General features: G+C 41.7%; 1 protein-coding gene across 2 annotated transcripts; it reads left to right on the top strand.

Moving 5' to 3' along the window:
• Positions 1-27,810: 27,810 nt before the first annotated feature.
• Positions 27,811-71,360, top strand: ZNF507 (zinc finger protein 507). 2 transcript variants are annotated; one of them, XM_040253771.1, is made up of 7 exons: positions 27,812-27,984; positions 29,445-29,538; positions 36,396-38,533; positions 39,986-40,103; positions 43,700-43,814; positions 66,454-66,588; positions 66,717-71,360. In XM_040253771.1, exons 3-7 carry the CDS (start codon positions 36,398-36,400, stop codon positions 67,084-67,086), a joined length of 2,874 nt encoding a protein of 957 aa, XP_040109705.1. In that variant the 5' UTR covers positions 27,812-27,984; positions 29,445-29,538; positions 36,396-36,397; the 3' UTR covers positions 67,087-71,360. The 2 variants fall into 2 exon arrangements, with proteins under 2 accessions (XP_040109706.1, XP_040109705.1); XM_040253772.1 differs by lacking the exon at positions 29,445-29,538 and having other exon boundaries at positions 27,811-27,984.
• Positions 71,361-72,089: the final 729 nt, after the last annotated feature.

The following is a 72,089-nucleotide window of genomic DNA, read 5'->3' as shown; positions in this document are numbered from 1 at the left end:
ATGCTATCATCCCTATTTTAAACATAAAGAAAGCAAAGATCATGCCCACATGATGGGACTTCAGTAGCAGACTCCACACACATACATAGTCATCAAAAGCAAGGGGACAAGCCCTGTGCAAGTTACCAGCCAGCCCCACTTAAAGAACAACTCCCTGCAGGATCATCTAAGACTACTGTAAAGTCAAAAAGGACCCTTGGGCACCTAGCAGGGTCATGGGGAGGAGCCCCTCCCTCCTGTGCATGGGGATGAACTGAGAGGACTTTGGCATCCCAACGTGGGGCAGTCACACCTTGTCACAAAGGAAGCAGAGAATGTTGTTCATCATTCCATTGTTCTCATCCAGGAAGTCAGATATACTACTGGGAGGTTGCCAATAAGGTTCCCTGAGCAGCAGAGAGAGACTGAAAGAGACCCCTAGGAAGACAGTTTAGGAGTCTACACCTTGTGGTGGGTCTATAGGAGAGAGGGGGAAGATTTCATTTCAGACTTCTTCCTGGAGACAAACTATATCTGTTTAGAGGAAGTACTCTGATAAGCTGCCTGTGGTTTGGGGGTAAGACTCCAGGAGAAGTTTCAAGTAATAAAGATGGCAAGCACACTGCCTGCTATAGAGGGTCCTGTGTAATCATCTATATGTACAATGAACAAACAACAAGGTCCTTCTTTATAGCACAGAGAACTATATTCAATATCCTATGACAAACCATAATGGAAAAGAGTATTTTTAAAAAGAATGTGTATACACACACATACCTATCACTGAATAACTTTGCTGTGCAGCAGAAATTAACACACTGTAAATCAACTATTCTTCAAAAAAAAAATTGATAAAGAGTATCTTATCCACTGGAGGATGCTTTGTTTCATTGTTTTTGGGTTTGTGAGTTTGAGGGTAGGATTGAAGAAAGAGCTGCTGCTGCTGCTGCTGCTAAGTCGTTTCAGTCATGTCCTACTCTGTGCGACCCCATAGACGGCAGCCCACCAGGCTCCCCCATCCCTGGGATTCTCCAGGCAAGAACACTGGAGTGGGTTGCCATTTCCTTCTCCAATGCAAGAAAGTGAAAGTGAAGTCCTCAGTGTCAGACTCTTCGCGACCCCATGGACTGCAGCGCCTACCAGGCTCCTCCATCCATGGGATTTTCCAGGCAATAGTACTGGAGTGGGGTGCCATCGCCTTCTCCGTGAAGAAAGAGCAGTTTGGCATAAATAGGAGAAAAATTTTGGATCCTGATATGATGAAAAGCCAGGTGCTAACAGTTGGGAATGCTCAACAGTGGCCATCAGTAACCAGAACTTCCTATTGAGAATGCTGTGCTGTGCTTAGTCGCTCAGTCCTGTCTGACTCTTTGTGACCCTAAGGACTGTAGCCCACCAGGCTCCTCTGTCCATGGGAATTCTCTGGGCAAGAACACTGGAGTGGATTGCCACACCCTCCTCCAAGGGATCTTTCCAACCCAGGGATCAAACCCAGGTCTCCCACATTGCAAGCAGATACTTTACTGCCTGAGCTATCAGGGAAGGCCATGAATACTGGGATGCATAGCCTATCCCTTCTCCAGGGGATCTTCCTGACCCAGGAATCGAACCAGGGTCTCCTTCATTGCATTCTTTACCAGGGAAGCCCATTGAGGATGCTAGAAGGTCATCATGCTATGACTCTCTCTGCCATCCCAGTGCTCATGAGTGCCTTCGGGAGTGAGGACTTGCAGAGTGCAAGGGCAATGTCTAAATTGATATGTGCACAAAACACAAGCAGCGTGCCTGGACACAGAGGCCAGGGGATGAGGTCAACTTGACATCAGGAATGGAGAGAAAACACAGGGCAGGAGACAGACGCTTGGGTGCAGGCCCAGCTCTGCCCTTAATGATTTTTGAGGCCTTGGAAAAGCTCCTTTCGCCTCTGGGCTTTATTTACCCAACCGTAAAATGGCCTCAGGACCTTCCAGCTCTAACATTCTACAACTCCGATTTCAGTTCAACTCTCTCCGCAATACAGCATGGGATAGTGCTGGCTATTAGCAGAGCATTTGTGCATTTATATGGAATGTGTTTGCTGCCACTACAACATAATGAATTTTCTCACAAATTACATGTGCAAAGAACTGCTCAGATTGAACTGTAAGATCACTTCAGATGCACTATTGATTTTCATTATTTTCGTTTTCTCCATCCCTGAGTTCCCTGCCACCATCCCCCAATTTGATTTTTACCCAGCAGAAAAATCTCTGCCATCTCTAATAATCAGTTCATGAAGTCACAGAGCTTGGGAGTCTGAGGAAGTAGGCTGGTCTGGATAGAATTTTTTCCTTCCAGAGGAATGATGTTTTCTGACCTCCTGGAGCCAGAAGGAGTTTCTCTGGCTAGAGCAGTAGGTGTCCTTCAGTGGCAATGTGAAGAACCGATCATGCATGCACACCCAGTCTTCTCATAGAATAAAGAAAAGCAACTTATGTTGTGAAAAATTATCCTGCTAAAGCTGAAGTCCTTTTTTGCCCCTACCGTGCAGGTTCAATCCCTGGGTGGGTAGGATCACCCAGAGGAGGTCATGTCAACCCACTCCAGTATTTTTGCCTAGAGAATCCTATGGTCAGAGGAGTCTGGTGGGCTATGGTCCACAGCATTGAAGAGTCAGACACAATTAAAGTGACTTAGCACGCATACGCATGCTGTACAACTGGGAGGGCTGCACAGCTCTCCTCCATGGAAGCTCTTCCAGGGCCCAACTTCCCACACTTTTCACCTTGTTTCCTTGCACTGACTGGGCTTCTAGACAGCATCAGTTTCCCAGAAGGATAAGCAAGCTGGTTTCCAGCAAATAAGCCTCTCCTGACTGCAAGGGCCATCCAGGGTGCTGAGATCCCTTGAGTGTCCATTCCAGTATTTCCCCTCTGATTCACTGTCATCCCAGGACAGGTTAGGTCTGCATACAAGCCCTGAGACATTAACACTGGACACTGCTCTGCTTCTGATATTGAGGAACAGTCATGGATGGCTGCTTGGAATGACTGACTTCAGTGCCAGAGCAACAAGATCCCCAACTCCAAAGCTATTTTTTGTAAAGAATAGAAAGTAAAACTAGAAGGGCTGGCTCACCTAAAAGCTTACAGGAGAGTGGGAAATAAGTCAAGGGACCATTATAGGGGAAAATACGACAAAGAAAGAGGACTCATCAGGTGTTTAAAGGCTCAGGCACTGTCCTAGGTGCTGAATTTCTACATAGCCAAGAACAGCCAACAAGATCCCTGCTCCTTAGGCACTTATATTCTAGTAAGGGAAGACCAACAATTAATTGGTAAACATATCATAGACAATTCAGAAAATGCTATGAGGAAACAAAACAGGATGGAGTGATTGAGAGACACTGGTAAGTCAGAAAGGCCTCTAGTATAGTCTGAGTGGTTAGTGAAGGCCTCTTTGTAGAGGTTGATATTTAATAGAGACCAGCAGGCTGAGACCAAGCCTGCATCCAAAGATCAGGAAAAGAGCATTCTGAGCATCCATAACAGCCCAGGTGAAGGTCCATCAGTGACTTTCGGGGCAGAAAGGAAGTCTGCATGGCTAAAGCACAGGGGGAGAAGGGTACCAGATGAAACTGGTGAGAGGAAGGAACCCTGGTGAAATTTTTGGATTTTATTCTAAGGGCATCAGGAAACCCCAAAAGTTTTTAAGTGGACCAGGGAAACAATCTGCTTTTTGCTCTTTAAAGATGACTCTGGCCACTGTCTGGAAAGAGGATTCTAGGGGGCAGGTGTGGCAGCAGGGAGACTAAAAGGAGGGTCTCACAGTACCAGGTAAGTGATGATGGTGACCTGGGATGATGGTGACCTGAGATGATGGCAGCAGAGGTGGAAAGAAGCAGCTGGAGTCAGGTTATTTTTTTAAAGATGGAAATAAGACCTGCTAAGGTGTTAAGTGGGAGGCGTTGTTGTTGTTCAGTTGCTAAGTTATGTCTGACTCTGCAGCCCCATGGACTGCAGCACACCTTGCTTCCCTGTCCTTCATTATCTCCTGGAGTTTTTTCAAACTCGTGTCCATTGAGTCGGTGATGCCATCCAACCATTTCATCCTCTGTCGCCCGCTTCTCCTCCTGCCCTCAATCTCTAAGTGGGAGGTATAGAAGCAAAGAAACTCTGCGTTATTGGTGTGTCAGGATTAATGATAAAATCTATCCCAGGATTTTTGGGAAGGAGGCAAAGGGTTTTTTTCTTTGTTTTTGTTATTTTGGGAGTTTAGGAGCCAACTCATAAGAAATATGAATGCCAGTAGCACTCAACTGTGCAACATGAGAGATGTTTTAGCTTTTGTTTGCATATGATGATTTTTTCCCCTACTTTTTCAGAAAAACAAATGCTGAGCAGAGGTTAAGAAACAATCTTGGCATACATATAAACATTCGCTCTGTGGAGACTCATCCAAAGGTAGCTCCTTTCTCTGCCAGAAATGTGTTTGTTTCTAATCTGCAAAGGGCAGGAGAGGCCTTAACTCAATTGTTTGGTAGGGGGGCCAGACTTTACATTTATCCTAGGGGGTCTTGAAGCCAACTTCATGGAGTGTCTTTGTTGAGAATTCTAATGATTTGGTAGATGCAAATGAGCAAAAGCAAACTGAGGGTTCAGAGGAGGAATGAGGTTTTAAAAGAGGCAAAATATCTAAGAAGAGAAACTGCCAACAGATTTGAAGGAATTGATTGGCTGCCCAGTAACAAAATCACTTCTGTGATTCTTGTGAAGGAATCATGTGACTATTTTCAAGTGCATTAGCTTGCTTTGTGGATGGCCTCTAATGAGACACAGTTTCTAGCCAGTTGGATTTCACGTTGCTCAGTGCCAGCCTGGTGATTTGTTTTGCATAAAACATTGAGGCTGTTAACCTGGTGAGTTACAGAGCTAGGTGGACAGCTCAAATTCCTCACAGCACTTAAATACCTTTTTCTTAAAAAAAAAAAAAAGATGGTCATGGTGATGATGATGATAAAGAAAATGAGTTCAGTCGGGTCACCATCTTGAAATCTTGAACTCATCCAGCTAAAATGACCCAGATAATGGGCCTTTTTTTTTTTTAATCTTTTCTGGATCATTCCAAGGAAGAACTCAATCCATTTTTCAACCTTTCTCTGTCCTCTGCTCTTGTTGAGAAAACTAGGCCTGTCCATTTCCTTCCTTTCAGGCTCAAGATAATTTAGAGCCCTGAAAGAAGCAGGACACTCTGGGAGTTTGGCCTGGGGCAGACAGAGCCTGAGTGGGTGGTGTTGGGGGAGAGGGGTTAAGAATTTAGGAGCAAAGGCAATAGACTTCATTCTTCTCAACTGTAAATGGAAAAGTCCTCCTGCGTAAGACACCACCAGGAAAGCAGGTTATTTTCTTCCTTAGGGGACTGAAAAAAGAAACATCCCCAGCAGGAGTCTGTGCCTGGACTCTCTTGTTGATTCAAATGTACTTAAAACCTTGGGCTGAGCTAAGTCTGACCTCTGAGCATGCTCACTGAGCTACATTAGAGTCTGCCATTGACCTTGAAAAGTCTGTGGTTACCCTCTCCACCTTCTTTCTCCTCTTTGCAGAACAGAGGGAAAAGGGCATATTAGCTTTGATACCAGGAAGTGTTCAGAAATGCATGTCCCTGCTCCCTTTACAAGGGGACATTTGATGGGTTAAATAGCTTGCTTCCACGCTTCCTTCACACAAGGTCAGGGCAAGACAACTCTGGTGGTTACAGTCTTAGTGGAGGGTGAACCTTGGTTTGCTGAGTTTTAGCTGCAACTGCTACTTCAATGAGAAGAGCTAATCAGCACACTGGGATGCTGACAGGAGATGATAAAAGCTATCCTCCATCAATGCATGAAACTTAAATGACAATTATAAAAAAGGTCTGGGTGGCAATAACATGGTTTTGACTTATGATGAAAATGAAAGTTCTTCTTAGCTTAGAGAAGTCAGGAAGGAATGTGAGTGTATGCATATTCACATGCGTTTGTGAGTATCACGCACATAAGTGCACATGAGTGTGTGTGTGTGAGTATATTTGTGGATGCAAGAGACATTCCCTCAAAGTATTAGAAGCCAAACTGTCCACTGATTTTCTGACAAGCTGTACAGTCTCTTTCAACTACGCAAAACAGAAAGATGACCACAAGCAGACAAATACTGTTAGGAGGTTCAGGAAGTACACACCAGACCACCCCATGCACCTGATTCAACTCACATTGGCAACTGATCACAAATGGAACTTGTGTGCTCCCAGCCCGGTGTCCCTGTGGGCCAGGCCCAGAAGTTGTGGAGCTCATCGGCTTTATGCCAACACGGGCACATTGAACGGTTGTGCCCTGGAGAGCCACAAATTGCTTTTAAGTGTTTTGTGATCTAATCTTTGTGGTTGAGTATTTCAAGCAAATACAGTGATGTTCCCCAAAAAGGGTATTCCTCTCTCAAAGAACTCAGTGAAACAAAGCCATGTTGGACTTTTATTTTGTTTGGTGATGTGTTTGTGAGGTGGTTCCATAGCAAGTATGCGAGTTAGTCATTCAAATGTGTCCAACTCTGCAACCCCATGAACTATAGCCCGCCAGGCTCCCCTGTCCATGGAATTCTGCAGGCAAGAATACTGGAGTAGCCAGCCATTCCCTTCTCCAGGGGATCTTCCTGGCCCAGGGATCAAACCCCAGTCTCCTCTGCAGGCAGATTCTTTACCATCTGATCCACCACTGAAGCCCAATAAGCTTTATCAAGGCAGTATGTGGCAAGGTAGACAAGAGTTGCTCTAGAATCCAATACCGAGAGGTCCTGATAAGGGTCAGTTCTCTGGGTTATGCTCAAACTCAGCTCCAGGAGTTTAAAACACATGTCAGCACACAAAGGAGCAGTCAGGAGGCAGGTCCATTCTGAACTACATAAACACGTGCAGTTGTATGTGCAGTTCAAGAACTTGCCTTGTTAGACCATTTTACACAAGCATTGCCAAACATATTCAATCAGCCCCCTCAAACTGACACTGTCACCAGAATTCAATCAATACTTCTTGTGAGATGAGAATAAGTATTTCATCTAATAATCAACTTATCTGAGATTTGCAGTGCTGGTTGCTATTACCAGAAGGCATTTCTAGATTATTTACATTTAACTGTACATTACTTTGATCTTTGTATCAGTTGCATTGAGATAAAATATGAGCTTCTAATTTAATTTTGTTTCAGATTTCCTTTGACATGTCTATTGATGCCAATTGCCCAGGAGGAAAAGACGATCAAGAATAAGAACAGTTATGGAAAATACTTATTGAGTACTTTTACCATGCAGACTCTGGGCTCAAACCATCACCAGGATTGTCTAATCTTCAGGCAAGTCTACAAGGAAGTCGTGATCGGTATTCCTATTTTAGGGCTGACGAACCAAGGCTGAGACATTATGTGTCTCATTCCTGGGATTTGACCCAGGCAGTCTGTCTTGAGAGGCTTGCTCCTAATCACTGCATGGCTCTACTTCTTAGTGGGCTGAGTCATTTTAAAAGGAGATGCCCAAGATTCCTTTCTTCTTGTGAGTAATAATCAATAAATAATCGGAGTCACACAGATGCCCCACAACTGACAGCTGACACAGGCCCTGAGTAAGGCCCAAGTCACGTGTTTACTGTTCTCTGTGCTGTGGTTTCCTTCTAAAGTATTTGCCCTTCCCTAGGAGTACCGTACAAGAGATGGAGCAACAGTCCATTACATTCTTTAGACAAAGGGCATTTTCTGAGTAAGAATAAAAGGGGAGGAAAGGAACATGTGGATATGTACAGCATGTGGGTGAAGAGTGCCTGTGCAAAAATCCCAGCCCATCATCTGTTAACTGATTAAGGTCCTGATAAGGGTCAAGTCTCTCTACCTCTGTTTTTCATTTGTAATAGGGGGATCAGAATGCCGATCACAAAGAACTGACTCATTTGAAAAGACCCTGATGCTGGGAAAGATTGAAGACAGGAGGAGAAGGGGATGGCAGAGGATAAGATGGTTGGATGGCATCGCTGACTCAATGGACATGAGTTTGAGCAAGTTTCAGGAGTTGGTGACGGACAGAGAAGGCTGGCGTGTTGCAGTCCATGGGGTCGCAGAGTCGGACACAGCTGAGTGACTAAACTGAACTGGAATATGGGGATTGGTTTTCATTCCTCTGCAACACGAGGTTAGGGAGAGGGTTATAAGAAACAGTGCATGTAAGGACTTCCCTGGTGGTCCAGTGGCTAAGATCCCATGCTCCTGACGCAGGGGGCCCAGGTTCAATCGCTGGTCAGGGAACTAGATCCCACATGCTGCAACTAAAAGTTCACATGCCTGAAAGACCCGCATGCTACAGCTAAGACCCAGAGCAGACAAATAGATATATAAATAATTTTTTAATAAATATTTTTTTAAGTGCATGTGAAGCACTTGCCACATGCCTGGTACAGAGTATGTGTTCAATTCTGTTATACGAGTCATGATCACCTGCCAGGAGCCACACCACTACACCCTGCGTGGCGCCTGCTCTCAGGCTTGGTTTATATACACCTTCCTTCTCCATTGCATGGATTCCCTCATGCTGTGGGTTGTCTTCATTCATCTCAGGACCCCCAGCCCTCAACAGAGTTTCCAGCCCAAGGCAGGCACTCATGGATGTCTGTTGAGCGAGTGAATGATTGCATACATGCACTTCCTCCAAGGCCAGTTCCCTGAAAAGACAAAAGAACTGAAGCTCACAGCTGCCAAGCCACTAACTGAGGCCACAGAACTGGACGGTGGCAGAGCTGAAAGAGGGACCCAAGCTTCCTGACTTCTGGTCCGACATCTGCACACCACAGCTGAGAATCTTAACTTTGCATTTTCTTAAAAAGACCAGGGACTTCCCTGGTGGTCCAGTGGCTAATGCTCTCAAAGAAGGGGGCCTGGGTTCAAACCCTGATTGGAGAACTAGACCACACATGCTACAGTTAAAGATTTCGCATGCCACAACAAAAATTGAAGATCCTGCGTGGCACAATTAAAACTTGGTGCAGCCAAAAAAAAAAAAAATGTGTAAATAAATAAGTTTTTTTTTTAAAAAAGACCAAGGTCAAAGTGATAACCAGAACATCATTACTACTATCAAACTAGGGACACATTCAGAATCTATTCTTCCAACTTCCTATAACTTACATGTCAACAATCCATCACACAAAATTAAAAAAAAAAAACAGTTGTAAAAATATAGGTCTAAACACTTTTTGCATCTTGCATCTTAAGTAATTACACAGCAATACTATGATCATCTAATAGCAATTGACAAGACAAATATGCATAGTAATCGTGTGTTGTACCTGACACAAGCAATATTACATCACCTAATATCCTGCCTTTTATACAACTATTTCATTACTTGGAAGCTCCCTGGTAATGAATATGCTATTAAGCAGGGTTTTTTTAATTTGCATGTTTCTCTTATAGTGATTCTTCAATAAATTTTTCTGACTTCCTTCATAAATATGTTTCATTATTCCTCATTATAAAAAAAAAAACAACCACATTCTCCTTTTCTGAAAGGATAACATATATTAGATGACCCTCCTATATAAAATCATAAGTGAAAAAGGGCCAGACAACTTGCCAGAAAACAAGTAATCAGGCAATAGGGCACTAAATACAGTTGGGCAGATTATAAGGCATTATGGTATAGTTAAAAGGCGGCAAAAAGAATATTTTACAAAGCAAAGAAACAAGAGAATCTAGTTTTACTACAGCAAAAGACAAACCCCAGCTTTTGCACAATTTATCCCGAATGTCTTCATTTTGTTGTTTGAAACATTCTTTTGAGACAAACTGGCTAACTAGTAAAAATTGTATATGCAAATGACATTTCAGATAAGTTTTATTGACTTAATGCTCTGATAATAAAATTATAACAATCAGTATTATTCTGATTTATTGCAATTTTTACTTTCACTTTGTAATGGACTTGGTGCCTCACAGAATTGAATGTAATGTTGCTGCCACCTCAAGGTCACTCACTGAAAATGAGATGGCTCACTTCCGTCTAAGGCACTAAAGCACGTGAGTAACTGAGGGCTTTACGGATGAAAATATCACATTTGCGGTCATGTCGCAGTAAATCTAAACTTTTATTTGCAGTGAAACAATGGGTTTTATATGCAATTTGCAAAGAAAACATACTCTAGTAATGCTAGGACGGCATGGTGAGTACCAAGTCTGCAAGAAGAAAGGCTTTTATTATCACAGTCCAGGGGAAGAAATGTCAATTCATCAAGCTGAAGAGCCATCTGTGCATAACTGGCATATTGACAGGGCATAATCCAGATACAGTGGTTTCTTTAGGAAAAGAAATAGTCCTTGAGTTTATTTTTCCTTCATAAGGCTCACTTGGCTCTTTTCCTCTGCTTCTTAAATCTTTCCCAGTTGGTGACCTCTCTGAACCTGACTCTCTTCCAAATGGATTTATCAAAACTACCCTTAAGATGAACGAACAGTTTACAGAGGAGGAAATGCCAAGGCGCCGACTCACTCAGAGAGATACATGTTTTGCCTAACAGATTGTCAAAGATCAACTTTTGATCCCACTGGTTTGGCAAGGTGGTACTGTAAATTAGAAAAGAGGGAAATGTGGTGATATTTTTCAAATTTTAAAATGCATATACCCTCTGACCAGCAATCTCATTTCTAAAGATTTGTTTTTCAGATACATACATACATGTGCACCAAGATGTCTGCACAAGGAAATTTATTACAGCCAAAGATTGGAAACAAACTAAATGTCCATCAACAGAAGACTTGTAAAGTAAATTACAGTAAATGCATAAAATGGAATACTGTGCAGCCTTCGAAATCAACAAGGCAGCTCTCTACGTACCAATATGGCACAATTTCCAAGATCATGTGGGGAAGCAGGGGGGAAAAAAATCAATGTGCAAAAGAATGTATATAGTATGCTTTGTATGTATGTATTTGCATAGAATTTATTTGCAAAAAAAAACACACAATAAATTTAACAATGGTTCCTTTGTAGAAGAACTGGGGGTCTAGTAACAGAGGTGGGGGAGACAGTTTTCCTTGTATACCCTTTTTGTCTTGAATTTTATACTGTATATATGTGTTAATGACTTGAAGTATATAAATAAAAATAAAACATTAGGCTGTAATTCAAGGTGAAAGCCAAAATTACGAAGAGGAGATAAAGAAGATTCTGAAGGAAGGACAGAGGAAGGAGCAGGGTTAAGGGAAGGTGTGCTGAGGTCAGGGCCTGCTGGAGGTGCCGCCTTCCCCTAGACTCTTCCTCTGCTCTGATCCAGCCTGAACTGGCATCTCTTTTCTTTGTTGTTGTTGTTATTTAGTCACTAAGTCATGTCCCACTCTTTCGTGATCCCATGAACTGTAGCCTGCCAGGCTCCTCCATCCATGGAGAATACTGGAGTGGGTTGCCATTTCCTTCTCTAGGGGATCGTCCCAACCCAGGGATCAAACTTGGAGCTCCTGTATTGGCAGGCAGATTCTTCACCACCAGGGAAGCATTTCTTTTCTAGTCTCCCCATTCTGTTCATTCTCCTCTGATTCTTCTCCCAGCTGTCAATTCTCATTCCAATTTCCCTGCAATTCCTTGTGTTTGGTCTCTCTCTCTCTAGGGATCCTCACTCCATATATGAGGATCCTCACCCCCAGTATGAGGAGGCCAAGAATCAGCCCTCCTGCTCGTTGTGCCAGTATGTGGCCAGGATGCCATGTGCACCCTGGACATACACAGCGTGAAGAAGCAGCATGGTAGTGGACAGCTCCATCGGCCATCTGCCCTCAATTGGAACTCAAAGTACAGCAGAGATTGTGTGTATTTTGGACTCTTCTCTAAGCCCAGACACCACGAGAATGACCACTATATCTGCCCACTGAACAGTACTGGCCAGGATGCAGATGAAATGCATTTGGAACAGAATCTAGGAACTTGGAGATGTCTCACAGTTTAGGAGGAGGCAATGGGTAGGGAGTCCACCCACCATTTCTTGAATACAGATCAGGGTCACCGGGCACTCAATGGCTGTGAACTGTCTCAGTCAAGGTGGTAAAGAGAACCCAGCAGAGAGAAAAGAGAGGTGAGGAAAGGAAGTGAGTGCCTCCACCTGCTCAGTCTATTCATTTACTGGATTTCATTTGTCTTTCCCTTTTCCCTTTTATTAAAGCAAATCTTGTGCTATTTCTGTAGCTCCTTTCAATGACACATCATTAACAGTGAAGCCAAAATTCTGTTTGACATTGCTTAATAATTCAAATTCCATCAAATATCTACCAAAACACTAAGCCGCTGATACACTGATAGGCAGCATCTTAAAAGCACATACATTTTGAAACTTTTGAAAACTCTAGAACACTGTAGTATTCAAAGAATCTTTCATCCAATAAAAAAAAATTAAGTAAATTAATAACTAGAAAATAAAAGCCCATGCATTTCCCACTGAACCCACACTTGGGCTGTGTGATTTCTTTTCAGTTATTAACCTGAAGTGTCATGGTTCAAAAGATTAGGAACGTTCCTGCACTGACCCATGAAATGTTGCAAAATGCATCCACTTTGAAAACACCATTATTTTTATTATATTTGAAGGTTACTGAAAAAGCTAGAGGCAAAACAATAAACTGGGACTATTTTATCTAGGGACTACCTTTGTAGATTGCTGGTATAGATAAATTCCTCTCCCTTTTTCTCAGAGAGAGGTGCCAAGGGAAGGTACCATACTAAAGCCTGCCTCATCACGTGAGGGGGATCCTTCAGAAAGGAGGGTGGTGTAGAAACTGGGTCCACGGCAGGACCAGTGAGACCCCGCCTCTGTTCTCTAGGCCCCATGGTCACATGACCTCACTACTTGGATCCTTCCAGCCCTAAAATCCTATACCATTCTTTCTGAAATTAACAGCAATGGAAAAGAAAGAAAACAGGGACTTCTCTGGTGGTCCAGTGGTTAAGAATCCACCTGCCAATGCAGAGGACACAGGTCTGATCCCTGGTCTGGGAATGGCCCACATGCTGTAGAGCAACTAAGCCAGTGTGTTACAACTCCTGAAGCCCACACCCCCCCTAGAGCCGGTGCTCCTCAACAAGAGAAGGAACTGCAATGAGAAGCCCCTGCACCACAATGAAAGAGTAGCCCCCGCTTGCTGCAACTAGAGAAAGCCTGTGCCCAGCAATGAAGACCCAGTGCAGCCAGAAATAAACAAAAAAGAGAAAGAGAGCAAAAATCAGGAACAATGAAAATGGAGCTTTGAACATTTAAATCAAGACACGCTTAAATCTGACTCCAGCCAGAGTCAGAAAATAAGTTTCCTTTGTCTTTCCTTTCCCTCACCCAGGGTTTTCCGTTCAGTTCAGTTCAGTCACTCAGTCGTGTCCGACTCTTTGCGACCCCATGAATCGCAGCACACCAGGCCTCCCTGTCCATCACCAACTGTTTTACACAGATACAAATTAAGAGAGACTATTTTACTGAGTACTTTTGCCTCCAGGTCCCTTCTTCCACCTTCTGTGCAATCAACAGCAATCATCTCAAACATATAAATAGACACACTTAAAAATACCCCCACCTCATTAGATGTTCCCAATTCGGTTTTGAGATGGCGCTCCAGAAATCCAAGATCTCCTGAAGACATAAGGAGTGCCATAAGTCAGAGGAAAAAGGACCAGATGTGGTCTCTGAAAGTAATGGCAGGAGCCTCAGAAATTCAAGCCCTTAGTTGAACAAGCCAACCCAGGAGGCTGCAGAATAATGGCCCAGAGAAAGGGAAGGCTCCTGAAAACAGAACTTGAGGCTGGGGGAAGGAATTCTCTAGACGAGAGGCCCTGAAGACAAGGACTCCACGGCGGGGTGCTGACCCCAACGGCAGGGATGCTGAGGTGAGGGCCTGGCATGAATAACACCGGTGATCACAGATCTGATGGGTGGTCTCCCGCTAACTACATCCCAGCATTGTACAAAAGTGGGTCGGATGGCATTAATGACTACAGTTGTTGACGTTATAGGGTTTCGAAGATTTTTATTCTGCATTTAAGAGATTTACAGGAAATCTCCAAGCAGTTAAGGCAAGGGGCTGAGCTTGTCTCTCAGCTGGCCCAAAGCCAATCATTCGGCGGGTAACTTTAATTCCTGGGATATGGAGTCATACAGTCAGGAAGCAGACCTGACCCCTGTAAGGTCGGTGTCATGGCCAACTACCCTGGGCTCAATTTAGAGACATAACTATGGCAACGACTGTGCCCAATCGGTTATTAGAGGAGATTTATTGACGGATATGCTTGAATAGCAGAGCCATTAATTGCAATTACCAGACAAGACACTTTGTTCATCTCAGGGAACTGGATGCCAAAATGCCCTAACAACTTTAAAATCCCATTTGCTCTTGGGCTCCCGGCTGGCGTCGCTGCACCTGCCTCAGCTTCCCAGTACTGGGAGGGAGAGGAGAAAGGGTTCAGATGGACCTGGCACCAGCCGCAGAAAATGGCAAGTGCTGGGCACTGGGGCATGAGCTCTAGGAACCTCAGAGTCCCAACAATGTCCTTCCCAGCAGTCAGGGAGGAATAAGCAGCACTGCCCTGAGGGAGCCCTTTCTCTGGGTCCCGCCAACAGAATACAGAAATGCCTTCCTCCTTCACTCTGCTGGTCCATGCCTATCATTTTCTTCACGATTGTCTGGGTCTCCTCTTGGCCTTCCTGTGCTTGGCGTAGCTCAGTCCAGGCTCTGTTCACCTTGTGGTCCCCCAAGACTGAAACAATCAGTGCCCAGATTTCATCCCTCTGGTCTGCCTCTGGGCAGCCTCTTCTGGACACCTCATTTGTCTATAACAGTGACTGACTCTCACCTCCCCTGTACTTTCTAACCTCTCATTCTGCTCTTATTTCTTCTTAGGTTGCAGCCATGCTATGATTGGTCTGCCTGTTGACCTGTGTATTCACTGGAAGGACTGTTGTGGAAGCTGAAGCTCCAATACTTTGGCCACCTTATGTGAAGAGCCAACTCACTGGAAAAGACCCTGATGCTGGGAAAGATTAAGGCAGGAGGAGAAGAGGGCGACAGAGGATGAGATGGTTAGATAGCATCACTGACTCAATGGACATGAATTTGAGTAAACTCCAGGAGATAGTGAAGGACAGAGGACGCTGGTATGCTGCAGTCCATGGGGTCGAAGGGTCGAACACAACTTGGAGGCTGAGCAACAACACTAGATTATAAGGAGACAGAGGCAGAGACTTGGTCAGTCCTTTTCACCGCCATATTCCTCATGCCTCGAATAACACCTGGCACACAGTGGATGCTCAATAAATACTTGTATTTTACTTATTTATTTATTGGCTGTGTGAGATCTGAGTTGAGATACAGGTGAACTTTGTTGCAGGATCTTTCCTTGTGGAGCTCAGGCTTCCTCTAGTTGTGGCATGCGGGCTCTAGAGCGTCTTCAGTGCCTCTTTAAGTAACTGCAGCTTGCAGGCTTAGTTGCTCCAGGGCATGTGGGATCTTAGTTCCTTGACCAGGGATTGAACTTGTGTCCCCAGCACTGGCAGGCAGATTCTTAACCACTACACCACTAGGGAAGTCCCAAGAAATATTTGTTGACTGAATAAATGGATTCAGTACATTCTGCAATTGTGCTTACAGGGCCCTTCTCTCTCCAATTAGGTGATAAGTTCCCTGAAATAGCATCTTATTTACCACCACGCATACCTTAGGTGCTTTAAAACAAAACAAGTGGGTGAGGAATTGCAAACCACAAATTCCATCCTTGCATTGGAATAGGTAAAAGCATATCTCCCCTCACTTCTCATACAGAGTAGTAGCTAAGGCTGAAATATGTTTTCTACCGGGGCATGTTTAAAGCACTCTCCAGGGTATTCAGTCATAAAACCCACATGATATGACTGTGAGATCTGGAATGTTGTTCTCTGAATGTTGAAAGCAAGGAATCAGGACACAATAGGTCAACGTGATGTGCCCAAGATTAGAGAGCTAGTGAGTGATGGAACCAGGAAATAGACCCAGGCATGGCCCAGACTCTGTGCTCTTACACTCTATGCGTGCCATTTTTCTTGACTTTGAAATCTGGGATAAATACACAAACAATTAGGAAAATACCCTGAGAAAAGCCTTTGGATGCTAACACTATGTCACCTTGAGTTTACTCTTATTTTTTCCAAAACAGATAACCAATGACAAATCTCTGCTCCAAATTAAGATGTCACCTGATCATCTTTCCCTTAGAGATAAAACATTAAGACTATACCAACCTGAGGCTAGTGAGATTCCAACCTGAGGTTAGTGAGGCAGAAGACTTTTATAAAATTCTTTCCAAGAGAGAGTGGAAGGAGTTCTTCCCTCAAGATGTGAGAATGCAACTCCCATTCTTGGACTCCGCCGGGGTTTGGATCATAAGAATTCTCAACTAACATCAATGAGACTGACGCTGAAGCTGAAGCTCCAGTGCTTTGGCCACCTGATAACAAAGATGGCATCACTGACTCAATGGACACGAATCTGAGCTAACTCCAGAAGATAGTGAAGGCCAGGGAGGCCTGGTGTGCGGCAGTCCACAGGGTTGCAAAAAGTTGGACACATCTTAGTGACTGAACAAAAAAAACGTCGATGAACTTCATCAGAGCAAAACTAGTTATACCAGGTGCCTCTTTAAAAAAATATTTATTATTATTTTTTATTTATGGCTGCACCAGGTCTTCACTGCTGCAAGGGCTTCCTCTAGCTGTAGCGAGCAGCAGTTACTCTCTAGTGTGCAGGCATCTCATTGTGATGGCTTCTCCTGTTGCAGAGCACGGGCTCTAGAGCACAGGCTCTGTAGTTGCAGCCCTTGGGTTCAGTAGTTGTGATGCATGGGTTTAGCTGCTCCTTGGCATGTGGGATCTTCCCAGACCAGGGATCAAACATGTGTTCCCTGCACTGGCAAGTGGATTCTTAACCTCTAGACCACCAGGGAAGCCCGGACTGTCCCCTTTTAATATCTTTTTTTTAACGTGGACTATATTTAAAGTCTTTATTGAATTTGTTACAACATTGGTTCTGTTTTACGTTTTGATTTTTTTGGCCCAAGGCACGTGGGATCTTAGCTTGCTGACTAGGGACAGAACCCACTCCCTCTACATCGGAAGGTAAAATATTAACCCCTGGACCTCCAGGGAAGTCCTCAGTGCCTCTTTGTTCTACAGCATCTCACTGATAATATTCAGGAGGACCTCTGATCAATGAGACTACTCAAGTGATTAGGATTTTCTATATCAGCACTAAGACATGGTGAAATAGTCATTCAAATCAAATTTTCCCCAGTGGGTCTTAGAACTCACATACATACAACCCACATTATCTACCATCTAGTTTTCTATTTTGTACAATCAAATGGAGTGCTATAGACTGAATGTTGTGTTCCCCCAAAATTCACATGTTGAAACCCGTCCCCGGTGTGATGGTATTTGGAGGTGGGATTCTTGGGAGGAACTTAGACTATGTGGGTGGGACCCTCGTGGATGGAATTCGTGCCCTTATAAAAGGAATTCCAGAGCACTTCCTTGCTCCCTCTGCCATGTGAGGACACAGCAAGAAGACAGCTGCCTATGAATCAGGAAGTGGGTCCTCACTGGTCACCAAATCTGCTAGCACCTTGATCTTTGACCTTCCAGCTTCCAGAACTGTGAAAAATAAATTTCCGTTGTTTATAAGTCCCTAGTCTATGGCTTTCTGTGATAGCAGCTGGAATGGACTAAATCAGAGTGATTTGATATTGGATTGATGAAACTGAAACACTATAAGAATCTCAGTCATTTATGACAAACTCCACCGTATTCATCATTCATTCATTCACTGTTCATTTCTTCACTAGCATCTACTAGTGCCAGGCACTACACTAACACACGTTGGCTGATGCCACTGAATCCAATGTTTATGAAGGGGGATGGACATGGAGGCAATAGACATACAGATAAACTACAGCAATGCCAAGAGTTGTGATCAAAGGAAGGGCACAAGCCTCTAAGAGAGGGTAAAAGGATTTAACCTGGTTGTGAAAGTTAGGGAAGGCCTCCCTGAGAAAATGGCTGTTTGCTGAGACCTAAGGCAGAGTAACAGATAACCATGTGAAGAGTAGTGGGAAGAGGCTGGAGGACACCAGGTGTAGCTGGGAGACCAGAAAGTACCTCTGAGGATGGGCAGGTGTGATGGGACCGTGGCTGGAGCAGTGGCCACAGGCATCAGGCCAGACCTCGAAGACAGGAGAAAGGTCTGGATCTCTATTAGGAGCCACTGGAGACTTTGAGGCACCATCAGAAAGGGAACTATTCGAGGACTCTTGGGAAGGTGAAACTGACAGCCTAACAGTCAGTTCTATACATTCTGCTGTCTATGGCAGGAAACTGGACAAATAAGCTAAAGAGACAAAAGTTCAACAGCAAAGGTTGGTAAGAAAGGATTTCCCAGCCCATCTTGATAATCAGAAAGTTAAACAATCAGGGTGCGCATTTCCAGAGTGGCACACTTGGGCCAGCTCTCTCAACCCTCAGCTCACCCTGTCCTTGCATGCATGCTCAGTCATGTCTGACTCTTTGAGACCCCAGGGACTGTTGCCCACCAGGCTCCACCGTCCATGCCAGGCAAGAATACTGCAGGAGTGCGTTGCCATTTCCTACTCAGGAGATCTTCCTGACCCAAGAACTAAATCCACATTTCTTGCATTTCCTGCATTGGCAGGCAGATTCTTTACCACTGAGTCACCTGGGAAGCCTCAGTTCACTCTGCTAAGTTGCTAAGTCGCGTCAGTTGTGTCTGACTCTGTGCAACCCCATAGGCGGCAGCCCACCAGGCTCCCCCATCCCTGGGATTCTCCAGGCAAGAACACTGGAGTGGGCTGCCATTTCCTTCTACAATGCATGAAAGTGAAAAGTGAAAGTGAAGTCATTCAGTCGTGTCCGACTCTTATCGACCCCATGGACTAGCCTACCAGGCTCCTCCGTCCATGGGATTCTCCAGGCAAGAACACTGGAGTGGGCTGCCATTGCCTTCTCCCAGGTCACTCTGTACAGGTCTGCAAATCAGAAGTGAGCCTCACAGCTTGATAATGATGAAGGTCAGCTCATATTTACCTACAGAGATGGATCCAATTTTGCACTGCTTTCACTAGAACATAAAAAAAACTATAATTCTTGTGCTGCTACCAACATTATTATGCACCAGTGTAACAGGGTACTAATTTTAATCTGCACAAAATCACAGAATTTTCAGGCTGAGAGGAACTTTAAACATCATCTGAATGTTTGTGAATTTTTCTAGTATGTTCATAGATGTTTTCATGCATAATTTATTTCCTATTAACATGTATGCTTGGTGTCCTCTAAACAAACTATGTTTTCCATGGACTTAATCTAGGAGGATTGCTTTTGGGCCCCTATCAGTACCATGGGACACATACACACACACACAGGTGTGCACACAGATAAGACTACCCAGAAGGTGCTCAATCAACAGTTAGTTGACTGACTCCTGACAACAGACCAAAAGCTTACTCTGTGTCTGACAGTCGAAGCCCCAAAGTCAACAGATTGATGCATTAAAAAAAAGAATCTGATAAAATCATAGCGTAGAAAGAGGTGAACAATCAAAGAATGGAAAAAACTGGAAGGAGCTAGGACCTGTGGTCCCAGCCCCTCTCCAAGCAGGAAAGGCAGTTCTGTCACCCACAGGAAGAGCAGTCGAGACTCAAGCAGGAGAACGGAGAAGGATGCTATTATATCATTAGTTAAAAGGTCATGGGGGAAATGAGTACTTTCAGTAAGCTGAAAGGTGTTGCAGTTTTAGAAGGAAACTCATTTTCTTAGGTGAAGCAGAAGCCACTTCTGGCTCTTTGCTTACTTTGATCCATCAGTGTTGCTCTGGCCACCAACCAAGTTCACACAGTCCAGACACTTTGGATGGAATCAATGTGTGAGCACCCCTTTTTTTCAAAATGTAGAGGACATATATCTAAGATTAAACCTGTACAAACCAACCCCTAGATGTCATTGTTCCTGCTGAAATATCAAATCTTGAGTCTTTGAAATTCTAAATCTGAAGAGATAGCAGTGTTAATCTGAATAAGCCACTTAAATAATGCAAATTCAATTCACTTTCAATTTTTCAAAGCCAAGTCCATAGTCTTCTGGACTTCTTAACCATAATGTAACTAAATCTTAGGGTGTCAGCACACATTCTGTTGCCAATAAAATCTGCCTTTAGGAAAAATAGGCTGGAAACCCATGTAGTCATATGTGACATGACAAACAGGGCTAACAACTGATGAGCTGATTGCAGAGTAGCTGGGTGATTGTGGCCTCTTCTTTTCCGCGTGTCCTCTGACTTCTGTGCTTGCTTCTGTCATGGGTCTTGGAGCCCAGAGCTGTCTGTCCTTCCCACTCAGGGCACACTGAAAGAACAGAGGTGATCACTTGCCCACCACTTCATACCCTAGTTGCAACTAACCTCAAACGCTACATGTTCTCTGATCACAGTCCCACTTCTATCTCTTCCATCCACTTCATGTTATTCTAGTCTAAACCTTTGCAATAATAATACTTGTTTATCAATCGAGCACATCAGTGGTTCCTATACACTATGTCCTTTAAAATTTTTCAACAACTTCTCCAGATAGGTGTCCCTATCCTCATTTTCCAGATGAAGTAGCAGAGGTACAGAGAGGTTAAGTTTCTTGCCCCAGATCACACAGCCAGTGAGTGCCAACAGGTTTGGAAGCTCAGGATGATATCCAGTCCACAGCCTGGAATCTTAGAACCTCGCTGAGGCCAACTCCCGGTCCCTCCCAGGCCCCTAGTTCTCAACTGAATGCTTGAGCTCCCCAAACACAGCTTTCAAGTAGCTCCTCAAATAAATCTCAGGTCTGGGAGCACATCTGCTGAATGAAATCACTTTTTCATTCAATCAACGAGTGTTTACTGAGTATAACTACATTCAGGGTCTTATTCTAGGCCACAAGGAATATTGATGCACAAGACTGGCAAGCTCCCTGGGCTCTTGGAACTCATTCCCTGCCAAGGTAGACAGATGCTGAGGCAGAGATTATGTGAGTAATTAATGATCGCTGAGCCAAGTCCACAAAGACGTGTGAAACAAGACAAGCAGAGCCCCTAACACAGGGCCCTACACCACGAGGTCCCCCGACAGATGCTCACTGCTTGTCTTTGCCTAGGTCAGCCTCAACCCCAGTGTGCCTTTCAGACCAAAGATCTCCCTACTCCCCACTCCAATCCCTCTATGTCAGGCAGAGGTGTCTGCACAATCCAGACAGATGCCTGACGCTCACCCTCACCTCACACTTCCATTCATGTTTGTCCATATTCTTCTACATACCAAGACCTTAGCTCAAGTGTCTCCCTTCCCATCATCCGGGCACAGGGATCTCCCTCTCTGGGGCCCAGAGTTGTAAGCTGAGGGAGAGATGTTGGTGCAAGAGAGGTGGATGACATGGAAGCCTGGCTCATGAAGCTCACCTGTGCCCTGCATGAAGATGACATGGAAACTTGCTCATGAAACTCACATGTGCCCTCCAATCTCACACATGCCTGACCCTGGATATGCCACTCCCATCTCACAATAGACTTCTGGTGGGTCCTCCCAATCTTACAGCTTGCTGGAGCCGTTGATGACCAGTTCTGACCTCATTGCCAGAAAAGGCACGACAGTTACCGTGTAGAACATTCTGAGTGCTATATGCATTTTCCCTTCCCTTTCTCACTCATGTCTTTTTCTCAAAGAAAGAAGCATCCCAGAAGATCAAATAACATTCCTTATGGCTGGTCTCCCATAGTATATGAAGAGCTCAGACTGGAGGACCGTAGAAGGTAGTCTACTTACTGTCTGTGGTTATCCAGTTACTAAGTCTTAAGGAAGCAAGAGGTGGCACTCCCTGCCGCTTTCTCCCAGTCTATCACCTCGAGAGGACCTGTCAAAATAACAAATGACACATCTAGAGGTCATGGGATTATCCTTTAGCCAGGCCCTCTTGGTTTGATTAGCAGCTACTTTTCCTCTTAGTGTCCTTCTTCATCTCCCCCTTTTCATTTTCTTCCTCTACCCCTCTCATCAATAAAGGTCACTGCGTTAAGGAAACCGCTTCTGTGAGAAGAATTTAACAGTGCCCTATTAGAATCACACTGTCTCATTCAGAAGCAGGTGGTATTACCTGTCAACAGGGTTGTGCACACAGCGAACAGCTGCCACCCAACTCAGCTGAGGTTCCTGGGCAGATAAAGTGCCCAGAGGAGACAGCCCTCCAGAGGCCTCAAAATCTCATTTTCATTCCCCTGGTGGAAAAGACTTTATTGACAAAGACGACTGAAAATTGCCTGAGCGCTCCAATAACCAGTCTGCACTGAAGCAGAGAGACAGTCTGGCGGAGACCCTGCTCCTCCATGCAGCTCTGCCCAGCCCACAGTCCAAGGCGTATGCAGACCAGACTGAAGGGAGCCTCCTGACACCCTCCTGAATAGCCCCGCTCCACCTCCACTCTCAGCCTGCCGGTGCCTCTCCTGGACCCCAACCATAAATCAACATGAATGCAGGGCAGCTCCGTCAGAAAGCAAACTCAGACTGATCCAGAGCCCCAGGGGTCAGACCTGGGTGAGCTGGAGAAGGCAAACTCCCTGCTTCCCACTGGAGGGCTCTGTGGCTTGACTGCAACATCCCAGGTAAGCCACTAGATGTCACCACCACTGATGCCTGTCCTCACTCACAGGTGCTGGTATAAGACAGTCCAGGGTTAAGGGAACTCCATACAGAATTCCATCACCATTTACACCACAGGGCTGCTTCAGATGTTGTGACAGTCTGAGCTCCTCTGGGGCCTCTTCTAAACCAGTTAACAGCTCAGACCCAAAATCACTGAGTTAAAAGTTCAGTTCAGTTCAGTTCAGTCGCTAAGTCGTGTCCAACTCTTTGCGACCCCATGAATCACAGCACACCAGGCCTCCCTGTCCATCACCAACTCCCGGCGTTCACTCACAGATGCTGGTATAAGACAGTTCAGGGTGAAGGGAACTCTATACATAATTCCATCACCATTTGCACCACAGTGCTGCTTCAGAGGTTGTGACAATCTGAGCTCCTCTGGGGCCTCTTCTAAACCAGTTAACAGCTCAGACCCAAAATTGCTGAGTTGAAAGTTAAGCAGGAACAAATCCCCACTCTCACAAACAGATGCCGCCTGCTCCTCCTCCGTTTCTTCCTGGTCATTACCAGTTGTGTATCCTTCTAGTTTAATCCAGCCCTCAATAAGAAATAAATTAATATGTGTGCCTCGTAGCACCGGAGATTTTAGATGTCAGTCTGCTGTTGAAATGATGTAGGTCTGTGGCTTTTAGGAGAGAATGAATGACAGATGGATAATTTATGATGATTCTTGAGACCTGAACTATAATTATGAAGTATTTCTAGGTGTACATTCAGGATGCAAAGTGTAAGGAACCTAGTGCTAATGTTAATTTATTACTGACAGCTGTATATATAATAATATATCATGTCTTTTAATCTTACATTCCTTCTGACTTACATCAAGCAATCTTTTCATTCATTAATAAAATCAAGCCTTGCCATTATTCTTAATGATGAAGTCCCATTTTGAACCCAAAGGACTCCTATAATTAAACTCTGTACTTCTATATACCAGACATTTGAAGCTAAAGAAGAGGATAAATTGAACTTCTTCTTTTACAGACAGGATGGAAACACCAGAAAGACACAGCCCACCTGCTCACAGCCCCACAATGGCTAAATAGAACGTCAAGAAAAAAATTTGTGTGTACCTTCTCCACTCCCCATCACATCCTTTTCCCCTGCCATTTAGTCCCCTGCCATCTCTGACCCTTCCACGATCTTCCCTTTTTTTTTATTGGAGTACAGTTGATTTACAGTGTCATGTTAATTTTAGGTATACAACACAGCTATTCAATTATATATATATATGCATATGTATATTCTTTTTTCAGAATCTTTCCCTTATAAGTTATTATAAAATATTCAGTATAGTTCCCTGTGCTATGCAGTAGGTCCTTGTTGGTTACCTGTTTTATATATAATAACCCCATCCTCCTAATTTACCGGTCCCCCCACCTTCCCCTGATCTAGTGATTCAAATGGTAAAGAATCTGCTTGCAGTGCAGGACACCTGGGTTTGATTCCGGGGTCAGGAAAATCCCCCAGAGAAGGGAATGGCAACCCACGCCAGTAATCTTGCCTAAAAAATTCCATGGACAGAGGAACCTGGTACCATCCATGGAGTCAAAAAGAGTCAGACACAATTAAGCGATTTAACACTTTCACTTTTTCACACCTTCCCGTTTGGGAACCATAAATTTGTTTTCTATGTCTGTGGGTCTATTAAACTTTCCTTTTTTTGAGGCAGTTCATCCAAAGTACATTTTTTAAAGGTCATGATAAAAATGACAACTAAAAGAAATGCAGGCTAACATGTCTCCTGTAACTCTGTGCTGTGCCAAAGACTTATATAATCATCCCTTTAAAAAAAATCTAACCTAATCCTATTACACCAAAGACAAGGTGTCCTTCATGAATATCACCGGTGGAAACAAGTTGGTCTTCTCCACAAGTTTCAACTGGTTCCACGTATCATTCAGTTTATAACCAGTCATCACCTTGGCAACTTGCTCAGTGCACTGTTGTGAATGTTCCCCAAATTTAAACTGTGTTCTGGCTTAAGGTGTCAAGCACACACAATGTATTATCAGACAACCTATTCACTTTAAAAGATACAGACCCGTGATGATTGTAGAAGTGAAACCTTTAAGCTGATCAGCTAATTAATGACCCCAAAGTAGAATAATGAGATGTGTGGAGATAGGATTCAGTTATCTGGGTCATCTCTCATCTGGAGACAACATAGGATTCCACTGAGTAGGTACTAGATAATTGGGTAAGCAAGTTTCCTATCTATAACCCCACATCTTACTAGGATTGGTTAATTAAATAATGACAAATGATATTCTATGGCAAGCGGAAGGTGCCTAGAAGAGATTTCAATGAGATGTCCACAAGTTCAGTTGAACTACACCTGAATGTCTTTGTGTTCCCCGACCTAAAAATGTTTACTGCAATTTTCTGGAGAGCTTTTGGGTAGGAAAGCAAAACAGTGAGTTTTGCTCCACTGAGTTTTTTAAGTTGCCTAGGTTTTTCTATGGGCCTTTGTGTCCCATACCTTCTCTGCACTCAGGAATTAAGGTCCTAATTCTTTTATTAAAATTCCTATCTGCTTGTAATGGTTTCTTCTTATTGATTCTGTCTCTTCCAGTTGCTTCAGTGTAGGGAAGAGGAACGTCAATCAGCAGTGACCATGTGGTGCTGTGGTAACAAACAGCTCCAAAACCTCAGTGACTTCCTCATTCTACATTTACGCTGTGGGTCAACTAGAAGCTTAGCTCATCACCAGCACTCTAAAATGTGAGCTAGGGGACTTCAGTGGCAGTCCCCCAGTGGCTAAGACACCACGTGTCCACTGCAGGGGCAGTGGTTCTATCCCTGGTCAGGCAACTAAGGTCCTGCATACTGTGCTGCCTGACCAAAAAACATAAAATGTGGGCTGACAGGGTGGCCACCATTTCAAACCATTTCATTATTTGGCTGGTCATAAAGCCAGCAGGGAAAGGGCACTCTGGAGGGAATTGCCCAGGCAATAAGTGCTCCAGGACAGAAGAGGTGGCCCTCACTTCTGCAACACAATTCATTAGCCAACACTAGTCACAGGCCACACCTCTGAGCCAGGAAGTTTACTTTGTGCTGGAAGGGAAACATTGGGAAATAGCTTGTGAATATTAGAAAAGACAACCACAGGGACTTGAACCTCTCACTTGTTTTAGAATTCCCTTATTTTCCCTCATTTACAGTTTCTCTCCTTTTTTCATACTCTGATAAAATAACTCTGGTTTCTGTTCTGTCCATTTTTATATGCATGCACATTACAGTTAAGACAGTACTGAAGAAAAGCCTCTATTCCGATAGTTACAAAAAAGGATTGTTCGTGTCAGTAGCTCTAGAAGAAAAAAAAAAGAAATTTGCCCATTAGTTGTTTGTCCTCACTTTCTTCCTTTTATGCATTCTGGTTTTCCTCGATTATTTTTCCTTCCACCCTTCCATGCTAGTCTCCTGTTCAATCTCTTTTATTGAAAAAAATTACTCACCCCTTTATCTTTCCTTTTTCTTAGCTATTTAGTCCACCTGGCAGAGAATTCTGTGGACTAGCAGAATTCTAACTTTGCTGGTTTCCCAACCTCCCCCCCGCCCCGACCCACCCAATTCAGGTGAATTTGTATCCTCAGATACCTCATCTCAGGAATTACTGACCTGTCTGAACAATGACTAGGTTTTTCTGGACCTTTCTCCCACTTGATAATTGAGGGCCCAGCCTGTTGCAAAGGTCTCTGTATACACCTGGAAATCCCCAAGAGTTACAGACATAACTCATTTTATTGCACTTCATTTATCTTTTCCTTTTAATGAGCTTTGCAGATACTGCATCTTTTGCTAATTGAAAGTTTGTGGCAACCCTGCATCAACTCAGTCTATCAGTGCCATTTTTCAACAGCGTTTGCTCTGTCTGCAATGAAGGAGATATGAGTTCCATCCCTGGGTTGGGAAGACTCCCCCTCTCCTGCCAGAAGGAAACAGCAACCCACTCCAGTATTCTTGCCTAGGAAATACCGTGGACAGAGAAGCCTGCGTAGGGGTGGAGGGGGGAGACACAAAAGAATCAGATACAACTTAGTGACCAAACAACAACAACAAATAATGCTTTTTAGGTACAATGCTACTGCACACTTATTAGACCACAGTAGAGTATAAATATAACTTCTACATCCTCTGGGAAACCAATTCATGTCAAATTCATGTGACTCACTTCAGTGTAATGGTCAAATCCACACTGTCCTCCAGGTACACCTACATATCAACGAAAAAGTGCATTACTATGAGTGGAATCTTCAGTTTCACTCCCCTCCTACTATTCATGGCCCTCCTTCTCAGCCCGGATCCAAGCACCCTGCTGTTCAGTTGCTAAGACACTCAACCTGTACGGCATTCCTGAAGTTGGGCAGAAAGCTTCACTCACACTGCATTTTATTCTGTTAGCCAGGGCAAAACAGGATTGCTTATAAAGCAGGTGTGTATGCCATAAGACAGATCCAAATGACCAACATATGTTGCCCTCAAAGGACTGCTGTTGTGCTCCTGGGTCAAGCAAGTTACCAAGTGTGGTCCTACAACCCCGGGGATTTTCCTGAAAATCTTCAATCTCACCAGCAAATAGATTTCCCAGGGCCAGCTCTACTCCTCACCAGGAGCACTTCAAGTCCAGCCATGAACCTAGGTATGACCTCTACATTTTAGCCAAGAACACCACAAAAATGTATAGCCTAGCCAAAAGCAGTAGCAAACTCAGAAGTATGGGGCTGAAAGAATGTCAAGGCCCACTGCTGAAAGCCAGTGAGGGAGAGGATGGGGTGATAAAGACAGCCCACAGAGGGTTTGGGCGACATGTGGAGACTCCAAAGAGAAGAGTCACTGACTTCAAGAACCAAAGACCGCTGACAGGGCCTCGCCATGGGACCTTAGGAGCCCGACAACGCGCGCCTTAAACCCACCCAAAAGCCAGGGATGGCAGTGAGTGGGTGTGGCATCGCCTTCGCGCCCGCCCAGCCCCAAGACCCGGGATGCCCATGGGCGGAGCCTGAACATCGCCCCGCCCTCTCCGCCCGCCACTCGGGTCACCTGACCTGCCCGCAGCTCACGTGATCTGTCCCCAGCGCCGCCATTTTGGAGCTCCTGATGAGGATGGGGAAAGCGGGGTAAAAGAGGGTAAAGAGCCGTGAGAGAGGTGGGCGAGGACGAGGGCGAGGGCACGGCCGGCTCCTGGCCGGCAAAGGAGGCTCGCGGAAGCAGCAGCCGCCGCCCGACCGCAGGTACCGCGTCCCCGGGCCGTCCCTCCGCCCGCTGTTAGCACCGCCGCCGGCCATGTGCGTCCTCCCCTCAGGCCTCTACCGGCGCCGGCTTCCTGCTCAGCAGGTCGACACTCTCCCGGTGCTCGCCACAGGCCCCAAGTTCCGTGTCCCTTTTCAGTCCTTTGTCCCGTCCACAGCAAGGACTGTGGAGACCCCGGGCTTGCCCTGCAGCTGCGGGTGGGGGGAACCTGCTGCTCCCAGCTTAACTCTCACCAGCCTGGCCCGCAGACAGGCTCGCCGGCCGTCGCTTCCTTCCCTTTGCACAGGTGAAACCGCTTCGCCTAGACGGGATGGAGCGAAAACGGTGTCTTCCCCACGTCTCTTGATTACTTTTCTCAACCCCTATCGCCCCTGCCCTTAGCCACTGCTTGATGTAGGAAGAACTAGTAGAAAAGCAATTCTGGTCTCTGCACCTATTTCGAATCACTTCGATGAAGTAAGTGGTCTCCCTACTGATCAGTCACTGAAATCACTGGGAAAAGCTCCCCACCGTTAAGACCTGGGGGCCTCCGGAATGAACGGTTTGTGTGTGGAAGGCCTGTATGATTAATTAGGCCAAGGCCACCATCCCAACCCGCAGGCGATCTCTTTAGTTACCGCAGTGGGCTGTAATTTGCTTTCGGTCTGCGTCTCTCTTATCCGGCAATTACTGGACTTAGCACCTCTTTCAGTCTGTACTTTCTTCTCTGCTGTGACTCAGTGTATGGGTTGCATTATTGATTAAAGAGAAAGTCTGGTCCTGCGTTCCTTTACCGTACTGACTCGTTTAAAATTACTTTCAGGGGAGAGCCAAATATGTACTTTCAGCCCTGGCAATGAACTGTTTACTTAACCATAGTCGATAAAGTTGCATTATAGGTGAAATGAATACTATTTTTTGATCTTTTAAATTCATTCTATCCAGTATAAGAAATAGCAAAGATATGTAGGACCGGGGCAGGAAAGTGCCTTAAGATGATGTAGGTAGGTCAGTGGACTGTGACTTATCAGTTCATGCTGCCTTTCAGTTGTAGAACTGTTGGAAGTTTGCAGAATCAACCATTTAGACTGTATTTTTGATTAAGATTAAAATGGCAGTGTACGGCTTATTGCTTTTTATTCATTAGAAAGTTATATCAGTAAAGCCCATAGTATTTTGAGTCAATTAGATAAATTTTGAGCTAAAACATGAAATATATGATTATTGGAGAAATTTCCAGAGCTGTTTTTTTCCAACTTGTGCCAAATCCTGAAGTCTGCTTGTTAGGTAAATTTTGTAAATTTGCGTCACATAATTGGGTTCAATGAACATTCCTCTGAATTTCTTTACATGAAATATTGGGTAATTTTTCACTGTCATCCCGCCCCTCCCCAAAATTACTACTTGGTTTCACCAAGAAAGAGAAATGTTTGATACTGTATACTTTCATTCTTGGCTACAGCTGGATTTTGAAGATTGATCCAAGGGACTGTATTAATTTCAGGAATTGATTTGAAAGACACTGGCTCTGCCACTTAACAGCCATGTAACCTTGGGTAAGTCACTTAAACTGCACTGCTGCTGCTGCTGCTAAGTTGCCTCAGTCGTATCCGACTCTGTGCGACCCCATAGAAGGCAGCCCACCAGGCTCTGCTGTCCCTGGGATTCTCCAGGCAAGAACACTGAGTGTGCCCTTATTTGTAGAATTATGTAACACCCAGGTAACCTGTCCCAAAGACTTAATGAAGCTCAAACATACATGTTTGATACTGCCTAGCTGTAAGGGGCTGTTGCTCTTGTCAGTATTTTACTTTGTACATTTTTTGTTCACGCTGAGAATTAAGAGGAAAATTGGTGTGTTGAGAGGCCTGGTGTGCTGCAGTCCATGGGTCGCAAAGAGTCGGACACGACTGAGCGACTGAACTGAGAAACGATGAATTTAGAATAAGATAGACCTGTATTCTAATTCTTAAGCTAGCTATTACTTTACATCTGTGAGCCTCAGTTTCCTCATCTGCAAATAAAGAGGCCAGTATTACCAGGTACATCAGTAATACAAGAATCTGTGCTGGCATTATTCTCTGGTCTGTGAGCACCTCAAGGGCACAGATTCCCTCTTACTTTGGTAGTCTCCAGCACATTGCTTGGCACTTTATAGGTGCTCAGTGAGTGTTAAATCTGAATCTTGGTTAACAGTAGTTTCACCTTATGTCTTAATTGCAGCTGCCAACTTCGAATATTCTGTCAGGCTAGATGCCAGCTAAGGAATATTAGACATACTTTAATATTTACACTCATTTTTTTCTTGGTGGGCAGTTAACTACATTAAGCTAAGGAGATTTTAACTCAAGTATGTTAGAGGCATTAGTAAGTTAAATCTACAAATAACATGTAAGCATTTTCAAAGTAACTTTTCAGTTTATAACCCAGAAACATGAAAATTTGTCCAGCACAACTCTGGAGTTTTACAGCTACAGAATGTAAAACGCTCAGAAACAGTGACTTGCCTAAGGTCACACAACTGAGGTTCCTCTAGGAGAGGAACCCATGAGCTATGCCCCCTGCCACCTTTTGGCTAGAGCAAAATAAATATTTTTCTCTTTCAGAATTACAATAATGTGGAAGAATGAGGAATTGACCATTACTTCTGTAACATAATTTTTTTTAATAATTAGAAGAACAATCTTAGTCTGAAAGAAAAGATGCTTTATATAACATACTGAACTGTCTTCTTCCACAGAAAATTACAGCTTTTATCCAGTCCCACCCAGGCCCACATGAATTGTTCAACTTGATTTTACTTATGATAACCATACTGCTATAAATGAAAGGAACTAATTAGATGTACAAATAAGCCAAATAGCAAATTGTAAGGAAATAAAGACAGCTGATAAGAGTTGGCTCTTTTCTTGGGAAAGACATTAATTACAAGCTTTTGCCTGTGGGAATCTATTGTTTAGGAAAGTGGAAAAGGTTGTAGAACATTACTGGTTTGGGATACAACATTTATTTACTTAATAACAATTTGATATATTTGGTCAAATGTTATGTCTAAAGATTTCAAATGAGAAACACCCTGTTTTGCTGATGCCTGTAATCTTTCCTCATCCTAGTAAACCTTACTGTTCAGCCATACTGGTCTTTAATCTCTAGATAGCATGCTTGTTCTCTTCTGAAAATCTACTGATGTTATGGTTGCTTTCTTGTCACCAAATTCCAAGAAAGCAAATGGCAGGCACTCTGAGATTAGGACAATTCAGGGAGGATGTATTTTAAAAGATACTTATAAAGATGTAGGACCTATGTAGTCAAGGCCCAGGAATCATTCAGTTATCTGGAGCTAGCAGCATCAGGAGAAAGGAGAGTCCTTTCTCCTTAATAATGGCCTTCTGTTGAGGATCACAGCCAGTTCAAGGTGACCTCGAGGGAAAAAAATGAGTGTCTTGATCTCCCTTTGCTGCCTCCTCCTGATTTCCTGTTATGGCGCCCCGTTGGCATAACTCAGCCAGAGGGCATGGGAGCCTAATGATGTAATTCCTCCTGGAATAGAGAGCAGAGTGGAGAATCAGTCAGTGAGCCCACAGGGGCAGATGGGTGACATCCAGAAGGCTCTTCTGTCGGAATGCAGTATGCATCTTACCTCTTCAGGGAGCCTTTGTTTCCCTTCCTAACCAAAATGAGTTCGGTCTGTTAGGATTTGGTCATTGGCTGTTGCCTTCTAACTATTTCGCCTTGGATGATTGTTGTTCAGTCGCTAAGTCATGTCTGGCTCTGCGACCCCATGGACTGCAGCACGCCAGGCTCCTCTGTCCTCCACTGTCTCCTGGAGCTTGCTCAGATTCATGTCCATTGAGTTGGTGATGCTATCTAACCACTCATGCTCTGCTACCTCCTTCTTTTTTTGCCTTTGATCTTTCCCAGCATCAGGGTCTTTTCCAATGAATCGGCTCCTCACATCAGGTGGCCAAAGTACTGGAGCTTCAGCTTCAGCTCTAGTCCTTCTAATGAGTATTCAGGACTGATCTCCTTTAGGATGGACTGGTTGGATCTCCTTGCAGTCCAAGGGACTCTCAAGAGTCTTCTCCAACACCACAGTTCAAAAGCATCAATTCTTCAGCACTCAGCTTTCTTTATGCTTCAAACTGTCACATCTGTACATAACTACTGAAAAAAGCATAGCTTTGACTATACAGACCTTTATCAGTGAGGTTATGTCTCTGCTTTTTAATGCACTGTCTAGGTTTGTCGTAGCTTTTCCTTTCAAGGAGCAAGCGTCTTTTAACTTCATGGCTGTGGTCACTGTCCACAGTGATTTTGTGGCCCAGGAAAATAAAACAGTCACTGCTTCCACTTTTCCCCTTCTGTTTACTATGAAGTGATGGGACTGGATACCATGATCTTAGTGTTTTGAATGTTAAGTTTCAAGCCAGCTTTGTCACTCTCTTCTTTCTCCCTCATCAGGAGGCTCTTTAATTCCTCTTTACTTTCTGCCATTAGAGCGGTCTTAATTCCAGCTAGTGATTCATCCAGCCTGGTATTTCACATAATATACTCTGAGTAGAAGTTAAATAAGCAGGGTGACAATATACAGTCTTGTATTGCTTTCCCAATTTTGAACAGTTATTCCATGTGTGGTTCTAAGTGTTGCTTATTGACCCATATACAGGTTTCTTATGAGACAGGTAAAGTGGTCTGGTACTTCCATCTCTAAGAGTTTTTCAGTTTGTTGTGATCCACACAGTTAAAGGCTTTACTGTAGTCAATGAGGCAAAAGTAGATGTTTCTCTGGAATTCTCTTGCTTTCTCCAGATTCAAGGAATGTTGGCAATTTGATCTCCTGTTCCTCTGCCTTTTTTCAACCCAGCTTGTACACCTACTGCTGAAGCCTGTCCTGAAGGATTTTTAACATAGCTTTGCTAACATGTGAAATGAGCACAGTTGTACAGTAGTTTGAACTTTCTTTGGGATTGGAATGAAAACTGACCTTCTCACCTTAGGTACTGCTGGGTTATTTAAAAGTGGTTAATTCTTTTTAAGTTCTAAGTATATGAGTCTTTCCCACTCAACTCAGTTTTAAACTGTGTGAATACAATTTTTTCCCTTTCTTCTTGATACCTAGCTTGATGCCTTGTGCATAACTTTTTTCTTTTTTAGCTTTTTAGTTTTAAAATTCTTTAAGGTTTACACAAGTAGAAAGAATAATATAATGAACTCCAAGGGACTCATCATTCCAGTTAGAAAATTTGCTGTTCTTACCTGGTTTGTCAGCCTGAGCGCCCCTACCCCTCCACCCTTGGTGATGCTGTTTTTAAGGTGCATTTGCCTTGATCTCTTGAGAGGCCAAGAATAGTACACAGATTATCTTAATCCAGGTTGTCAGCATTCTTGAGCCACTGGGATTGTATCTGTACTCCTTATTTTTATCTTCTTTATTATGCAGATTTTACCTTAGGACATGTGATCTCAAATGCACATGCACATTGGTGGCCTACGTGAAATTTTTGTGAAAATTTTAAGAGTTGGCCAGTATTCACCTTAACTTCCTCTCTTAGCATACATTATTATGAACTGTTTATCTAACCTTTTCTAACAGAGGCTTTTGTTACCATGAGGCTTGTGCATAAACTTTGCCATGTGGACCCAGACTGGTTTTTCAGGTGCTTCTTGATGTATTTTATGTTGTGATATCTGTTTTATAGGTGCCATTTCTGTACTTTCCCCCGAATGTATGCAGTCTCTAAAATGAGATACTTGCATAAATGTTCAGGGAAAATTGGAGCATCTGCTGCAAATTTCCATTAGCTCTTAATGCCTGAGCAGACACAGCTTTAAAATCTGAATGTTTTGTCAGATTCTTTTGTATTAGTCTTTTTCTTGCAATGAGATGAGCTCCTCCTCTTCTTCATTTCACTTTCTTTTAAGGTACATGCTGAAATATCCTCAGGGAGCAATTTGTACTGCTCTGTCTCCCTCCTATTATGTCATTAAATAGTAGAAGGATAATATGAGTCACCTTTGTAACCCTGTGGGTGTGCAGAGTCTGTGAGCAAATATTCAGTTGTTAACCTCCAGATTATCAATCAGCCTACGTAGCTGTCTCATTTCTTGGGAAGGAGACCTTCCATCTGTAGTAGGGCACCAAATCTTATGTAAGAAATGGAATGTTCAAGGAGTCCTAGTAACTATTATTTAAGAAATTTGCATTAATCAATTGAACTGAAAGAAATAAAGCCTTAAGTGAATGACCCTAGAGGGAAATCAGTAATCACTTGAAGAGCCAAAGCTTCCCTTGGCCTACAAATGTGGAATTCTCAGGCAGTGTGGGCTTCCCACGTGGTGCTAGTGGTAAAGAACCCACCTGCCAATGCAAGAGACAAGAGATTCGGGTTCGAGCCCTGGGTGGTGAAGATTCCCCTGGTGGAGGGCATGGCAACCCACTCCAGTATTCTCGCCTCAAGAATCCCATGGACAGAGGAGCCTGGCGGGCTACAGTCCATGGGATCACAAAAATGTTGGACACAACTGAGCGACTAACACTTTCATTTTCACTGTGAAGCCACAAAGGATTTTTCTAAAGAAACAAATTGTTCTCCCAATAGTCGCTTCTTTAGTGACTTAAGATTGACTGTAGAGATTTAAAATCACCCCTGTTCTTCCTGCTTTAGAGAGATATAAGGGAAATAAATAGTCTTTTGAGAGGTAACGCCCTCAGATTGTTTAGTGGGACAGTGACCCAAGGGCCACTAGCCTTGGGGAGCTGGCATAGCTATCTTTGCTGTAATGGCTGTGGAATGCATACCCTGCCGGGAGTCCAGCTAGAAGTAGAAGAGACAAAAAACCCCATCGCGCAAGACAGAGTGTCCGGACGGAGGGGAGAAGTGGTACTAAAGAAACTGAGAGTAAAATGCTTGCCTTTTTGCATGATATGGATCTGGCTATAGAAAGTTAGTGTGCCACAAAGAGTAGAAAATAAGAGCAGGAGAGCCATAACTGCTGTCAGCTCATGGGGGAGAAAAGGGCCTGAAACTGATCAGAGGACTGGTGAGATCTTACAGGAATCCAGGTACCATCTTGGCAGCAGCTAATGGGCCCCTAAAAGTTGATTCAACCGCCTGCAGGAAGAGGAGCCTTGCTTCACCTTCTGAAATGAATTCAGAGCCTGTACTGAGGTTTAAGAATATGATCTTTGGCCTGTAGCTAGTTCTACTAGTAATTTTGCTGGCATTTACTGAATGTTGTGAGTAAGATTCCAGAATGCACCTAAAATGTGGAAAAACAAAACTTGGTGCTGGAAACAAGCCTAAACTAAAAAATGCGTTCCAAGTCAACAAGTTAATCCCACTTTAACCCAAAGGAAATGCTTGAAAGTTCTGCCAGAAAATATTCAAGATTTAGGCTAAAAGATAAAGCATTTCATGTTTAATGCCTTCCTTGGCCATGATACATTACTTGAACCTACAGATAACCCCTTTTAAGGCCTCTGTGCTTTTTTGGACCTGAAACAACTAGGATATCAATTTTTGCCTTCTCTGCTGCCCCTTTCCCTTTCAGAAAAAAAACATATATATATATATATGTACATGAGTGTGTGTGTGTATGAGTAATAGTTGACCACTAATATGACCTCTAAAAAACCACAGCGTAGTTTGTGGTTTATCGTCAGGAAAATAAATAAAAGGAGGAACTGGATCATTGCTTTTATTTAGTTTCATTTGTATAATACTTCTCAAAATTCTCTATGCCCTTTACATAAAGTTACATGCCCATACTTTCACAGTTCTAAAGATCTGGGGAGGAAAAAATAAGTTTATGGTTATAGTAATAAATCACAATTATACCAGGGATAGGGGAGCATGGTGGGCTGCTGTCTATGGGGTTGCACAGAGTCGGACACGACTGAAGCGACTTAGCAGCAGCAGCATACTTGGTGCAAGAAATTGTCTCCTGAGAATTGCATCATTCGTGTGTTGAATTTACAGAATGGTGTTTCCTAATACTTGAGGTGGTTGCACATACCCTGAGAATGACTGTAGCCCTTTAATAATGGAATAGCAGCCTTTTTTTTTTAATCTGGCATTGTGCAAAAGAGGAGTACTGATTAGGTCCAGCTAAATGTTTAGGGGAAAGAAAGTCAAGAAAAAAGGAGATGTAGTTAATTCATTTCCAAAGAAAGAAATGAAGAATTGAAAGACCTTGATCATCAGTCTCAATAGGGGACAACACTCCAAAGAAAAATTCTAAGCAATTTAAGTCTCTACTGAGGATAGCCAGGTATATCAATATGGAGCTCCCAGGTTAGAAAATACTTAGATCAGCTTAAACTCTTAAAGAGTAGTTAAGATTTCCTGAATTATATGCCTATAATGATCCTGTAACCTGGTGTTTTTTTCTGTCCTATATTCTGTTTTTTTAGATATGGAAGAAAGCAGCAGTGTCGCCATGTTGGTGCCAGATATTGGGGAACAGGAAGCTATGTTGACTGCCAAAACTGTCATCAATTCATCACTGGAAATTGATGAACAAAGAAAAGCTAAAACAGATCCATTAATCCATGTTATCCAGAAATTAAGCAAGATAGTGGAACATGAAAAGTCACAAAAATGTCTTTTAATTGGCAAAAAACGGCCACGTTCCAGTGCTGCAGCACACTCTCTTCTTGAAAGTCAAGAATCTTGTGAGATTCCAGCTAAAGTAACCCAGTCACCTGCTACTGATATTAGAAGGGCTGAGATGTCTCAAATACATTTTACCCCTGACTCTCCTGCCCAGAGTGATGGGAAGGCTATGTCTTACCAGTGTAGCCTTTGTAAGTTTCTATCATCATCTTTTTCTGTGTTAAAAGATCATATCAAGCAGCATGGTCAGCAGAATGAAGTGATATTAATGTGCGCAGAGTGCCATATTACATCAAAAAGCCAAGAGGAACTTGAAGCTCACGTGGTAAATGACCACGAAAATGATGCCAACAGCCACACTCAATCCAAAGCCCAACAGTGCATAAGCCCCACCAACCCCTTGTGTCACCAAACCTCAGAAAGAAATAATGAAACGATTCCTGACATCCCAGCAAGTGTGGACAACCCACAGCCTCATACTGTCCAAACGACCTCCGTGGCAGAAATAGGTAAGAGGAAGTGGTATGCCTATGAACAGTATGGCATGTATCGATGCTTGTTTTGCAGTTACACTTGTGGCCAGCAGAGAATGTTGAAAACACATGCTTGGAAACATGCCGGGGAGGTCGACTGCTCCTATCCAATCTTTGAAAATGAGAACGAGCCCCTAGGCCTACTGGATTCCTCAGTGGCTGCTGCAGCCAGCGGTGTCCACGCAGTAGTCATTGCCATTGGAGACAATGAACTGAGTATCCACAATGGGCCGTCAGTGCAGGTGCAGATCTGCAGCGCAGAGGCATTGTCCTCTTCCTCCCCTTTAGAGCACAGTGCAGAAGGTGGGGTTCATCTCAGTCAGTCGGTTACCCTAGACCCTAACGAGGAAGATATGCTTGAGGTGATTTCTGATGCCGAGGAGAACCTGGCTGCTGACAGCCTGCTTTCGTCAGCACAGAAGATCATCAGCAGCAGCCCACATAAAAAAGGCCATGCCAACGTGATAGTGGAGCGCCTGCCAAGTGCCGAAGAAGCGCTTTCGCAGAAGCATTTCCTCATGAACGCCGAAATCGAGGAGGGGAAGAGCCTGCGCCCGACAGAAGCCAAGATCGGGCGCGAAGGAAGAGATGGAGTCTACCATGCTGATAAATGCACTGTCGATATCGGGGGGCTGATCATAGGCTGGGGCAACTCAGAGAAGAAAGACAGCGAGTTAATAAACAAAGGACTGGCTACTGATGAGAATGCCCCACCGGGCCGAAGAAGGACGAATTCTGAGTCTCTCAGACTACACTCACTAGCTGCGGAAGCCCTGGTTACAATGCCCATAAGAGCTGCAGAACTCACACGAACCAACCTTGGGCACTATGGGAATATAAACCTTTTAGATCCGGACACCGGACAAAGGCAAGTAGACGGGACAGTGGCAGCATATTCTAAAATGATGTCCCCACTGAAAAACTCTCCTGAGGGGTTAGCTAGTTTCAACCAAAGCAACTCTACCTTAGTAGCACTCCCAGAGGGTAGGCAGGAGCTCGCAGACGGGCAGGTTAAGACAGGCATCAGCATGTCCCTACTCACTGTGATTGAAAAGTTACGGGAAAGGACAGACCAAAATGCTTCCGACGATGACATTTTGAAAGAGTTGCAGGATAACGCCCAATGCCAACCCAACAGCGACGCGAGTTTGTCGGGAAGCAGCGTGGTGGAGTACATCCCTAACGCCGAGCGGCCCTACCGCTGCCGGCTGTGCCACTACAGCAGCGGTAACAAGGGTTACATCAAGCAGCACCTGCGAGTCCATCGGCAGAGACAGCCCTACCAGTGTCCCATCTGCGAGCACATTGCCGACAACAGCAAAGACCTGGAGAGCCACATGATCAACCACTGCAAAACAAGAATATACCAGTGCAAGCAGTGTGAGGACTCCTTCCATTATAAGGTAAGCATGGGCTCATGAAGTCCTTCAGAAGGCCGTAGAGTTTTAGAGCGAAGAGGGAGCTTTCTAGGTACAGTCCACCCACCTCATTTTATAGATAGGGAAACTGAGGCCCACAGTAGTTTGGTAATGTGCCCAGGGGAGCCCTATTAATTAGTGTTAAAGTTGGGACTGGAATCTGGGTCGTCAGGATGTCTGGCGTAGGATTCTTTTTCCCCCGCATGCCCCATCTTTAACAGACTCTGTTTATTACTTTAGCGTTTTCATGTGTATATCTTTTTAAAAGTGTGTTGATTTTAAAGTGCAAGGGAATTGCAAGAGGATGTACTGCGGAGGGACATTGTGCACACGTCTGACTCACGTTTAGCCTTAACGTCATCGATGCACAAAAATACCTGTTTTTACTCTTACCTGGCCCCTAAATGCGAGCCATTCACTTCAGCTGCTGCACAACGAGCCAAGGGTGATTTATACCATTGCACAGGGAGAAACGGACTGTATGAGACATAATGAAAGATAGTGCAGTGGCAACAGAGCCATGTGTGTTATATTTTATGGGGAGTTTACAGGACTTTCCAGGATTACCTTGAGTGATTTCCATTTTATGTGCCACCTAAAACCAGCAACCAGTATGAAATACTGTCTTTGTAAAGGAAATTTGCACTCATTGAATCACTGGTTTAGAACTTTCCTTCAGAGTGCCCGTTGACTGTTGGGGGCGGTGGGGAATGTATCCCTAAAGGGGTAACTGAGATGTAGATTTTTGCTCTTAGATTAGCCGGTGTTGGAGTCCAGGTCCACTGGTAATTAATAGGTAATCAAGAGTTTAAAAAAAGCCTCTGAGTCAGAGATTGTCACTGTCACTTGGATTGCTCTCATGTAATTCTGAAGTGGCCTCTGGTCATTGGACAAGCAGCCCATACAGATGAGCCGCAGAGGCAAGTTCCAGGAGTTTCTTCTGCTGGTACATTTGATTCACGGGGGTGGGGGTGAGGAGGAAGAGGTCCTTGGAGTCACAGTTCAGTTAAATCTCTTTTACACATTTAGTTGATATTTAAAGGCAGAAGTGCAGGAGTTAACTGATTGGATTGATTTTCGTGAAGGTATTGAGTTACTCTGAAGCCTCTGCTTGTTCCTCCTCTGGGCTCAGCAGGGGTTCAGGAAGCGTACACACACACTGCACAAGCGCCCCTGAGACAGCAGTGGCTTCCTTTCAGAGAAGGTGGAAAGAGGAACTAACTTGCCTTTTTGATAAGACTGTGTTTTCTCTAGTGTATTTCTTCCTGTAAGTTGTCCAATGTGTCAGGCTATCTTTTAGCGCATTTGGTTTTTAAATACTGGTCATGTGTTCTAGGTACCGGGCCGTGAAAGCAGTTCCCTCCTTTCTGCAGCCTCCTAGTAACTGTGCAGGTGTGTTTATTGAAAACTACATATTAATTTCTCTCAATTTTTTAGAGTCAACTGAGGAACCATGAGAGGGAGCAACACAGTCTTCCAGATACCTTGTCAATAGCAACTTCTAATGAGTCCAGAATTTCCAGTGATAAAACTGATGGAAAATGTGTCCAAGAAGGTATCTGCATTTTTTTAATGTATATATAGATGAGGTTGACTAGCATACGAAGTGAAAACCATGCCCTTTGTTGTCACGTGCGTTACTTTCAGGACTAAGGCTGCGTCTCTTCTCCTCTGTTTTTATACTATGTGAGTGAGTCTTCTCTCTTGAGTACTAAGTGAATCTTGTTAGTAAGTACTCAGCTTACCTGTCTAGGTAGATGTGCTCTGAAATTCACGCTGTCCTGTAAGAGCCAGGTACAGCAGAAACCCTGAGGTAACAGCCAGCAAGCCAGGGAAGCTGCAGCGCGGAAGGAAAGCCTCCTCCCTCTCTCAGCATCGGTTGACCCACTGAGAACGGAGCTTTTGCAGATGGTAGGCCCCCACCTCAAACTTTAACTGAGGCTTCCTGCTGTGATCTTATTCTTATCCAAGTGTGACTGCCAGATTTCATCTGCATTATTTTAAAAAAAACAACACAGGCTCTTTTTATGTACCAGTTAGGTGCCAGTCGGCCGAGTTCCTGCTAATAGGAATATTAGAATCAAAAGATTTAATTAGAGTTCCATGAAAAGGCGGATGCCACATCCGGAGAATTAGGGATAAAGTGTAATAAGCTGTGCTTCCTTGCATCAGCTCACTTAAATTGATATACTTTAAATGTCTCAATTGTGGTACATAGCGTTTATGGGAAATAAAACATATTGGGGTGACTTTCCTTTTTAGATTTCCTCAGAATTAAAGTTAGAAACAACTGCAGAGTAAAATGTTTTACCATAATGTTTCATTAAATTATACCCCAGAAAGCATAACTGATTCTAGAATGTTCCTGAAAGAACTGATTTTGACACCACTGTAGCACCAAAATTCGCTTGTCAAACAGATGTCATCCCTGTAAAACTATCCAAAACAAAAGGAGTTTATGACATAGCATCTGTTCCTGCAATAGATGGCTGAGCTGAAACTGTTTTGTTTCCTTTGTACAAAATAGCCCTAACTGCCTCCTTTTATTTTAATTCATTATGTTTCCATATCCCCTTTAAAGGAGACATTAAAACATTTGATATCTTTGGACCGTAAATCCCTAATGAAGGAATAAAGTAAGTACTACTCACTGGTACCACCTGCGGTTACTGCCAGCGGTGGAATATGTCTTTTCTAGCACCATCACCAAAAGCAATGATTTAAAACTGTCCAAATAGGTTGACAAATTAAAACCCACAATTTGAATTAAAAAGATTGAAATGTCAGCTCAAAATTAAAATAACCAGTTTGGGCTTCATAGCATTACATCTCTCCACCATATTCCATTTTGCAGCAGCTTTCCTTTGTGGCTCAAACTCTTGTTTCTTAGGGTTACATGTATAGATTTTAAATTGCTTCTTCATGCCTCCGGCCCCCCAACGCCCACCCCCGTCTTGCCCCGCCATTCAACTCTATTTGCTGGTAGGATAGCAATTTAGATGACTGAGAATTCCTGCTTGCTTAATCTGCACTGATACTTTATTGATTTTGTATTAGATATTTCAAAATCTGGCGGTTGGGCTGAAGAACAAGTTTTTAGCTCACAAAGAAGGTGAAAATGATTCACATTTTATCCAAACATTTTAAAGCATTTAATAAACTTATTAATCAAGAAGGGAGATGTATATTTCTGTGGCTTCGAGTCTCTGTCACGATGATAGCCCAGGTAACTTGTAGCTCATTTTTGACTGAGGCCCAGTGTAATAGCACCTCAGACATTTGTTCTGCCAGAAGGTATGGAGTGCCCATCATGAGCTGGATTCTGTGCTAAGTGCTTGAAGTGCAGTCGAGATGTCAGTGCCCTCGAGGGGCCCAGCCCAGTGAGGAATACACACCGGTATTAACGAGTACATTAACAAACACCACAGATACTTAGCTGTAGACAGAGCACTTTCACATGGAGTTTCTTAACGGAAATTAATTAAGTGTTCTTTATTGTAAACCTATGATTTGCCAAGCCTTGGGGATTTTATGTAAGCAGAACAAGCAGATCCCTGCCCTCAGGGAGGCTCCCGCAAGTGACAGTCAGACTTGACACCAGCCCACAGGTAACATACAGACTGTGGTGAAGTAAGGCATGCTCCTGGGCTTACAAACCATGACGGGAGGTTCCAGTATTCCCATTTTGTAGGTGAGGAAACCAAGTCCTCAGGAGGGGAAATAATTTGCCCGTGATCACACTCATACTAAGTGGCAGAGCAGGGACTGAGCCCAAGTTTTTGAAATTTAAATCCAATATTCTTTCCGTTAGAAACAGTTGCTTGAAGTAGCACAGCCTCTCATTCTGTGCTATATTAAGTTTTCCCATCTGTCATTTTTATTAGTTGTCATTGATCTGTACTATTTCTCACACAGAACCATTATACAATATTTCACACTTCTTTTTTTCAGGGTTTTTTTTTTTTAAACTCTTATCTGGAGTAGTGCCACTTATAATCAAGTCCAAGTTTTTAACCCACCAATTAAGAGCAGTACTTAGATTATAATTATGATTAGTGTGTATATTAATGTTACAGATTTATACCAGGAAATTAGGACATTTTGTTCTGCCTGGCAAAAGTAGTTATTAGCCAAAGAAAATTGCAATTTTAGAAAGCTTAAATTTAACCTAAGGATTTTCTTTGTTTTGTTAAAATTTCCATATGGGAGTTCTTTTGTATCACCAATTTTACTTCTCTGCAGCGTGTGCTGGTGTTCCACTTAAGCTTTCTTCCTTTTCTGCCTTGTTCTGCAATTTCTATGCTTGCTCTGTTTCTGAATATGAAGCCTTCAGGCTATGAATGGCCTGTGAACTTTGTGCTGACAGAAGAGTAAATTAATTGTTGGATATCTTCAGGAACAGTTTTCTATGATCAAGTCATTCTGCTTGCTTACCTTGATTTGAATCCTGCCCACCCGCCGCCCCTTGTTGCAGAGTGAGTTTAGTAACAGGGCCTAATTCCATGGATCTGTGTTTCCTGGATTTGAGAGAGCTGCATGTTCACCTTAGTCCTTGTAAACTGTCAGTTTACGGGGTATAATTATACTGCATTACATAGCACTTAATAATTTGCCTTTGCTTTTCCTTCTGTTGTAAGTTATAAACAAAGGAAACCTACAGAGTGAAAAAGCTTTGGACTTTGTATATTGAGTTAGTTATAGATGCTTTGTAGCTGTACTTTATAGTACTGGATGATAGTATTAAATTACAGCTGGTTGGCAAATCAGTGTTTCCTGAAGGCTATATCCTATATGGATGAATCCAACACCTTTCAGATTCACAGTTTATCTTTGGTTAAATCCGTTGCAACTCAGTCATCAGGGCAGCTGGCATGAGGTTCATTATAGTTTAGAATTTTGTACAAGGTTATGTAGAAGCTAACCCAATGTATTTTTACAGATCAGATGATACTCACTTTATATCCACAGAAAGTGCAGATGCAGGAGAACCAGTAAAGCTAGATTCGAGCTTATTGACTTTATTAACCAGTGAGAAAGCCTGCATTGAAATGTTAATACTGTGTGGTATAAATTCTCATTTACAGTGGAATGTAAATATTGTTGATTTAATCTAATCCAACCACATCACTAAAACTGAAATGCTTTGTCTAGGGAATAAGTCTTCAGTCCAGAAACAGTATAGATGTGATGTATGTGATTATACAAGTACAACATACGTTGGTGTCAGAAACCACAGACGAATCCATAACTCTGATAAGCCTTACAGGTAAGTGTGATGATCCTGGAGTTTTAATACTTGTATTACAATACTGTAAAGAAAAAAGTGGAAGTGATAAAAAATTCGTAACAGTTGTTTAAGCATAGGTTAAGTACTAAGAAACTTTCACTTCCTGGTTTCACGAGTATTGTGTAGTTTGTTAAAGAACTTGAATTTTAAGCTTTAGTCTCAGGATGATAGGCTTATTTTTGACTAGATTTTGCCTAGTAGCAATAAAAGAAGATGCCTATATATGTCAGTTTCATGTGGGTATAAATTATCATAGCAATTTTCATTGCTTAGAGTACATTTCAATAATTTGGTAGTTAAGTATTCAATATTCCAGCAAAAGACTCTTAAAAGCAATAAAATTCCCTGTGAAAGATTCTATTTTTGAAAATAAATCTTACCATGTATAGAGTAAGATCATTTAATTTTGTTACTTGATTTTTTTTTACAAAACCTCATTCTAATATGTATTCAGAAAATATAGGTGTTCTCAGTTGATTAAGATAGGCTGATAAATAGAAATAATTACTGCTTAAATAAACTTTGCCTCTGGAGAATAAACTACCTGTTGTTTATGTATAGTAAAGATACAGATATTTTTGCAAAGGTTGTCCAGCTGTCACAGAGCAGTGTGTTCTACTGGTAGCCATCAGGGAACATTGAGTTTCCAGGCAGATCTAAGCCAAGTCACCATGACCAATCGTGCTCAGCAATGCCCTGAGCTTTTCTATCCCCTTGACAAAACTTGGTTCCTGTTTTAACTCTCTTCCCAGGTTTTATAGGTGTGACTCAGGTCACTGTGGGAAAGTTACTGTATTAATATCTAAATGAGGACTTGGCAGACTACCTTAAATTGCCATTGCTTGATCCCATGCTATGGCACACTCTCTCTCACTCTCTTTATATATATGTGTGGTTTTAATATAGAGAGTACATATATATGAGTTTAAATAATTATATATGGTTTTAAATAATTAATACAAGCAGTGAGAATCTTCTTCCTGTTACATCAGAGAAGTCTTAGTAGGTTATTTGTTCACACTGTACTTTTTCACTGGGTTTGACCTGAGTGCCTTAGAAAAAATATTGTCACACCAAGCCCTCCATGTAATTATTACCTTTCACGTAACACTTGTTTTCCAACTTTCAAATCCTGTGACTCTTCTTTTAATCTTCTTTAAATATTTTTCCTTTGTCTTTATGAGATTTGCACTCTACAGAGCATTATAGGTTACCATATTCTTTTCCCAGAGAAGGCAGTGGCATCCCACTCCAGTACTCTTGCCTGGAAAATCCCATGGACAGAGGACCCTGGTAGGCTGCAGTCCATGGGGTCGCTGAGGGTCGGACACGACTGAGCGACTTCACTTTCACTTTTCACCTTCATGCATTGGAGAAGGAAATGGCAACCCACTCCAGTGTTCTTGCCTGGAGAATCCCAGGGATGGGGGAGCCTGGTTGGCTGCCGTCTATGGGATTGCGCAGAGTCGGACACGACTGAAGTGACTTAGCATAGCAAAGCATAGCATATTCTTTTCCAGTATGTTTCTAGGACTTACTGTTAGAAAGCATGAGTGAGTAAGTGAGGTCGTTCAATTGTGTCCGACTCTTTGTGACCCCGTGAACTGTAGCCTACCAGGCTCCTCCGTCCATGGGATTCTCCAGGCAAGAATACTGGAGTGGGTTGCCATTTCCTTCTCCAGGGGATCTTTCTGACCCAGGGATTGAACCTGGATCTCCCGAATTGTGAATTGCAGGCAGATGCTTTAACCTCTGAGCCACGAGCCTTCTTGATATCTAATTTAGTATTGAGTTATTGTAGTTTTCCTGGCTTATTTCATGTATGCTTCATTCAGTTTTGCTGCCTAGCACACTTACGGTCAGAGTTGAGGCTTGCTTTCTCAGAGCACGTATGCTGTGCATTTCTGATAGCATGTTTCTTGGAGCACTGAAGGGCCTGGCTCATGAGGTCATCTCAGAAACCCTGTCCTCACTGCAGAAGGAAAAGAGCTATTTTCCATTCCCATGTTAGGACAGGGGAAGATGAAAAAGGCCTCATCCTGTCCCACATCTACCAAATGTAGCAAACTTTGTTATTTTCAGTGCTTTACTAAGGAACATTCTAAGTAAACCACATACCAGTTATGATAATTATAACATTGACCCCAAAATTAGTAAAAGGTGCATTTAAAATTTTCAGGTACTAGATTGTCTCTGGTTTAGCTTAATATTGCGGTACTAGAGTTACTGCTGGTTTCCTTCCTCTAATAGCACTTTCATGAATGACTAGCTAGAGATGGAATAGCAAAACACTTTCCTCGTGTCCCCACGGTTCCTCTTGACTGTGGCTTTGAGCCCATTTTCCCTTAGAAACATAATTATACCAGTACTCGAGTTCCAAAACTACATGGCAAGACGGAGGGCAGGAGGAAAGACATGACAGAGAGGGACATGCTTGGGCTTTGGACTGAAGCACTCGGCACGCTGCCCGACACATAGTAGGTACTCAGTAAATGCCTGATGTGCTTGTGTGCCAAGTCACTTCAGTCATGTCTGACTCTTTGCAGCTGTATGGCCTGTAGCCCTCCAGGCTCCTCTGTCCATAGGATTCTCCAGGCAAGGATACTGGAGTGGGTTCCCATGCCCTCCTCCAGGGGATCTTCCTGATTCAGGGATCGAACCCACGTCTCTTAGGTCTCCTGCACTGGCAAGTAGGTTTTTTACCATTAGCACCACCTGGGAAGCCCAGTGTTGGGCTCAAATGACTGATAGTTACCTGTATACTTTAGTTTTTCTCATCTATAAAAAGGCTCTGGTTCTATATATTTATTGTGTTTTGAAAATAAATATGTGGCACTATTCTTCCTTAAGTAGAAGAGTCACCCAGATATATTCCTCTATGTTGATTTTTTAGTACTAATCCTATTTTAATACCTAGTCTAAAAATACCCAATATTTCCTTAAATGTTTCAGAAGTATCTTTTGTTAGAGTTATTTTGTTTATATCAGGAGGTCCAAACATTGCATTTGATTGATGTGTTTCTGAAGTCTCTCTCTCTTTTTTAAAATTTTGAAATAGACTTTATAACTTAATCAGCATATATCCTGAAAATTACATAAATCAAAAGCATACAGCTTGATGAATGGTCACAAATTAAACCCATCATTGTAATTCCTCAGACCAAGAAATAAACCATTGCCAGCAGTTTCTCAGCAGCACCCTCTTCTTGGCCCTTCCACTCACTACCCCTGTCCCCCAGGTAACCACCATCTTGACTTCTAACATCATAAATTAGTTTTGCCTGTTTTTGAACTTAATATGAATGAAGTCATACAGCACATATTTTAAGTCTAGCTTCTTTCATTCAGCACCATTGTGTGTAATTCAGTGTAGAATTAACATGTTCCTTTTCATTACTGTGTAGTATTCCATTTTAAGATTATATCACAATTTACTTTTTATTTACTGTTGATGGATATTTGGATTATTGGCCAGACTTTCCCCCATTATGAATAATGCCAATATTCTTTTACATATTTTTTCATGAAATGGGTTCTTTTCCATTGGTGTAAACCCAGGAGTGGAATATGGGGGGGTAATAGAACATGCTACATTGAGGTGTGTGGATATTGTCAACAATTATCCAAAATGGTTATACCAATTTACAGTGGTTGAACCAGTTCAAACCCTCATCAATGTTTCGTTTTATCAGTCTTGAGTTTTGGTCCTTCTGGTAGGCACATAGGTTGTGCTGGTTCTCATTTGCGTTTCCTGGTGGTTTGTGTATCTTTTCACCTGGCATTTCTTCATCGGTGGTCTGCTTTTTTCTGACTGATTTTGCAGCGACTCTATGTGTTCTGAATATAAGGGGTTTTTGTTTGTTTGTTTTTTGGTCTGTTATGTGTATTGCCATATCTTCTATACTTACTGCTACTCTCAGTGGCATCTTTTGAAGAAAAAAACTTCTAGTTTTAATGTAATCAAATGTATTAATCTTTTTCTTTGTGCTTAGGCCTTATATATCTTTATACTCTGAAACTGATGCTGATTTTTCTAAATGGTCGTGCAGTTAAGGTAGATGATGAAAGGAGAGGTAAAAATGTGTGCTTATAAAATAATGATCCTGATTTTCAGGGATTCACATTAACTGGGTCAAAAATTCTGTGTGCTTATGTATTAATGACCCTGGTTTTATAATATGACACAAAAAGTAAAAGAAAAATCTCAAAAAAAAAAAAAAAGGTTTAAGCAATGGAAATGACATTGGGAATGACAGAGTTGCCTCCTATATGTGGTCAGTCATTGTAAAAAGTCTGGTCTTTATATAGCTATATTACAAATGGTAATAATAATGGCTACAGAAGGAAATGGCAGCCCACTCCAGTATTCTTGCCTGGAGAATTCCATGGGCAGAGGAGCCTGACAGGCTGCAGTCCTTGGGGTCACCGAGAGTCGGACACAACTGAGTGACACAATAATAATAGCTAACATTTTTTGTAAAAACATTTCTCATGGGCCAGCCAATGTGCTGAGTACTCAGGCTGTGTCAGCTCACTTGATCCTCATGACAGCACAGTACTTGGGAGTGTTACTGCTATTAATGTTGCATTAATAGATACGGAAAGGAGGCTGGGTAGATGAAAGGAGCTCCCACGATCTCCCCACGTGGCAGAGCCATGCCTTGAACCCTTGCTCCTGTCAGCTGTGCCACTCCGCCTGTATCTGCTTTGCCAGAGAGAACTCTTCATGAGGCGTGCTGCCAAACCTCCCCCAACTTAGTGATGTAAAACAGCAGCTCTTTTATTCAACTCAGGGATTCTGTAGCTCAGGAATTCGGAAAGGGCATTATAGGGGTGGCTTGTCTCTGTTCCATGAGGTCTGGGACTCAAGAGGGAAGACTTGAAGTCTGGAGGTAACTGAGATGATAGGGGTTGCAGGCATCTGAGGCCTCCCTCACCAGTCGGACTGTCAACTAGGGCCTCAGCTGGACCTCTCAGCTTGAACACGTACATGATTTCTCCACATGGACTTTTCCCAGTATGCTGGTTCCACAAGTGAATGCTTAGGTAAGAAGTAGATGAAAGCAGTATTACCTTTTATGACATACCATGGAAGTCACATGTCATCACTTCCACCAACTTAGACGTCTTTTTTTTTAATTTATTTATTTTTAATTGGAGGATAATTGTTTTACAATATTGTGTTGGCTTCTGCCGTGCATCAACATGAATCAGCCACAGGTATATATTAATATATGTCCCATCACTCTTAAACCTACCTTCCACCCTGTGCATGCTTACTCGCTTCAGTTGTGTCCAACTCTGTGCGACCCTATGGACTATAGCCCGCCAGGCTCCTCTGTCCATGGGATTCTCCAGGCAAGAATACTGGAGTAGGTTGCCATGCCCTCCTCCAGGGAATCTTCCCGACCCAGGGATCGAACCCACTTCTCTTATGTCTCCTGCATTGGCAGGGAGGTTCTTTACCACTGCTACCACCTGGGAAGCCCGCCTTCCACCCTACAGATTTCTTAAATCTCTTTTAATCTGAAACCATGTTGAATTGTTAGTTGCATTAGCTTGGGAAAAATCTCAAGTCTTTGAAAACCCTGAATTTGTTTTAAGGAAAACAGTTTAGCTTACAGTTTAATTTGGAGGGAAAAGAAATGTGTTTCATTTAGAAAGAATGAACTGAGGGACTTTGTTTCTTACAGTGGCACAAAGAGTTCTTAGGTTCATCACAAAATTTGAAGTGAATCTTCTATGGGCCTTAGTTTATGTATTCCTTTAAAAGCATAGAAATCTAATTGAATGTGGTAAGACAAATTCTATTGCAAGGTTTCTACTTCAGTTTTTTCACATATGTTCAAGTCATACCTCCAGTACTGCAGGACATCTGGTTCTGCTTTCCTCTGCCTAGCCCCTCAAGACCAGAGGAGGCAATGGCACCCCACTCCAGTACTCTTGCCTGGAAAATCCCATGGACAGAGTAGCTTGGTATGCTGCAGTCCATGGGGTCGCTAAGAGTCGGCCACGACTGAGCAACTTCACTTTCACTTTTCACTTTCATGCACTGGAGAAGGAAATGGCAAGCCACTCCAGTATTCTTGCCTGGAGAATCCCAGGGACAGAGGAGCCTAGTGGGCTGCCGTCTATGGGGTCGCACAGAGTCGGACGTGACTAAAGTGACTTAGCAGCAGCCCCTCAAGACAGTTGTTCTAATTAAATCAGATCTGGAGTAATGTCCAAGTAAAGCCCCAGGCCACGGAAATAGGGTAGTTGAACCACATTCTTAGCTCTGTGGGGATTAAAGTAACTGACCTATTAGCAATGGGAGAAAGCCTGTAGAAAAATTCAGTTCAGATTTTTGGCCAGATTCAGAAACCTTGGATTTTCTGATGTCACATGTTTTCCATACCACTGAGCAACTCAGTTATCAGCAGCATTAGCTGAGTGTCCTGCAAATTTAATTCAATCTTGACATTGTCTACCCAGAGATAGCATCAGATCCCACCAGGGAAGGGCTCAGCCCCACAAGACTGCCCTCACTTCAGGTGTCAATCGCAAGTCTAGGTTGTTACCTGTGCTGCTGTTGGCTGGCCACAAATCAGGTGAACAAGGTTCTTGTGACTCCCTCCTCGGGTTTGATTGATTGGCTAGAAAGGATACAGGTGTACAATCAGATGAAGAGATAAAGAGGGCAAAGACAGGAGAGGTGGAGTTTCCGTGCCTTCTCTGGGTGTGCCACTCTCCCAGCCCTTCATGTGTTCACCAACCTGGGAACTCTCTGAACCATCCTTCAAGTTTTTATGGAGGCTTCATACCATAAGAACGGTTGATGAAACCATTGGCCATTGATGGTTCAACTGAATCTCAATAGTCTGTCCTCTGAGACTGGAAGTTCCAACCCTCTAATCACAATTCCTCTGGCAATCAGCCTCCGTCCTTAGGTTACCTAGGGCTGGGATCCCCAACCTCTGAGATCTAACGCCTGATGATCTGATGTAATGATAATAGAAATAAAGTGTACAATGAATATAATGTGCTTGATTCATCTGGAAACCATCTCCCTCACCCCCTATCCATGGAATAATTGTCCTTCATGAAACCAGTCCCCACTGCCAAAAAAGCTGGGGACCACTGACCTAGAAACTTTCTAAAAAATTACCTCATTAACATACAGAAGATCTTTATCGCTCTATCTCTTGGGGAATTCAAGGGTTATAGGAGCTCTGAGCCAAGAACTGGGATAAAGACCAAATATTTATTGTTATAAATCATGATATCACACATTTCTGTTGATACATTAACGTTCTGTTCTTTTTCTGACTCAGCAAAATGCATAGTCATGGAATTTACACCTTCATGAAAGAATACAGAAAATAAGTAAACTAGAATTTCAGAAAATAAGTGCAGTGAGGTGAATAAAACAAGACAGTAATTAATAGTTCAGTTCGGTTCAGTCGCTCAGTTGTGTCCAACTCTTTGTGACCCCATGAATCGCAGCATGCCAGGCCTCCCTGTCCATCAGCAACTCCCAGAGTTCACTCAGACTCATGTCCATCAAGTCAGTGATGCCATCCAGCCATCTCATCCTCTGTCATCCCCTTCTCCTCCTGCCCCCAATCCCTCCCAACATCAGAGTCTTTTCCAATGAGTCAACTCTTCGCATGAGGTGGCCAAAGTACTGGAGTTTCAGCTTTAGCATCATTCCTTCCAAAGAAATCCTAGGGCTGATCTCCTTCAGAATGGACTGGTTGGATCTCCTTGCAGTCCAAGGAACTCTCAAGAGGCTTCTCCAACACCACAGTACAAAAGCATCAATCCTTCGGCGCTCAGCCTCCTTCACAGTCCAACTCTCACATCCATACATGACTGCTGGAAAAACCATAACCTTGACTAGATGGACCTTAGTCGGCAAAGTAATGTCTCTGCTTTTGAATATGCTGTCTAGGTTGGTCATAACTTTTCTTCCAAGGAGTAAGCAGTCACCATCTGCAGTGATTTGGAGCCCCAAAAAATAAAGTCTGACACTGTTTCCACTGTTTCCCCATCTATTTCCCATGAAGTGATGGGACCGGATGCCATGATCTTCGTTTTCTGAATGTTGAGCTTCAAGCCAACTTTTTCACTCTCCTCTTTCACTTTCATCAAGAGGCTTTTTAGTTCCTCTTCACTTTCTGCCATAAGGGTGGTGTCATCTGCATATCTCAGGTTATTGATATTTCTCCCAGCAATCTTGATTCCAGCTTGTGTTTTCTTCCAGTCCAGCGTTCCTCATGATGTACTCTGCATATAAGTTAAATAAGCAGGGTGACAATATACAGCTTTGATGTACTCCTTTTCCTATTTGGAACCAGTCTGTTGTTCCATGTCCACTTCTAACTGTTGCTTCCTGATCTGCATACAGATTTCTCAAGAGGCAGGTCAGGTGGTCTGTTATTCCCATCTCTTTCAGAATTTTCCACAGTTTATTGTGATCCACACAGTCAAAGGCTTTGGCATAGTCAGTAAAGCAGAAATAGATGTTTTTCTGGAACTCTCTTGCTTTTTCGATGATCCAGCAGATGTTGGCAATTTGATCTCTGGTTCCTCTGCCTTTTCTAAAACCAGCTTGAACATCAGGAAGTTCACAGTTCACATATTGCTAAAGCCTGGCTTGCAGAATTTTGAGCATTACTTTATTAGCGTGTGAGACGAGTGCAATTGTGCGGTAGTTTGAGCATTCTTTGGCATTGCCTTTCTTTGGGATTGGAATGAAAACTGACCTTTCCCAGTCCTGTGGCCACTGCTGAGTTTTCCAAATTTGCTGGCATATTGAGTGCAGCACTTTCACAGCATCATCTTTCAGGATTTGAAATAGCTCAACTGGAATTCCATCACCTCCACTAGCTTTGTTTGTAGGGATGCTTTCTAAGGCCCACTTGACTTCACTTTCCCGGATGTCTGGCTCTAGGTGCGTGGTCACACCATCATGATTATCTTGGTTGTGAAGATCTTTTTTGTATAGTTCTTCTGTGTATTCTTGCCACCTTTTCTTAATATCTTCTGCTTCTGTTAGGTCCAGACCATTTCTGTCCTTGATCAACCCCATCTTTGCATGAAATGTTGCCTTGGTGTCTCTAATTTTCTTGAAGAGATCTCTAGTCTTTCCCATTCTGTTGTTTTCCTCTATTTCTTTGCATTGATCACTGAGGAAGGCTTTCTTATCTCTCCTTGCTATTCTTTGGAACTCTGCATTCAGATGCTTATATGTTTCCTTTTCACTTCTCTTCTTTCACAGCTATTTGTAAGGCCTCCCCAGACAACCATTTTGCTTTTTTGCATTTCTTTTCCATGGGGATGGTCTTGATCCCTGTCTCCTGTACAGCGTCACAAACCTCTGTCCATAGTTCATCAGCAGAGTAACAATGTTTTGATAGTTTCAGGTGAACAGGGAAGGGACTCAGCCATATATATACATGTATCCATTCTCCCCCACACTGCCCTTCCATCCAGGATGCCACATAACATTGAGCAGAGTTCCATGTGCTAGACAGTAGGTCCTTATTGGATATCCAATACAGCAGTGTGTACATGTCCATCCCAAACTCCGAAACTATCCCTTCCCTCCATCCTTCCCCCTGACAACCATAAACTTCTGGAATTCTGTGAGTCTGTTTCTGTTTTGTAAGTAAGTTCATTTGTATCATTTCTTTTTAGATTTTAGGGATACATAAAGGTAAAACTAAGGAAAAGTAAACAAATCATATACAAAATTCGAAGAAGTGATGCCTCTTTTGAGGAGGAACAGGTATGAGATCTTGGAGGAACCCACAAAGAGGTCTTAAGATAGAGGTAGTCTTCTCCTTAAGCAATTATTGTGAACCCAGGGTTTATCATTTTGTAAAATTGCATGGACACTTTATACCACTGTTTTTCATTTCACAAAAGAAAAAAATCATTTTTCCAATTGTATATGCAAACTTCCAAATTCTGTGGGAGAAATGGTGATAAGGAAGTGAAGTATGTAGATTTTGTGGATAATTCCATTTCTTGTTTGAGGTTTTGATTGGGTAATACATATGTGCACAGAAGAACTTCAGAAGCAGCTTGTCACAGTTTCCTCTTAAAAATAATTATGTTGCTATTTGTATTGGGATCATGGTAAGCTTCTAGATTAATTTAGAAAAAATTGACAACTTTATACAAATAAGGTTTGGGCTCTTCCATTTTTTTCAAGTCACCTGTTGTACCTCATAAGCATGCAGAGTATTCTCCATTTATATTATGGTGAACATTTCTTGTTTTGTCTGTGTATATACCCATGCATACATACGTGTATGCATTAAGTTCTCAGTTTGTCCAATAGTATGGGCCCATAAAAATGATTGGCAAGCTGAAATTATGTAAAGCCATCTGAATGGTGAAAACTACAATTGTTCTATTATTTTTTTTATTAAAAATTAAAAGCTCTTTTACTGTTAGTTACAGACGTATAAAGAAATGAAAAATACTAAAAGTAATATTAACTTAGTACACTGTAGCTTAAAACTTAGAAACACTGAAAATGAGTGTTTTATTTCTTTGCAAGAAACTTCTCAAGAATAGTTTGCACAGTGGTTGTGTTCTCGGAGAAGGCAATGGCACCCCACTCCAGTACTCTTGCCTGGAGAATCCCAGAGACGGAGGAGCCTGGTAGGCTGCAGTCCATGGGGTCACTAAGAGTCAGGCAGGACTGAGTGACTTCACTTTCGCTTTTCACTTTCATGCATTGGAGAAGGAAATAGCAACCCACTCCAGTATTCTTGCCTGGAGAATCCCAGAGACAGAGGAGCCTAGTGGGCTGCGTCTATGGGGTCTCATAGAGTCGGACACGACTGAAGCGACTTAGCAGCAGCAGCTTGTGTTCTCACTATATGCCTTATAGCACAGGGTGACCAGTTTTTCTGTGCCCTGGCCAATGGCCATACTGCTTTCTAAGTAGGGATCAACTCTGAACATTTTATCCTTTGCTCTTTAACTGTTATGACACATCTCCAGGAGTTTCTGTTCTATGAAATTTTCACTGGCATAACTTTCCCTGGGCACAGCTCTCCTTGTTTGTGTCTGGAGATCTCTGGCTGCATACCCAGAGCTGCTTCAGCAGTGGCAGCATCGGCTTTCCTCTGGTCAGCTGTTCGTTCTCTAACTCCATTTACATTTGTGTCTAATTTCACTTCCAGCATTACCACTTTATTCTTGCTGTGTGCTCTTCCATTTTGTTGGCCAATTCTCTTTTTGGATCATCCATTTTTGTAAACTGTTACATGAATTTATCACTGGGATACAAGGAGGCAACATAACTACACACTTTGCTGTCTGTGACTGAATTAATAGAAGCAACTGACTAATCACTGACAGACTTGGAAAGAAATGACATAAATTAGTCACTGATTATATTTTGTTTTATCATTTTCAGAGTGGACCAAAGAGCTCCTAGTGAAGTTTGTACACTACAGTTACTCACAGTTAGTAATACTTTGAAATTTGAACAGTGGTGTTAGGAGACTCATCTAACTATATGCCATAGTAACTAAAATCCATTCATGTCAGAAATATTACAGGGCAAGGACTGCCTACACACACACACTTGTTGTTAGGCTTATTCCTTTTTTTTTTTTTCCTATTGCTCTTATAACTTGGATCATTTCCTAGTTATCAGTATTGTTATGTGGGGAAACTTGATGTATACAGCATGTTAGCTTTATACAATTATTGAATTATCTTATTACTTGTAATTAATTGCTGTTGGATTGCCAGGTTCATAATTGTATTATCTGCAAATACTTTTCTCAACCATGCCTTTATGATATTTACACATATTCTTTTTGTTATCTAATTGTACTGACTAGTAAAGGAAAGTCAGATGCTATAAAGAACAATATTGCAATATTCCTGGAATGTTAGGTCCATCAATCAAGGTAAATTGGAAGTGGTCAAACAGGAGATGGAAAGAGTGAATATCGTCTTAGGAATCAGTGAAATAAATTGGATGGGAATGGACAAATTTAATTCAGATGACCATTTTATCTATTACTATGGGCAAGAATCCCTTGGAAGAAATGGAGTAGTCCTCATAGTCAACCGAAGAGTCCAAAATGCAGTACTTGGGTGCAATCTCAAAAACGACAAAATGATCTCAGTTCATTTCCAAGGCCAACCATTCAGTATCACAGTGATCCAAGTCTATGCCCCAACCACTAATGCCAAAGAAGATAAAGTTAAATGGTCCTATAAAGACCTACAAGGCCTTCTAGAACTAACATCAAAAAAAGATGTCCTTTGCATCATAGAGGACTGGAATGCAAAAGTAGGAAGTCAAGGAATACCGGAGTAACAGGCAAGTTTGGTCTTGGAGTACAAAATTAAGCAGGTAAAAACTAACAGAATTTTGCCAAGAGAACACAGTAGTCATAGCAAGCACTCTCTTCCAGCAACACAAGAGACAACTCTACACATGGACATCACCAGATGGTCAGCACCGAAATCAGATTGGTTATATTCTTTGCAGCCAAAGATGGAGAAGCTCTATACATTCAGCAAAAACAAGACCAGGAACTGATCAGATGATAAACTCCTTATTGCCAAATTCAGACTTAAAGTAGGGAACACCACTTAACCATTCAGGTATAACCTAAATCATATCCCTTACGATTATACAGTGGAAGTGACAAATAGATTCAAGGGATTAGATCTGATAGAGTGCCTGAAGAACTATCAACAGAGGTTCATAAGATTGTACAGGAGGTGGTGACTAAAACCATCGCCAAGAAAAACGCAAGAAAGCAAGATGGTTATCTTACAAATAGCTGAGAAGAGAAGCAAAAGGCAAAGGAATAAAAGAAAGATAAACCATCTGTATGCAGAGTTCCAAAGAATATCAAGGAGAGATAAGAAAGCCTTTTTAAGTGAACAATGCAAAGAAATAGAGGAAAACAATAGAACGGGAAAGACTAGAAATCTCTGCAAGAAAATTATAAATATCAAGGAAACATTTCTTACAAAGATGGACACAATAAAGGGCAGAAATGGTATGAACCTAAAGAAGGAGAAGAGATAAAGAAGAGGTGGCAAGAATACACAGAAGAACTGTACAAAAAAGATCTTAATGACCTGGATAACCATGATGGTGTGATCACTCACCTAGAGCCAGACATCCTGGAGTGTGAAGTCAAGTGCGCCTTAGGAAGCATTACTACGAACAAAGCTAGTGGAGGTGATGGAATTCCAGCTAAGCTATTTTAAATCCTAAAAGATGACGCTGTTAAAGTGCTGCAATCAATAAGATCTTCGAGGTGTACAGGCTGGATTTGAAGAGGCAGAGGAACCAGAGGTCAGATTGCCAACGTCGGTTGAATCATAGAAAAAGCAAGAAATTCCAGAAAAATATCTACTTCTGCTTCATTGACTATGTGGATCACAACAAGCTGTGGAAAATTCTTCAAGAGATGGGAATACCAGGCCATCTTACATCTCTCCTGAGAAACCTGTATGCAGGTCAAGAAGTAACAGAACCAGACATGAAACAACGGACGGGTTCAAAATTGGGAAAGGAGTACATCAAGGCTGTGTATTGTCACCCTGCTTGTTTAACTTATATGCAGAGTACATCTTGTGAAATGCCCGGCTGGATGAAGCACAAGCTGGAATCAAGATTGCCAGGAGAAACATCATAACCTCAGTTATGCAGATAACATCACACTAATGGCAAAAAACAAAAATTGAAGAGCCTCTTGATGAAGGTGAAAGAGGAGAGTGAAAAAACTGGCTTAGAATTCAGCTTTCAAAAAACTAAGATTATGGCCTCTGGTCCCATCACTTCGTGGCAAATAGAAGGGGGAAAGATGAAAACAGTGACAGACTATTTTCTTGGGCTCCAGAATCACTGTGGACAGTGACTATAGCCATGAAATTTTTTAAAAGACACTTGCTGCTTAGAAGAAAAGCTATGACAAACCTAAACAACATATTGAAAAGTAGAGATGTCACTTTGCCGACCAGAGTCCGTATAGGCAGAGCTATGGTTTTTCCAGTAGTCAAATACAGATGTGAGAGTTGGACTATAAAGAAGGTTGAGTGCCAAACAATTGATGCTTGCCAATTGTGGTGCTGGAGAAGACTTCAGAGAGTTCCTTGGACAGCAAGGAGATCAAACCAGTCAATCCTAAAGAAAATCAACCCTGAGTATTCTATCAGAAAGGCTGATGCTGAAGCTGAATCTCCAACACTTTGGCCACCTGATGCGAAGAACTGACCCATTGGAAAAGACCCTGATGCTGGGAAAGACTGAAGGCAAGAGGAGAAGGGGCCAACAGAGGATGAGATGGTTGGATGGCATCATCGACTCAATGGACATGAGTTTGAGCAAACTCCTGGAGATGGTGATGGACAGGAAAGCCTGGTGTGCTGCAGTCCATGGGGTCGCAAAGAGTCAGACATGACTGAGTGACTGAACAGCAACAACGAAATACCTCCCCAATTCTAAATAACCGTGGGGATAGTGACCATCCTTACTTTGTTTTTGGGCTTAATGGGAATGCTTCCGATGTTTCTGCTTGGAGCTTTATGCTAGTTGGGGGGTTTAGGTAGATACATTTTTTCATGTTGAAGCATTATTTGCCTAGCATATTTTGGTGAGAAATTTTATTGAGTGTTAATTGGGTTCAGGTGTTACCAGCCTGATTCAAGTGCCTCCTAAAATGTGGTAGGGAACACAGCTGTACCCACGAAGTTAGTTTGAAAAAGAATAGAAATGGAAAAAACTAACCCTGAATCTGATAAAACCTCTATATCAGTAGTCCCCAGATGAGACATTTGGCAGTGTCTGGAGATGTTGTTGGTTGTCACAAGAGGAAGAGAAGATGCTAGCAGCACCTAATGGGTAGAGGAAAGTGATGCTGCTGAAACCATCGTGCAGTGCTCAGAGCAGCCCCCACAATAAAGAATTGTCTAGCCCAAATGTCAAGTGCAAAGGTTTAGAAACTTTTCTAGATCTCTCACTACCACTTACCAAAAAAAAAAAAAAAGATGTGGGGAATATAGAAACGTGACACTAACAGAAAGTAATCAGTACAGCTTGTGAAATGTTCTAGGAGGCAGATGACCTAGAGTCTTCAACATACAAATGACATGAGGGGGATGGGGAAAAGAAAGAATTATTACATATTAAAAGAGTTCAAGATGTATGCCAACCAAATGCAATATAGTACTATACATACCATTTCACATGAGCGATTTGAGCATCTCAGATTTCGATATCTATGGGAGGTCCTAGGACCAGTTCCCTGCATATACCCAGGGATAACTGTATAGATCTTATTTGGATCCTCATTCAAATAAACCATTTCTGCAGAAATCAGGGAAATTTGAGGGAATACATGAAACAAGATGAGCAAAATGTCAGTAATTACTGGAGTTGAGAAATGGACATTCATTATACTTTCCTGCTTTAGTTTTTGCTTCAGTTGTGCATAATACAAATTTTCCTTCAGTAACATCAGTGAAAATGACTTGTCTCTTTCTGATCCTTTCAAATGATGATTTATTATAATATATTTCCTATTAAATTCTCTGCATTCCTAAAATAAGCCTCCCATGAAGAACGTGGCAATGCCTGCTAAGTCACTTCAGTTGTGTCCAACTCTTGAGAGACCCTATGGACTGTGGCCCTCCAATCTGCTCTGTCCATGGGATTCTCTAGGCAAGAATGCTGGAGTGGATTGCCATGCCCTCCTCCAGAGGATCTTCCCGACCCAGGGATTGAACCTGCATCTCATATGTCTCCTGCATTGGAAGGCGGGTTCCCTACCACTAGCACCTTTTTATAAAAGTTTTTTCTTTTTTCTTTAATGTAAAGCCTTTATAAAAAGGCTTTCAAAGTCTTTTTATAAAATTAGAATAATATTGATACTAAAATTTGGCAAGGGCAACAGAAAACTATATACCAATCTCACTTAGGACTATCAATGCAAGTATCCTGAATAAAATGCTGGAAAACAGGCTTCTATAGTAGATTAAAAGAATAGCAGTATTATTTTAATAACGCCATGTATATATGTATATTCTTTTTATAAAAGCTTTTCATGTTTTAAAAAACTTTTATATAAAGGTCTCTGAAACTTCAAAGGTACAAGCTAAGTTAAATATGAAGAAGCTGGCTAGTCTATTGACTTTAGTCACTGGAATAGTAGGCCTTGAGGGAAAAAAATTAATATCTCATCATTTCTGCTTTATTGACTATGCCAAAGCCTTTGACTGTGTGGATCACAATAAACTGTGGAAAATTCTGAAATAGATGGGAATACCAGACCACCTGACCTGCCTCTTGAAAAACCTGTATGCAGGTCAGGAAGCGACAGTTAGAACTGGACATAGAACAACAGACTGGTTCCAGATAGGACAAGGAGTACGTCAAGGCTGTATATTGTCACCCTGCTTATTTAACTTACATGCAGAGTACATCATGAGAAACACTGGACTGGAGGATGCACAAGCTGGAATCAAGAGTGCCGGGAGAAATATCAATAACCTCACATATGCAGATGACACCACCCCTATGGCAGAAAGTGAAGAACTAAAGAGCCTCTTGATGAAAGTGAAAGTGTAGAGTGAAAAAGTTGGCTTAAAGCTCAACATTCAGAAAACAAAGATCATGGCATCTGGTCCCATCACTTCATGGGAAATAGATGGGGAAACAGCGGCTGACTTTATTTTTCTGGGCTCCAAAATCACTGCAGATGGTGACTGCAGCCATGAAATTAAAAGAGGCCTACTCTTTGGAAGGAAGGTTATGACCAACCTAGATAGCATATTGAAAAGCAGAGACGTTACTTTGTCAACAAACGTCCATCTAGTCAAGGCTATGGTTTTTCTAGTGGTCATGTATGGATGTGAGAGTTGGACTCTGAAGAAGGCTGAGCCCCGAAGAATTGATGCTTTTGAACTGTGGTGTTGGAGAAGACTCTTGAGAGTCCCTTGGACTGCAAGGAGATCCAACCAGTCCATCCTAAAGGAGATAGTCCTAGATGTTCATTGGTAGGACTGATGTTGAAGCTGAAACTCCAATACTTTGGCCACCTGATGTAAAGAGCTGATGCATGTGAAAAGACTCTGATGCTGGGAAAGATTGAGGACAGAAGGAGAAGGGGACAACAGAGGATGAGATGATTGGATGGCATCACCAACTCAGTGGACATGGGTTTAGGTGGACTCCGGAAGTTGGTTATGGACAGGGAGGCCTGGCATGCTGTGGTTCATTGGGTTGCAAAAAGTCGGACACGACTGAGCGACTGAACTAAACTGATGCTCTCTGCAATGGAAATGTGGAGTTTTAACCACTGGACCGTCAGGGAAGCCCCACTGTCAGCTTATTTTTAATAGGTTAATTTTTAGAGGCAGTTTAGGTTCACTGCAGTATCAAGCAGAAGCACAAAGATCTCCCATATACTCTGTGCCCCACACATTCATAGCCTCCCCCATTATCAGCATTCCCCACCAAAGTAGTACATTTGTGAGAATTGATGAGCCAGTATTGACGCATCATTGTAATCCTGTCTGTAGTTTATATTTGGGTTTACTCTTGATACTGCACACTCTGTGCATTTGAGCAAATTTATAATGACATCTATTTACCATTACAGTATCATAGAGTAGTTTCACTGCACTAAAAAAATCAGCTGAATCCCACCTGTTTATTCCCGCTCAGTGACTCAAACCTTGGTGACTACTCATCTTTTATTGATTCCATGGATGTGTGGTGGCACACTCCCAACTTTATCCTTCTCCTTCTATATTTTGTTGGCTCTTCTGGATCTTTTGCCTTCCATGTAAACTTGAGAATCAGTTTGTCAGTATCTACAAAATAACTTGCTGGTTTTTTTATTGTAATAATATTGAATCTGTAGATCAAGTTGGGAAGAACTAACATCTTGACAGTACTGAGTCTTCCTATCCATGAATATAGACACTCTCTACATTTATAACTCTTTGATTTATCAGAGTTTTGTAGTTTTCTTCATAAAGACAGACCTTGTACATATTTTGTTAGTTTTATACCTAAGTATTTTGTTTTCAGTACTGCTAAGGTAAGTGGGATTAAATGTTCTTAATTTCAAATACTGCTTATGGCTGGAATATAGGAAAGCAGCTGACTTTTTTTATATATTAACCTTGTGTCCTCCAAGCCTGATGTAATTACTTATTAGTTCCAGGAGTTTTTGGCATATGCTTTAAGATTTTCTGTGTAGACAGTCAGGTGATACATGAACAAACCGTATACATGTACACACACACACATTTGTATTGCATTAACTAGGACTTCAGTTATGGTGTTGAAAAGGCATGGTGAGACAAGACATCTGTGCTTTGTTCTTAAACTTATCAGGAAAGCTTTTAGTTTCTTATTAAGTATGATGTTACCTCTAGGTTTACTCTAGATACTCTTTATCCATTTGATACATGTCTTTATAAAGTGAGTTTCTTATAGACAACATGTAGTTGGGTCTTGTTTTTGATCCAGCCTGACAACCTCTTTTTCTTTATTTTTAGTTGTGCTGGGTCTCTGTTGGGCTCTGCACTGGGACTGCGCGTGGGCTTTCTCTAGTTGCACCGAGTGGGAGCTACTCTTCATTGTGCTGTGTGGGCTTCTCATGGCAGTGGGGTCTCTTCACAGAACAGGGATTGAACCCTTGTCCTCTGCACTGGCAGGCGATTCTTATCCCCTGAGCCACTAGGAAAGTCCCAATCTCCGTCTTTCAATTGGTGTACTTAGACCATTGACATTTAAATGATGACTGATAATAGTTGAATTCATAGTTGCATATTTGTTACCGTCTTCTATTTGCTGTGCTTGTTCTTTTTTTTTCTTTTACTCTATTTCTGCCTTTTGTGGTTTTCATTGAGCATGTTATGTGATTCCATTTTCTCTCCTTTCTTAGCATATCAGTTGTACTTAATTTTTTTTTACTTTTCATTAATGGATTCCTAGGGTTTGGCATACACATTTACAGCTAATCCAAATCCACCTTCAAGGAACATTACTGGCCTCATGGGTATCCCAGCTTCAGTTGTGTCCGACTCTGTGCGACCCCATAGACGGCAGCCCACCAGGCTCCCCCGTCCCTGGGATTCTCCAGGCAAGAACACTGGAGTGGGTTGCCATTTCCTTCTCCAATGCATGAAAGTGAAAAGTGAAAGTGAAGTCGCTCATCGTGTCCGACTCTTAGCGACCCCATGGACTGCAGCCTACCATTCTCCTCAGTCCATGGGATTTTCCAGGCAAGAATACTGGAGTGGGGTGCCATTGCCTTCTCCAGTACATTATAATAAAATAACCTAATTCTTCTGTTCCATTATCTGCATTACTTCTTTGATTTCACTTATACATAGAGTGTGTGTGTGTGTGTGTGTGCTCACACACATACATAAGCATACATAATCGAATATATTGTTGCTATTATTATTTTAAATAAGCTGTTATCTCTCAGATCAATTAAAACTAAAAACTTTTATTTTACCCTCTCTTACACCTTATCTGGGACTTCCCTGGTGGTCAGTGATAAAGAATCCTCCTCTCTATGTAGGAAACACTGGTTTGATCCCTGGATCAGAAAGATCCCCAGGAGGGAGCAATGGCAACACCCTCCAGTATTCTTGCCTAGGGAGTTTCATGGACAGAGGAGCCTGGTGGGCTACTGTTCATGGCGTGGCAAAAATTCAGACTCAACTTAGCGATGAAACAACAGCAGCAACATACCTTATCTGACGTTTTCCCTTTCTTTGTGTAGATCCACATTTCTGAACTTGATCATTTTCTTTCTTTCTAAAGAACTTCTTTAACCTTTCTTGCAAGACAGATTTACCAGCAACAGATTACTTCAACTTTGTTGGAAAAAGTCTTTATTTCTGCTCACTTTTGAAGAGTAAGTTGCTGGTACAGAACTCTACATTGGTTGATTTTTCTCTCAACACTTTGAATAGTTCACTCTACTTTCTTGCATTGTTTCTGAGAAGTTTGATTTAATTCTTCTTTGCTTGTCTTTCCCTTGGGCTCCTTTTTTCTTTTGTTTTCTGTAGTTCAAAACTGATAGGCTTATGTGTAATCTTTCTGCCATTTATCCTGTTTGGTGTTCTCTGAGAGGCTTGTATCTGTGGTTTCATATCTGATTTAATTTAGGGAACTTCTCAGTCATTATTGTTTAAAATAAATTTATTCTGTTCCTTTCTCTCTTCTAGTATTCCCATTACACATAGATTACACCTTTTGTAGTTGTATATTCTGTTTTTTCCAGTCTTTTTTTTTTTTTTTTTTTTTTGCTTTTTGGTTTGGAGGTTTCTATCTGTTGTGATATCCTCAGGCTCAGAGATTTTGTTCCTCAGGTGTATCCAGTCCACTGATAAGCCTATTATCGGACTCCTCATTTCTGTTATCTGTTTTTTTAATTTCATTTTGTAGGGTTCTGATCTCTTTCTTTTTGGTTCTTTTTTGGAATTTCCATCTCTCTGCTTTGTTACTCATCTGCTTTCCCATGCTATGTATTTTATTCATTGGCACTCTTAGAATTATTAATCATAGTATTAAATCAGCAGTCTAATAATTCCAACATCCTGCTGTATCTGACTCTTGTTCCTGTGCTTGCTCTATCTCTTCAACTTTGGTTTTTGCCTTTTAGTATGTCTTATAATTTTTTTCTTGCTAATCAGGCATGATGAACTGGGTAAAAGGCTCTGCTGTCAGTAGGACTTTAGAAATGTGATGGTTAAAAGTAAAGGGAGGGAAAACGTTCTGTTGTCCATGACTAGGTCTCAGTTTTTTAGTGAGCCTGTGCCTCTGGGCTGTGAACTGTGCTTCTCAGCCCCGTCCCTCCCCAGCCCCTGGTTGACAAGATAGCTGGAGTGTCCTGGAGTTGGGTATTTCTTTCCCTCAGGTCAGTTATGTTCTGATAAAACTCCAGTAGGTTAAGCTCTGGTTAAATAATTTCTCCTGAGAGCAGACCTTATTAAGAACAGAATGTTCTGGCATGTCTCAAAGTGGTTCTTTTATCCCTCTGCTGACTCTCTTGTTGTGGTGAAGAGTTCAGTTAAGTTACCTGATTTGTTACATTGGTAATTAAATATTTAATAAAAATGACTTTTAAAAAGTATGTTTGCCGTTTCCTAAAAAGATAAACATTCTACTCTTAAGTATTTACACAAATGATGAAAACTTATATTCACAGAAAACCCTGCACATGAATGTTTAATAGAAGCTTTATTCATAATTGACAAAACTTGGGAGCAGCTAGATGTCTTTATTTTATCATAATGTACCCAAGCTATCCATGAAGCCAGTATAGTGGTACTTGAAGGTGGATTTGGATTAGCTGTAAATATATTTGCCAAACACTAGGGAAACCAATAATATAAAGTAAATAAATAAGTATAACTGACATGCTAAGAAAGGAGAAAAATTGAATCATACAGTATGCTGAGTGAAAACCACAAAGGCAGAAAAAGAGTAGAAGAAAATAATAGCCAACAAGAACAACAAATAGAAAACAGTAACAAATCTGGTAGCTTGGTGGAATATTATTCAGTGATGGAGAGAGGGGCCTCTCAAGCTCTGAAAAAACATAGAAGAACTTACATGCAAATGGCGAAGGGAGAGAAACCAGTCTGAAGAGGCTGTATACAGTATGATTCCAAATATCCAACATTCTAGAAAAGGCACAACTGTGGAGACAATAAAAGGATTGGTGACTGCCAGTGGTTAGGGCATGGGAGGGATAAGTAGGTGGAGTGCCAGAGGATGTTTAAGGTTGGGAAAGTATTCAGCATGATATTATGATGGATTCATGGCATTATGCATTTATCAGAATACATAGAACTGTACAACATAGTGAACCCTAATATAAACTGTAGACGCTAGTTAATAATAATGTATCGATACTGGTTCATCAGTTGAAACAAGTATTCCATACTGATGCAAGATGTTAATGATAGGAGGAACTGGGTACAGAAGGAAAAGAGGATAAACATAAGCATGCTCTAAAAATAATGTGTTAATTTTTTTAAGTAGTTTATTCAGTTCAGATTTTACTGAATGTGCCCAATTATGTCAAACAATTGTTACTTGGACTAGAAACTTTAAGATAAGTATCTTTTACTTATGAAATCTACATTGTTGAAGCATTTCAGGACTACTACTTACATTTTCTGTGAATTTATAAGTAAGCACAGAGTTAATGTTGAAAATTATTCAATTCCTTTTTGCTTTCTTAAGAAATAAAGTACTATAGAGAATTGATTTTGTCTATTTGTGAATGTGTGTGGTTAAATAATGTAGTGCAAAGATTTCGCATGTTAGTATATTAGAAATCTTTCCAAATACTGTAATAGCTAAAGTAATTTGGGATGTTTGTGTCCTGACTCTTATTATTTCTTTATAATGTAAAATACTTTTATTTCACTGATTCTGAGAGATCTGCACTAGGACATTTTAGCCTCTGATATCAATATGTCTCTTATAATCAGTGGCATCTTAGATTTAGTGAAATGTGATATCTAGTAAGTCCTCAGGAGAACAAATTTAATAGTTACGAAATCGTGGGATCATCTGATTTCCTTCCTGTCGGTTTTTCAGATGTTCGTTGTGTGGGTATGTGTGCAGCCATCCTCCTTCTTTGAAGTCTCACATGTGGAAGCATGCCAGTGACCAAAATTACAACTACGAACAAGTAAACAAGGCTATTAATGATGCAATTTCACAAAGCGGCAGGTATTCGATCTTCACTATTACATATAAAGAAATTACTGTTACATATATTTTTTTTTTCTGTAAAGTTAGAGTTAAATCTACTAGTCTGCGTTATAACCAACTCAGTATTTGATGTGTTTTGTTTTAAGGATTCGGGGGAAATCCTCTGGAAAGACAGTATTAAACAGCAGTGAAGGAAGAGCTGATTCTCTCACTTCTCGAAGTTCAGAAAATTTGGTGTCATCCTCAGAGCTGATTCCCCAGGCTTCCAATGAAGTCAAAGGTCCCAACGAGAATGAGAAGCTAAGCCCTGCAAGTAATACCTCATGCAGTTTAGAAAAAAATTCCAGTCTGGCCCCTCCTGGCGTGGAGTATTGCGTTTTACTCTTCTGTTGTTGTATATGTGGTTTTGAATCTACCAGCAAAGAGAATCTCTTGGATCATATGAAAGAGCATGAGGGTGAAATTGTAAACATCATCCTAAATAAGGACCACAACACAACTCTAAACACAAATTAGATGGAATTGTTATCCAAAGAGGAAACCAGCGGAGGAAGACTCCTTTAAACTGCAGTCTGCCCTTTGTGCTCTCCAGCAACTTACTAGACACAGAAGAAATAGTAGGTGTGATTCTTGAGGAAATGACAGATGGTACCTTGGAACCAAATTTGTAATGTAATAAAAGAAATTCCAAATAGATAAGGGGTGATAATATTTAAGCATTTTGAGTGAGGGGAAATGGGTTGAGGAGGCAGCAAAGATATAACCTGACAATAACCTTCTCTTACCTCTTAGTTTGAGTGTATTTATTATTAAAAGCTTATTATAGTGTAGAAATGCAAGCAAAAGAGTTAAGAAGGGGCTTTTCAGGAACTATTCCAAAATGTACTGTTACTAAAGTGTCACAGTCTTAAGCAGACCTTAGTTTTCTTTCTTCTCAATTTTGACATGGATGACAGGCCTCTTGTGAGAAATGGGAGGCAAGTGTCTGAGGGTTTTTGGTATCAACAAGAAACAAAAGATTATAACAGGGCTTTGAGATGATCAATCCAAATCTTCCGCCAGATTGATAGGAATAAATCTACACTCAACCTGACATATATTATTAATACTTTACTCTTTAGAAAGAAAAGAGATCTCTAAATCCAAATCTAGATTATAAGTAACCATTTACAAAGTAAATTATTGTCTTAAATTTACAGTGAATGTCTTGTGAGCAAAAGAGGAGAAAGGTGAATTCCTGCCAACCTCAAATCAAAACTCAAGGTTCATAAAAATGGTGACTAGTTGAGCACAGAGCAATTCTCAGAGAGTCTTTTCAGAGTGTTGACAGAAACCCCAGTTTTCTCAGTAGTTATATAGGCCTTCTAATTCGCTCTTCTAAACTAGACTAAGCTTGTTATCTAAAAAAATCTGTTAAAACAACAAAATAGGAAACTGCATCTAGCCATGAGACCTTGGAAATAGTTTAAACTGTTAAATAAAAATCATTTAGGGGAAGTGGGATGAAATTCAGAAGCCCCTTCAAATGAGTACTACTATTGAGATTTTATTTCCTTTAGTTTTTTATTTAGTTATACTTAGCATACGAAGTATAACCAAGTGTGGCTAAAATACAGTTAAAATTCAGAGTGTTTCTAAAACTTTTAATAACAAAAAACATTTGGGTTTCTCCTATCCAGGAAACTGCTTTTTTTTTTTTTTTGATGTGCAATAGGACACATGGGAAGCCAATGAAAACTTGCCATCAGATAGTTGAAATCTTCTCGTTAATTACACATTTTGTATTACAGCGTATTTCAAAGGGTACAGAGAACAGAGGTTTTGGGTTTGCTTCTGTAGTCCTGCTTGTTTATGTATGCGTTGTTCTGTTAATGTCAGCTCTGCCTACAAATCAGAAAGCGGCCGGGGCACCATGCAGTGCGCCATCTTCATGGTGCTCTTTCTCACCTTGACTTTCCATCCTCTAGAGCTAAGGCTGTGACTCATAAGCTTAGAAAACATTGAAACAGACTCTTTTGAATAGGATCCTCCATAGACACATTTTAGGAAAGAATTCTCTTCCCAAAGTCCAGGTGTGAGTCGAATGAATTAACATTTTTCAGATAGCATTAGGAACTACTTAAGCGAGGCCAGACACTTGAAATATTGTCTGATTTTTTTTTTAAATCTCATTTGATGGTGATATTTGAACAAACAGAATTGATTGTAACTTTGCAGCTCTTTATTTTAGGTAGCTTTATTTGTGAAATTTAATCCATTTCTGATATCTGGTTTTTAAAAGAGAAGATGAATTCATGTATATTAAACTGTATTACCCAAGACCCCATACAGTCGGTTTTCTCATTTTCTCCTGTTTTCAGGAGTAAAACACACTGAAATTTTATTTTAAATTCAAATGATACATTTTAAATGGTTCCATTATAACTATATTGTTTTCACTCAGTTTTTTCATTACTGGTGGCTCTGGCTCAGTGTTTCTTTATTAAAATCTATTATTCTGAAAACTGACAACCTTAGAAGAATTTTTTTGTTTCATAAATTTTGCTTGGCTTTAATTTTACATTTGGAAAATACTAATAACTAAAAAACATTTCCAAAATTTCAACAATGAATTTTTAAATTAACTTTCTTCATTTCCTTAAACCACTTCCATTGGTTGTTACTTAAATTTTCCATTTGGAATCACAAATTTAAATTTTCCCTAGCTCATGGGGAAAAAATTAACCCATAAGTTCAAAAGTCTGTAAATATTCATCTGACTCTAGCCTAAAATATCTCCAAAAGCTTTCTCCTGGCCTGTAGGAGGAACCATAGACCAAAAATGTTCTGTACTTTCCCATTACAGTTTTGTGACAAGCCTTAAGTTAACTGTCTCCACCAAGAACAATTGAGTATTTCTAAAAGTACTGACGAAGACTAAATATGCAATTTTAATTCTAGAAGAAATAGGTATTAAAATAATCAGCAGGAATTCTCTTTATATAGGAATAACATGTACTGGTACTCGATCTTTTATTATAGAAAACTCAGTATCTGTTTTCCATGCTGAACACTTAAATTCTAAGATTTGATAGTGAACATAGTTTTTAAAACAAACTTACTGGATAAGGCAGAGGTGGGGAGGGGGAAGATGATGCATTCTGATCATTATAAATAATATTTTATCAGGGCTCTATCATTTTCTCTTTCTCTAGTAATCCAGAATATGGTTGGTATCCCCAGTGTTGTAACAGTACCATGCCTATATTCCAGTTGACCTGTAGACTTCCAGTTCTGAGTCCAACCAGCGCAGTGTAGTGACACTGACTGAAGCCTTTATTCTAGATCTTTGGTCTATTCGAGGTAGCTATCAGTGGCTTTGCTACTATTTGTTTTTTTGTCTCTTCTCACAAAGCAAGAGGTGGGCACCTATGTTTACATTGTATCTTCCTGCAATGTACTTGGCTTGACAGAGACAAGCAGGCTTCTCTATTGAGACTTACTATATTTTTAGTTTTCATAGACACTTATTTAATCTTTTTTTTATTGTACAGCAAGGTGCTCTAAGTAATATTCTATAAAATATATTTAATAGAAATTTGAGTTTGATATTCATGAACATGAATACATGTATTTTTTTAAGAAATAAGTATTGTGTAACACTACGGCATTGCTTCTATAGCCAAAGTCTGAAAATTTCCGAAACACTGACATGTAAAGACTACAGTTAATTCTGACACTGTATTTTATTAAAATAGGATGATTTGCATTTTGTAAAATTATCCTGCACATCAAGCTGCATGCCTTAACGCCTAAAACTCTAGGATTGTGTTCATGGTAGAACAGTTTATCTGTTCAATAAACAGTGAAGCAAGGTCTTAGCGCTTCTTTAACTACCTTTGGAAATACTGTACAATGTTAGAATAATTTATTTTGCTTTACAGGAGTTTGTCATGTATTGACTTTAATATTGTATTTTGGTAATAAATTTTTTGTTAAAAACACTTGCCTCTAAGTTTTATTAACAAGAAGTTATGTCCATTCTTAATTTGGAAATGTTGATTTAATCACTTAGAAATTTGGGTTTAAATAATGAAGAACTTCTCCAGGCTTAAAATAAGGGTTATGATTGCCTCTTAGTAACATGTTAAAGTATTGGTGACTAGCATTATACTGTGTTGGACAGAGGTAATTGAAAAAGCATTTAGATTGTTTTAATCTTTTTAAAAATTCAATTTAATTTTTGAAGTTTTTTTTTTCCTTGCTTCACAGCTATCTTCCACATCCATATATGCTTTAAATTCTGATACAGTCTAAGTGCTGAAGACTAGCTCTCTTAACGGCAGTTAGCATTTTGCATGTGCATTGATTCATTGCATTGGCAAGTGAAGCTAGTCTGACTATATCATTGGTCTAGTTACATTGCCCTAGAATCACGGGCTACCTCAACTGCTAATGTCCGAGGCCACATATTTCTTCCCAAAAGCTTTAATCCCTTGTCCTGTCTCCCAGAGGCAGCATAATTATATCCCCTGTCTTTTCAAGAGCCAAATCCCAACACTGTTGCCAACCTCCAGATAGCTGTAGAAATCCCAGCACGGAAGATCCAGAACATAGAACATATGCAGTTTGGTAGCCACCAGCCACATGTGGCTGCTGAGCGCTTGTAATGACTAGGATGCTAAGTGTACAATATACAACAGTTCTGAAGACATATTTTTTTAAATGTATCTCATTGATAGCTTTTTATATTGATTACTTGTTGAAATGATATTTGGGATATTTTGGATTAAATAAAATATTAAAATGAATTTCACCTGCTTATTTTTTTGTGTAGCTGCTATAAAATTTTAAATTGCATATGTGGCTCACATTGTATTTCTGTGGTGATTTAGAAGAGGGATTAGTAAACTGACAGCTCTTGCTTGAAATCTGGCCTGACACCCATATTTGTAAAAGTAAAGTTTTATTGCAACACAGCCATACCCAGTCATTTGCATATTGTATATGGCTAATTTTGACGTACAACAGCAGCACAAAATAGTTATTACAAAATACATGCACCGTGAAACCCAACTTACAATCTGTTTAATAGTAAATCATTTGGTAGAGTTTGCTGACCTCCGACATAGAACTGTGGTATGATCTGTGCTTTAAAGCTCTGAGAAAGAAAAAAGGCTTCTTATACAGAAAACTATATTATATAGCACTATTTTATAACTATATTATCTCTCCCTCTAACTTTTATAGTCTTCTTCTATAGCCCTACCCATAATTTACAACTTCAACCTCAGTGTTTCATAATCCCTACTTAAAGCCAAACATTTGTTTAAAATAACATAATTAAATAATAATGCCATTTTAAAAAGTACCCTTTTCCTCTGACAACCTTAAGGTGCTGATGTACCCTCCCTACTTCACCCCTTCACCCCTTCACTGCGGTGGGAGGTAACCATGGCAGCTAATCCACTCAACCGTGGTGACCAAGTTGACTTGCATGATCCAGGATATAAAGAAGAGCCTCAGATCCACCTCTTTAT

Source organism: Oryx dammah, unplaced genomic scaffold, assembly GCF_014754425.2.
Source record: "Oryx dammah isolate SB20612 unplaced genomic scaffold, SCBI_Odam_1.1 HiC_scaffold_13, whole genome shotgun sequence".
In the NCBI taxonomy this organism is placed as follows: Eukaryota; Metazoa; Chordata; class Mammalia; order Artiodactyla; family Bovidae; genus Oryx; species Oryx dammah.
This window is presented reverse-complemented; position numbering and strand designations above follow the sequence as displayed.

Coding starts and splice junctions, on each gene's coding strand:
- ZNF507 (XM_040253772.1), top strand. CDS start 36,398: ATGGAAGAAAGCAGCAGTGTCGCCATGTTGGTGCCAGATATTGGGGAA. Junction 40,104..43,699: donor TGGAAAATGTGTCCAAGAAG/GTATCTGCATTT, acceptor TGCTTTGTCTAG/GGAATAAGTCTTCAGTCCAG. Junction 66,589..66,716: donor GCAATTTCACAAAGCGGCAG/GTATTCGATCTT, acceptor TTTTGTTTTAAG/GATTCGGGGGAAATCCTCTG.